The sequence below is a fragment of the Grus americana genome, chromosome 2 (genome assembly GCF_028858705.1).
Source record: "Grus americana isolate bGruAme1 chromosome 2, bGruAme1.mat, whole genome shotgun sequence".
NCBI lineage: Eukaryota > Metazoa > Chordata > Aves > Gruiformes > Gruidae > Grus > Grus americana.
The window spans coordinates 96669600-96731265 of record NC_072853.1 but is presented as its reverse complement, the minus strand read 5'-3'; the positions used below and the strand labels follow the sequence as shown (position 1 = coordinate 96731265).

General features: G+C 40.0%; 1 protein-coding gene across 5 annotated transcripts; it reads right to left on the bottom strand.

Moving 5' to 3' along the window:
- Positions 1–15353: 15353 nt before the first annotated feature.
- Positions 15354–38029, bottom strand: TMEM170B (transmembrane protein 170B). 5 transcript variants are annotated; one of them, XR_008576035.1, is made up of 5 exons: positions 37366–38029; positions 27075–27245; positions 24393–24509; positions 21537–22126; positions 15354–17647 (listed from the first exon to the last, which is right to left on the bottom strand). XR_008576035.1 is itself a non-coding variant. In XM_054817948.1 (4 exons), the coding sequence occupies exons 1-4, from the start codon at positions 37460–37462 to the stop codon at positions 21996–21998; spliced, it is 516 nt and encodes a 171-aa protein (XP_054673923.1). In that variant the 5' UTR covers positions 37463–38029; the 3' UTR covers positions 15354–21995. The 5 variants fall into 5 exon arrangements, 2 of the variants coding, with proteins under 2 accessions (XP_054673923.1, XP_054673924.1); XR_008576036.1 differs by having other exon boundaries at positions 21765–22126; XR_008576037.1 differs by lacking the exon at positions 24393–24509 and having other exon boundaries at positions 21765–22126.
- Between the last annotated feature and the right edge of the window lie 23637 nt (positions 38030–61666).

Genomic DNA, 61666 nt, shown 5'->3' with positions numbered 1-61666 from the left:
CTTTGTGTGCCGCTGGGCTCTTCTACACCTGTTTCATACTGTACATATTTGGAATTTTTCTGTATTCTTTATCATTTCAAAGGCAGGAACATAAACATCTCTGCTTTTCCTGAGATGACTGTCTGTGCGTGTGTGTGTGTGCGCGCGCGCGCGCGCACACTTGCATCACTGAAGCTTCCTAGACTCAGGCGCTGTTTTCTCTTGCCAGACACCCCTGTGGGTCTTCCTGAACAGCAGGCACTTTTTCAATAGCACCTTGGAGTTACTGAGGGAGAACAGAAGGTCATTTTCTAAGACAGGATGCCAAGAGGACAGGAATTGAATGGTGCTGGCTGGCCGCGAGACGCCATGCAAATCAAGAATGCGGCGTGGTCCCCGGGGAAATAGCTCATGAGCCTGGAGTATATGATAAACCTGCAACTAAAGCCTTCTTGGGCAACTGCGATAACAATGTGTCACATTCCAGAGGAGTCAAAAAACAAAGGTTGCAGAAGTCCTTGCAAAGCAGCGCTCCCTTAGACATCTGCGCTTTCAAGGAAATGAAAAGATTTGGCCAGTTTTGTCACTTCTGGCTATTTCCTGAAAACAAAACAGAACAGTTTAGGGTTAGTCCTTCTCAAAACCGCTAAGTAAATGACAGCAGAAGGTAGTTGTAAGAACCTTTAACAGGTTAAAAAATTAAATATGCTTGTGTACCCACAATGTATTGAAAATAAAGTGCCACAATAAGGAGATAGTAAACCGATATTTCCATTGCATATTACAAATAACTACTTATCTGAACGTAGCGTTAACCATCAGTCAGGAAGATTACACCCATCTCTTTAAATTGGCTTTCTTACCCTTTTCATTTAGGCATTCTACGACTTTGATAGATAAGTAGTCACTTCATTACTGCTCATAAATTGAGCATAAACAGTCCAAGATACCTACTCCTTCTTCTATTATTTGCCATTGTTCAGTGACTAGTCTGTGCAAACGAATAGACCGTGAAACGACTGGAGCAGGTACTTGTTATTCGCTGTTAATTATCGATGCTGACTGACTGGCCAGGTCCCATAGGCTGCAGGAGAGGTGGGGAAGGAATGGGAGACTGAACAAAACACCCTTGGCTAAGGTGACAGGTGAAATTCTGCCACGCACGTACGGAATTTGTGATGCAGCGTGAGATTTGACAGGAGAAGCATAACTCACGGTGACCTTGTGACAACCGAGGAAGGAAAGATCAAGAGTGCCCCAGAATTCAGAAAGTAACTACACTGCACTTCTGCAAATCAGATCAGGCTTACCACCTCACCCTGCTTTCGACCTTGAGGTTTGCTGCTCTTCTTTCAGATCTGAAGCACCCAAGAGCTCATTTGCTTCTTTGTTCCAGATATTCCTGCCAATAGCAGTACAAACACCACAGATCTTTGTGGTGTTGCTTTGTAAAAACTCTTTGATATCATCAAAGATCACGTCTCGCTAGCAGAGTATCACAGTATCACAGTGCACCTCACAACACACCACTTCGACAGCGGGATAAAGACCTTCGTGCCAAAGCCTGAAGCTGGAGATGATTAGCTGAATTGCAGCAAACAAAACAACAACAAATAAAGCAGAGCATAAGAGCAGAAAAAAACAGTTTGGAAAAAAGCACCCAAATTATTCCATTCCAGGTAGGAAAAGCAGTATACCAAAAAAGAAAGTGCTCAGAACACTACCAAAACAACAGCTGAGCTATCTGTCTCGAACCTGCGTTTTTCACAGGGACTCCTGAGAATTAGTGGAGCTGTTAAGGCTAAGGGAGGCACTGCCTCCTTATTTCTCAAAGGCGTCCAGAATTTATGCACGCCTGAGTACGAAACACACATCCACAGCAGAAAGCAGCTACCAAGAGAACGTCTAGAAAAGGATCTGCTGTGCAAGGGTGTAACACCATATGACCAGAAAACCATCAAATACAGATATGTGACCTGTACAATAACTTCAATTTCTGGCACCATTCCTTAAGGCACCTTTTCGCCTGACCGTCAGTATTGCTGTTTGTGCAGTGCTTTGCTCCCAACTCCAGTTGCATGGCAACCTCTCACAGACCTCAGAGGGCACTGTTTAGACCACCGTATTTTAAAAATTAAATAAAGATGAACAAGTTACAAGCCCTTCTCATCTTTCAGGGATTGAAAATTATCCTCAAGCACTCCAGCAGCGTCTAATTAAGAATACAGAAAGTGTCAACCTGATCAGAGAAAGTGCTAAAAAGCTATTTAACAACCGCAATTTGCCTGCCTGTCTCCTGAAGAAAAACTCAAAGGTTGCCATTAATTTTACTTTCTGTTTTCAGAAGTGCATTTAAGACAATCAACCCTTCGCTTCACTGGTAATACACTTACTTACAAAGCTTTCCCCTTCTCCTCTGCCCCCCCCCCCCCATCTGTGCTTCTGAAGAAATGCAGAGCCACAGAAATAAAGAAAAGTTGCAATATGAGTCATTCACTTCCACAGAGGTCCAAAGGACAGTTATGAGCGCTACAGGGTTTGGGAACTCAGGACATTTTGTTTTTTCTGTTACTTGAGAAAACGCAGTCCTTGCGAGTACCTGAGCTGCGCCAGAATCACGGGTCGCCTTTCCTCCATCCCGTGCCCACTCCACAACTCCTGGACAGTCGGACCGTTTTCCACTAAAGCTCGAGTCTCCAGGTGATTCTGTCTCCCGGAGCGTCACGGGCACTGGAGATGAGTATGAATTCTGCGTTTGGATTTGCAGCCTGGATTTTCCCCAGCATTCAGAGATGCTCAGATTTAATTTTCCAGTTCAGACGCACCAGCAGAGATTAATACATTTGGGAAAAACAAGAATAGCACATTAGAATGGTGATACAAAGGCTGCAAACAAAGAAGAGATCAGTTTTCTATGTAGATACTGCTTATAGCTGAAACCTGTTACAGACCTAACTCTTAGTTTTTACTTCCTCATAGTCAAAAACCTCCTACACAATTATTTCCTATATGATTCTTTCCTTCCTACGCTCCCCAGCTACTGCCCTTCCTGGTAGTGCGCCAGTTCTGTTATTGTTCAAAGGTGAAACACAATATTTATCCTGGGAACTCACTCTGGCAAACCTTAACCTAAAATGGTTAATTTACAGAAGAGTGAAGCAGCCCAGGGCTGGAAGGTCTGACACGGCATCGCCCTTCTGTCCGCTTGCTCTACAGCGATAGAGCCGACCGTCCTGCAAGTACGGAACGCTGATCACGTTCAAGAAAGTTAAAAATATGCACTTACACTTACGATTAACTTCCAGGCAAGTAATAATGAGGTTGCCACGAGGACGCTGTGGGGTGTGAGAATAAAAAGGGGGGTGAGCCACTCGATCATGAACAGAAGCGATGCTTCCCTCCCACATAGCCTCACCGCACAGCTAAAGAATTTCTCCATTTGTACAATTTGTGAAACAATTTGACTAGGCAGCTAGGCTGCCCAGGGGCAACCTACAGCTTCTGTAAAGCCACCTACAAAACGAAGCTGAATAATAAAGCTTTGATTATTTCTACTAACTGGAGATCTGCTCCCCCAAAGCTCATTGGCACTCTGTAAAAATTTCACTGTTGAAATTTTGCTCTTCCCTTTGCAGCTCACAAAATCAATGCCTCGATGCTTTATTATATTTTTTTTTTTCCAAGAAAATAAGCGGCCACTATGTGGAAGTGAACTAGCCTTCATTCAAAACATGTTTTGCAAAAGGTTTGATTTCATTCAGTGCCAACCAGAAGACAGACAGTCACCTTATTTATGAGGGCTGGATCTATTGTCTAGGTTTAATTAGCTGATTATTAGACTTCCCATTTCTGTTATTGCAGATCCTTAATTCTTTTCCTAACATGATGTGCTTTAAAAAATGTTTTCCAAAGAAAGCAGAAGGCATTTGTACTTGTCCTAAATGTTCAGGAAATTAAAACATGCCTGATTTTTTTTTTTCAGCTAATTAGCTCGAAATACCTTGTTTCTCACTGCCAGAACTAACCTGTAACATCTTTCTTGCTCTCTCTCCAAATCACCAACTGCTCGTTTGCTTCCTTTCACTGTCCTACATCACTCAACAACTTTTTCCACCGGGCATTTTCTCTCACCAGTTGTTCATTTGCCCAGAAGAAAACATATCCTAATGGATGCATTGAGCTTTTTTCTCTCCAGATTATCGACATAGCATACTACTGTTGACAGCAGAAGTCACTCCTGGAGGAACAGAAGGTGCTGCTTCACGCAGGCGAAGGGGAGTAGGGGTGTGCAACGTGCCACCGCGCTGCAGGCACAGGTAGGTAGGATGCTGAGCAACTACTAACCATTTTCACTGGATTCTTTAAACATTGTGGTTGTGGGGTTAAAAAAATAAAAAGGTGAAAAGTTTTAGGACTTTGTTGTCGCTGCTTTAGCCAGTAATTAGTGTGGTCAAACACTTTTTGGAAGTCATCTGGGTCTTTAGATATTTCTGTCAGCACCATGTAGGAACCATCAATTCAGTCTTCCACATGCTGACCTTTAACACATCAATTTTAGAGGCTGGTTTTAGCAACACTCGTCTACACATAATCTAGGTTAACTACTCCCACCTAACTGTGTATGTGGGCCCTCTTACTTCAGAATTAATTACTTTTTTCACCCTGATTTCATATTATGGAAAACATCCATAGGAAGCCAGGCCCTACACGCCTTACCTCGCAAACCTCTCTGGTTTTTTGAGGTGTTCGAGATTGTGCCTGCCCACATGCAATTTGTTTATGTAGCCATTGCACATGGTATGGTTTACCCTTCATCAGAGCCTGAACAGCTATCACAAGAGTAAGGATTTAAAACTGAATCGACCCCTTCTTTTGACATTGGATCGATGCACCCATGAAGTGTGCAGCAACAAAGAATTATGGGTGAAATGCATTTACTAATGTATAGTTTGCTTTTACTGCTTCTTCAGCAAAACATGGAATGCTTACTTACAAAAGTCAGTGGCATAAAACATCTATCCAAAGTTTTTCTATGAAAATAGATCAGAGAATGTTTAAAATAACAGTAATTCTCCTGAAGACCTTACAAATGCTATTCAGTACTGAGACAGGGAACGCTCTCTCTACCCGTAAATCACAGATGCTACGGAAAATAGCAACAGAACGTCTTCATACTCTCCTTCCCTACCCCTTCAGCCCTTCTCTCATGACACCACTGCCCCGGGAAGATGATGAGGACTTAGAGGAAGAAAATCGTTCTACTGCCGAGCCCGTTCAATACGTGTCATCTTTCAGAACACACTAATCGCTTGTTCTGGTGGCATTTGCAATATGAACAGTCATCTGCAAAGGATGAAATCATCAGTATATTTCAAGATACATCCTGGATCATTGAAAAGTTTTGAAATTGCATGAGTGCCTGTTTTGTTTTTTGTTTTTTTCCTTCCCCCCCCCCCCCCAGTGTCTTTTGGCTTAGGAAAAATGTACCAGGGATTTTAGGATATGCATCTCATCAAAAGTAAATTTTAAACACTGTATATTCACTAACTAAAGCTGCGGTAGTACTCATCTAGCTGAAGAATACTGTTAACTTAAGCTATTATCTTAGAATTGCTCTTTTCTAAAATAACCCCAGGTCTCAGAATAAAAGATGAAACTAGACCAATACATCTTTTCCCCTTTCTCCACTCTAGCTGCAACACAAAGTCCTCATGGCAGAAAAGCAAAACAACAACAACATCCTGCAGACATCCTTGCAAAAACCTTGCGCATCTTCGGCTTGAATTTCTCTACTGCTCCCTAGCAGAATGCCTTTCCTAGAGTACCAAGGAACAAAGAGGAGAGGAGATTTTATTGTCATATGCCCATATGATTCCTCTTGCTCCTAAAAAACCCAAGAACCGCATTCTCTGTACTGATGTCCTCCTGCCTGGCATAAGTCAGTTATCGCTTTTCGCTTATATAGATAAAAGGAGTCATAAATGCATTCAGTCAGACAGCTACTGCATGTCCTTAGAGCACCTGGAAAAAGGGTCCCATGGATAGGGAGCAAACAATAATTTTGCTTGCCCCTAGTATAATAGTGGTTTTTTTTTTTCCTTTAATTTATATTTTTAATATATTTTGTTTTAAAAAGTATTTTTAGGCTGCTTAATTTCTGTCTCAAGCTGCGTGAAGGAAGAATTCTCTTTTCCATTTAAAGAATCCAATCAATAAGATGCAACCAAAAGCAAATTTTGGAGAAGAGAAATATTTGATAGAGCTTATGCATAACATCATATATGTAATATCAACTGTCCCAGGCAGTTCAAGACAAATAATTTTGGATATTTTGAGGCAAGCTCTATTGGAACTGGCAGAGGAGGGGGTGAAGAAGCAGAGATATGCAAAAGCGGCTGTAATTTCATATCAGAACATAAATCAAACCATTAAAAAAAAGTGTCATCTTAATTAAAAAATGGGAAGTCAGAGAAAAACCTCCAGCAGGAATTAAAAGCTATTTGAAAGAAAATTATCCTCACTGAAATTGAGGCATATAGTCTGCATAGGTGCCAGCAAACATACAGCACAAATATGACCTGGCAGGCAACTGAAATTGAGAAACTCTTAAAAACCTGTTAAGAGCATTCAGATAGCATTGGGTGTGTGGCAGGACTGGTACGCACCAGGAATTATTCCTTCACTCCAGCTTGCGTTATCCTAATATACGTATATATGAGACCGACCATACCTAGAGGATTTTTGCTTTGTATCAAAATACCTCAGCTGACTACAGTAATGAAAAAAGATGTCCCATATTTTTACTTAATCTCATGCTCACTGTGGGGAGTGAGTTACAGGAGGCCAGGGGAAGCAGAAGGCAGCAGGGACGGGTGCAGGTAGGTAACGGCCGTTCAGAAGAGTGCTGCTGCAAAAATCACATCAAGAACCCGTGACCGAGAAGACAATAGAGTAGCAGCTACTAGTGGATTGGAAGCATTGAGAAGCAAGCTAGCCTTAAAGCTGTTCACACCTAAACTTGGGTCGGTCTTTTAGGACACACTATCACTCCCTGTGGTGTTTATACAAAGGCAGAGACTATGCAGGCACTGGGGAGGTTTCACAGAGTATTCACTGCCATAGAAAGGAGCACCCAGAACTAACAGCAAGCACACTTTTTGCAGGGCTCTTTTTCACTACGGACTAGCAATAAGCGTTATGACCCTCCATCCCCAGACTGTGCATGCTCATGATCTTGAGCTCTTGGCCTTTTTTTTTTTCCATATACCCATACAAGCCAAGCAATTCAACCATGTCCCTATTAAATTACGTGTTTGTGAAACTGAGCCTGGAAAGGGAAATTTCCTGACAATTACAGAAGAGAAGCTGGAAAGATCAATTGATATAACCTGGTCATGACCAATCTATTATTCAGAGGAAGTAATTGGGCAGATAGTGTTACAATCACTAATACTTTCACACAGGTGCAGCACCATCTGCTTCTGCTCTTTTTGGCATGGGGTTATTAGATGTTCAGTCCTAAGTCCCTAATTTAAGTTTAGGGTGAAATTAATAAGTCGAACCTTTATGAACCAAGGGAGACCAGTATCAAAAACTTGGAGGAAGATCAGCAGAAAGGAAAATTGAAGAAGCTAGAAGCTAGCTAATACTAGGCTGTACCTTGCAGACATTTGGGTTAAGATTTGTAATAGCCACTTTATCAAACAACTAATGTACTCTTTAAAGCCCCAAATGCACATTTTTACAGTCAGATAGGGTTCATCCTTTAGCTGACACTGAGACTTCTCTAAAGGAGATCATCCCCTTCTCTCATGTGGGCATCCAAAGTCAGGGACAACAATCTCTTGAGCAGTCACAGCTGCACATTTTCATGCTGATCGCGGTGCTGATGGGTCCTGGGTTTTCAGAAGGGTATGCCATACTGTTTGGTCTCAGAAGATGGCTATCAGCACTCGTTCCTCCTGCACTTCCAGAATTCAGTTTGACCTTTAGGTACAGACTTGTTTTGCAACTGGTCGGGCTATTTAGACTTTTCTTTGTTTTGTTTTTAAGTGAAGGCATTATTTCTTCAAAATTCACAGCTCTACAACTTTCAGGTTCAAAATTGCAACCGTTTGAACTTATTAAATGAATCTTCTACCACTTCTTAGTATTTTGACAGCAGGAACAATGGCCCATCATGCAATCTCTGGCATTTAATAAATGCTTGCTTTACTCTTTCTGTTTAATAATTGGAGTAATAAATCTCTCCCTTACAGTTTATTTAAAGTACCCTTCAAACATGATCCACACACCACATTGCTCATGCTCAGAGGCCCCTCAGCAAAAGCAAGGGCATTCAACTATTGCATTGCTAACTTCCTAGCAAATTCACTCCTCCGATCTATGGTAAAGGGCAGAATATTGCTGTTATTGGCATTGTTGAAAGGTTACAACAGGGACTCATAATATATTTTTTTCAACCTGAAATTTCCACAAGGTATCTCAAAGATGTTTATAGCTTTGATTTAACAGATTTCACCCTGTTGAAATAATTAGTTGGATGACCTCAGTTAGCAGAAGCACTCTAAAGACTGTTTAGCCTGGTGGAAAAAAAAAAAACAAACCCCACCCACACACACATCCCCCCAAACCCAACACCTTTTAAATTCAGAAATCTGAAGTCTTTTTTTTATATTATTAACCACTTGAAATCTGTACTCAGAAGACAACAAAGTTAAATACAAATGAATGTCCTGGTTTCAGCTGGGATAGAGTTAATTTTCTTCCTAGTAGCTAGTATGGTGCTGTGTTTTGGATTTAGTATGAGAATAATGTTGATAACACACTGATGTTTTAGTTGTTGCTAAGTAATACTTACTATAAGTCAAGGACTTTTCAGCTTCCCATGCTCTGCCAGTGAGGGGGTGCACAAGAAGCTGGGAGGGAGCATAGCCAGGACAGCTGACCCAAACTGGCCTAAGGGCTATTCCATACCATATGATGTCATGCTCTGTATATAACTAGAGGAAGGTGGCTGGGGTGGGTGCGATTGCTGCTCAGGAACAAGGCGGGGGGAGAGTGAGCAAGCAGCTGCATGGTTTTTGGCTGGCTGCTGGATTAAACCACAACAAGGAATGACTATCTTACTGATCCAAAAAGGAGTTCACTTTAAGTGCAAAGGACCACAAAAGGTTGAAGTCCTTCCCCCCCCCCCCCCCCAATTCATTACAGGATAATACACCATTACAAAACAAATAAAAATAGCATGAACAAACTTGACTGCTGCGTGTGTTAATACTATACCACAGCATACTTCTCAGTCAAGATATAAACTGCCAGATACAGAAGGCACTGTAAGTGCTGTTATTTCTATGGTGATAGTGGCAAAAAGTTTCAATAAAGACTGGGATTTCACATTAAAAAAAATTGTTTGAGGAAAGCCTTTTCTGCAATCAGTGACCTAGCATTCATCTTCCTGCTCCATAATAGGGTTGAGGTTTAATTATCTATAAAGAAAATATATTCTACAACACTGCATCCTCAAATCACTCCGTGTGTCTGAAAATCAATCTGCCAAAGGGATCACCCAGTCTGGAAAACACCAAGCAGAAAAGTGATGATCATCAAGTCCAAGTCAGACTAACTGAATGGTTCAAATACCTATTTTTAAGAGGTCTTCTAGGAGGTGGAGTCAGGCTTGAAATCATAAATCTTAAATACGAAAATGAGCGGCTCAGCCCTGGACATATGCAATCACTGAGATTATGTGACTGTTTAGGCAGATAAGTGAAAGTATGGGGGTTTAATGCTTATACCAGGAATTCCAGGCACTTTCCGTCTCCACTGTAACAGCTAGTGGAGTTGAAATTCACTACAGGACTGTTTGGCATCTCTCCCATTAGTTAACCAAAATCCTCTCTTGTCTGCAAAGAAATTACTTTGACTGCCAAACACATGGTTAGACCTTTGCAAAGATTAAAATGCAAGACCCTGTCTTGGCACTGAAGTGTTTCTTCCTCATGTATCTCCTATCTGAAACTGGAACCTCAAAATTCTGGAGGAGGGAGGAATGAGATACACAAGTCTATAACTCACATAAAAACCCACAATCACACACCACCACCCACACACCCTGTGTTTGTCAGGTTTTTTGGAGGTTTGGGGGTTTTTTGGTGGAGGTGGTGTTTTTTTCCCTTCAATCAAATGGACAATCTGTTTAACATAACACAAACTAATCGCTATTGCTATCTACAGAATGGCAGAAAAGCAGGATAACATTAAAAAGGTGTTTCTTTACTACAACAGGATGCAATAACAAGTTGAAGAGTGATTAGCTCTATTCTATTTCCCCATCCTAGAGCCGGGGAGAAGAAAACTATACGAAAACCTTTGTATATCAGTTGTTCTGGTAGACAAAGACGCCAACTTGGTAAAGTTGGGTACCTGTGACTCAAGAAGGGAATTCATTAAAACAAAAGTGTTCAAAGAACAGTAAGAGGAAAGGGTCAGAGCTGCAGCTTGAAAGTTTCCTTTGTTTCTAGACTTTTTTTCCTTTTTGTTCACAATGTCTTCTTGTGCAGCAAAATGGCCATTGGTATCGACACAAGAGTGAAGAACTAGAATTTGAGCTTTGTTCACATTTTAATACCTCAAAAATTTCGGCTTTGAAAACATGTTTCATATTTAGAAGCAGAGGAACCTGACCAATTAGAAAGCCAAAGGGGACTTCACTTTCCAAAACACACCATGGAATGATAGCAAGTTTTAATGCAATGGCCATGCACTGACAGAGGTGAGCCTGAAGTCGGGCTACGCAAGTCTGAATCCCGACTGGCGCTAGCAAACACAGAAGACAAAACCATAGCATCTAGTAAATTCCTGAAAAATTCCCAGTTTGTCACTGGATGCCTGTAAAAGGTGCCGAGTTAGAGCTGTGCTGCATGGAAAAAAGGGGTACCAAAGAAAGCAGCCACTGTAGCAAGTCAAATAGAAGTAAAGACTCAAGGAGAGATTCCCTTCTGTCCCAGTTTGTTGCCCACTCCCACTTTTACCGTTTCCTTACTACCTGTCACCAGGCAAAAGTTTCTGCCCTGGATTCCCTAACCAACACACTACTGCTCCATTCCTTTATTAAAATAAATAAATCTATTTTTTCTGCTTGTCAGGTAAAGACTTACTTAACATTTAAGTGTTCCAGCTTTGGATTTTCTCATATGCTCCTGTAGTTTTTATTTTGACTTTTAGAAATATTCGTGTTATATAGCACAACGCTAAGCATGCTACCAGACATAAATAATAAATAATGACTTCAGTATCGGACATTATAAGCCAAGATAAAGTTGAGAAGAAAAAGACGAGGATGAATGGTTTGTTTGCCCTAGGCCTTTAACAGCTAAGACTTTTTACCTTTGTAGACACAACATTCAGAAGCAGCACTTAGAACTGAAGGTGAGGATTATCGCTTTGGTCGTTATCCGGAAGTGCAGCGTCAGGGGAAAGGAGGAGAGCAGGCAGACGAGGAAGCATGCACGGGCCGAGATCACCATCTAGTGACAGAACTTTCGCTTTGCAGGCGGGTCACTTACATTATTAGGAAAGTTATTGGGCCAGAGAAACAAACCATCCATTCCTTTTACAAAAACAATCCTCTAGTGTAAGGATTATATATTCCTTCGGGATTAGGAAAAAATTCAGAGCATATGATCTGGTGCAGTAAGGTACTTAATACTTTGTTGGTTCTTTTTGCTTGTTTTAAAAACAAGAAAAAATATTTTCTTGAATTTGTGGAAGGTTAATTTGGCAAAGCACCTGTTCTAATATTCCCTAACTAACAATTTAGATAACTAATAAGTTAAATATCATTTGAACCTGAACAGTTTTTTAAATTAGTTATTTTGGCATTACTCAACAGGGGCAGGAGTTCTCTGCACTGGTGGGACCCTGAAAAACCCCAGAAGAACTCTACGAAAGAGGAAGCACCCCTCCTACATGAAGGCAACAGCCCCAGATGCATACCTTTGTGCAGCACCTGACTCTGAAGGAGTGCAAAGTGTGAAGATTCCCTAGAATCTGTCTTTAATTATTCCAGCAGAATACATTATTCTTTTCTATCTCACTACTATCTTTCCCTCCCTGGACAACACTGCCATTATTCAAAATCGGAGACCCAAGGCATGATCTTTGATGTGGATATCTACGTTTTTATGTTCGGAATAATAAATCTCTCCTACAGATAGGACAAGCATGTTGAAAACTAGCCTTTCAGATGAAGCTCATGCCATCTACTCTCTTGTTATTGCAGTCCCTTTTTTCCCCCAGCCCTGAGAAATACACCTTCACTTGCTCCCTTCCTTTCACACACTACAAAGATCCTTGTTGTAACCCAGCGCATCCTAGGTCTTGGCCGCCCCATCCCTTGCTCTGCTTCTCCATGCCATCTAAGTTCCACGCTCTGATTTCAAGGTATTTCATTCAAGGTGCCACTCAAGCCATTTTATACATTATCTAAGTATTTTCACCCACATCCAATGAGCCTGTCATGTCACTGTCCAGCAGTCATTAACTTCTCAAACACTTATGCTTTATCCTTAACCACTCAAGTTACTTAGCTTTGTGATAACAGGATTAATTATGGCTTTTTAAAGAGTAATTATTTAAACCCTATCATTTTAGCATGCCAAACAATGCTGTATATAACCTTGTACTTCCCATTCTGTCTTTAGATGATTGTTTTCTACGCTCTTACACTTAGTTGCAGCCTCTTTGGGGTAGGTCCTGTGCATGCATGCTAGCACAACAGGGGCACAGTCAGAGAGTAAAGTTCTAGGCTACTCGGCCCTAGGAACAGGGCTGCACACCTCTCCCACGTAGTGGCTGAACAAAAAAATGTAGTAGTGGCTCATGCAGAGTATTTAGTGGACAACAAATAATGTCTAAATCCTACAGGGAGGGAGGGTACTACAAATTGTACTAAAAGCAGGAGCTACCCCCAGTAAGCTTTTGAAACAGAAAGGCATGCATTAGCTGCAACTCCTACCGCACTAAGAACAAATAGTGCGGGCATTAAAAACATTCTTTAAGGCATTTTTTTTTTTAATTTTTTTTTTTTAAACAGCACCAGGAACAGTTTAGACAGTTCTAAGGTAAAACACAGCTACTATACAAAGGTACTGCTCAGCTGATAGCTGGGCACTGTGCAAAGGGATAGCTTCGTCTGGTTTTGGTATAGTTGTGTTAAAATACACTACATGTTAAATAGGAAGCTATGTGCTCAGACAACTGATTACTCTGAATACTTCTACTGATAAAATTTCAAGCTGCTATTCTACAATAATATTTTCATTCAGCTTTTAACAATTTAAAAAAAACCCTGCTACTGCCAATATCTATCATGCCTGGAATGTCTTTAATCAGTGGTGTTCCATAATCTGTCAATGCACTTGGGCTGATAACATGCCATAATTAACTGGGACAAAAGAAACATATTTGAAATAAAAATCAAGTCTTCATGCTCCGTGAATAATTTAAACACGTATCCTATTTTACAGTTGAACAAGCTCCACCTACACTATACTTCTGTGTCCAAGCTTACTAGCAATACCTTAAAAAAGGAGGAATAACAGGTATTATTTTTAAAAGAAAGGGTAAAAAACCACCATTATTTACACAAGTATAGCCAGTGTGAGAAGTTCAACTAAACATGGACATACATATGAAATTCTGTACTATACATCTATATTTATATCTACATATATGTATGTAGACACATTTTAAGTTTTATAATATATAAAACACATTAATGCGGAGTTTTATTCTGGTGACATCCACCTCACCAGGCTAATTAGTTTTGGTATTGAAGAGAGGAAACTATTTTTCTCTTGTGTCAGAAAACAAAACTGATTTTAAAATCCTTCTGTGAAGCAACGTAAGATGCAACAGCTTAACACCATTGGCCAAAATTAAGCTTCTCAGAAAGCAAGAAAGTCTGTTCTTCAGAAGGAAATATCTCTAAAAACAAACACATTTTTCAAGAAGGAAAACAAGTGCCCAAACTGGTTCTGAATTAGCTGTTTTGGCACACTAGAAAGGACCACCATCCCTCCCAGAAAGAGGGCTCCAGCTTGTGAGTGGGGATAACTTACCTTGGAGCAGCTCCAGCGCTTTCAGCTCCTGCTGCCCCCCCCGGTTCCTGATGCAGTCACAGCTCAGGAATGAGCTGCGATGATGTTGCAGGGGTGCAGGGCACAAAGCACCGTGGCAGCAAGGCATCCCTGCCGGGGTCAGAGGCGGATCCCAAAAGGTACCCAGCTGCTCTGCAGGGGCAGCTGGCCCATGCAGGGTAGACAATTAAAGTAGCTATGCTTGCTTCTGGCACTTACCCTGAAAGCTTATACTTCTGCACAATATTCCATTGCACCTTACAAAAGTTCCTCCATAGTTTATAATAAGAAGATTCAGTTATTTTGAATCTTTTCCTCCAGATCAATTTCCTTCTTATGCCTTCACCACTTACAATAAAAGCTCATCCTGAAAGCAACTTTAACTTACAAATTAAAACAACCCACAAAACAAATAAAACCCCACCACCACTACATCAAGACATAGCAACCTGTTTTTATACTCTTTAAAGCCCCTTAAGCTCTTCATGAGAGCTTAGCTATTGTGATGCCATCTCTAAAAGCAATACTTCCAATCTGCGTGGAAGAGATACAGATTTACTCGTGAGTGTTCTCAGACTGATTTAATATAAAGCAAGTAAAACTGTACCTTTTATTTCAAATAAGTGACACAAAGCTTATACTTTGCTAAAATGGCATCTGCAAGAGGTAGAGAGTAATACACTCACGGTGATTTAGACTTCCTTAAAAACAAAGCATATTTGACAAAAGCAGGAATAAAATAACATCTACCTACTTCAGCAAGTCAACAATAACAACAACAAAAACCCCCTAGATAAAAGCATTTCCATCATGTTGACTAAGCATATTTTTCCCTAAACAGCGTTCCATTGTGAGCTGGCTTAATCTAGTGATGAACTACATCAATATAGTTTCCATTTCTGCAACCAATTTGCATATCCAGTTGCATAAACAAATCCTTACTATAACCACTAAAGCAGGAGCCTCAGTTACCTGTTGTAACTAGCCATTCACAGATGTTTCATTTGCTCAGGCATTTTTCTCACATGCTGGAATTCAACTGTCAGAAACAGAGGCCATAGGTATTAAAACCATGTGTGAAAAAAATGAAGAATGGAAGTCTCACCCACAACGCACTTTTGTCTTGTGCTATCACAGGTCCCACTGAGGGTTTTTTTCTTTTTCCTATCTATAAAGCAGAAATACGACTCTTGCAGGAACACACCATTACAGTCTAGAAGAAAGTGCATCACTTCATAATTCATTTTAGCTTTATTTTGTGTGTACATTTGTACATTTCAATCAGGTTCACAAAATGCAAAACATTTGTTATCAGAGTATTTCATACAGAGGTCGACGTATAGCTTTATGATTATTTATTTATAAGCACATGCAATAAGCTATGGAAAGTTTATGAAAGTATTTTAACAGAAACTTTTAATCAAATAAATGAGCGTGAAAAATTGTGTTTGACTTTAAATTCTCTATATGAGCTACTACAAAACATTTCCTATCACACACACACATAAAATATAAAAACTACTTACAGGCTCTTGAAACCTTACAATTGAACAACTGTTCCACTGCACCTCCATTCTAAAGCATAGAAGTGGAAATTGTGCAGAAAAAAGTTTTACTTTAAATAAATGTCCAACTGTTATTGCTGCTTTTCAAAGAACCTGAAAGCGTACAATGAGAACTTAGAACTAAACAAACAGCTGAATGGATGTATTTAGATCATTACTGCAATTGAAATGCAAAAGGTAACTACAAAAGTTTCTCAAAATGTTGTGGGTTTGTTTTGTTTTGTTTTTGTTTTTTTTTTAAATATGTACATAGAGAACTGTACACAAACAGGGAAATAAAAAAGTTGCTTAAAAAATGAAAGATAATAGTGTACAGTATTTACAGCTTAAGTGTTATCTATTAAAGTCTTTTTTTTTTTAATTGGAGCTAAAATGTTACATGAACATGCAGTACATCCGCAACTCAAAGTGAATACCTTTTTCACAGCATAATATAGCCCTGTAGAAAGCATAAATCAACTATATGTTAAATCACTCTTCTCCATCACTGTTCTTGCTATCTTTGAACTTCATAACAATGCCTAGGTCATGATCCTTCAGCTTAGGTAACTTCGTCACGTGACAATATGAACATTTGTTTCTAATACAAATTTGCAGAAGGTGTTCTATCCACACAACACTTTACGGAGAGATATTATGCTGCATTGTGTATGATCTATTAAGTCATCCTTGATGAAAAACAGTATTGGAGGGGCACAATTGTCAGTGGACTGATAGGTACCAATTTTGCCTTTTTCATTTTTAAAGATTTTCAAATTCTCTCCTCATTTTCTCAGCCAAATCCAACTGGTTATCATGCCGTAAAGCTTATAGTACGGCTGTTGCAGTTATCAATACGGGTGTCAAATACTGTAGCCTTTTTCTAACTGTAAAATAGATATCTGTCTTTAGTGGTTTCTGCAAGCATTTCTGATGAGTTATGTGCTATTCTATATATTGCCACAGTCAAAAGTTTAGTTACACAAATACCTGATTATCCTCTAAACACCAAAAATATTAAGGGCCTTCAAAACTTCATTATTTATATAAAAGTTAAGCATATTTCAAACAAGTAAAAACCTCCAGCTAGTAATTTTAAAAGGATTTATAGCTCTGATGGCCTCATCAATATACCTTATATTGATGCATAATCCAGAAATAGATTTTACAATGCTGATATCAAATACCTGAATTAAACTTTAAAAGTTAGATCTCAAATCAAAAGGAATGCCATTTATCTCAATCAAGCATTACTTATTTTACTGAAAATATCTCTTCAGTATTTACTTTGCCTTATAGGGTTTTGGGGTTTTTTTAATAACAAAAGCAGCACAAAAGGACATACTATCCATTCCCTTTAACAACTGACAAATCTTACTAGTATTCATGCAGTAACTTCTTGAAGCTTTCAGCAACTACAAGATGAACAATTAGAAATGGAAAAAATGTGTGTTCCTGAAAGAAAATACTTCTTTAGATCATTACTTTAGACTATAATTGTTTTTACACCTGCTACACTGGGACAATACCCTAAGCAGTAACATATCTTTGAGGACTTTGAGATATCTCTGTGATTACATTTAAACTTAATGCAGAAACTGATTTCAAGTATAATTCTAGGCATGAGCGTGGGGAACAGCTGTCAGGACACAATCTTTCTTACTTACAAGGTATCAAACGGAATGCACGCAAGTTAAAGTCTGTCTTCTAGGACAATTTCATTTTCACCAAAGGTTGTGCAGTTAAGTACACAAACTAGTGCAGCCCAGCTGAAGATTCCTTACCGTAACAGAGTACAGAATACTTTCCCCACTGACCTTAAGTGCTGTGGTGGTATGACCAAGGTGTGACCAAAAATAGGACTTTTAACCCAATGCTGGGTTTTCAGCTGTGTTAAATTCACCTGTACACAAAGAACACCTATTCCTTCTGAAGCTACAGCTGAGGATTTAAACAGTCTTTTCACCTTGAGCTGCTCCCAATCTAGAGGTTGGAAAAAAAAAAATAAAAGTTTCAAAAGATATTCTGTCAATATGCTGATGCAGTTACATGTTAAACTCTGGCAACACTCTAAGTTAAGTTCTAGCACATATATATATGTAGCAATCCATTATAATTTATGAACAAAATTCAGAATTTCATTTTATCTCAAATTGCTTAGAATTAAATTAGGTTGCAGTCATCATCCTAACAACCAATCTCCACATTTTTCCCCTTAACTGAAATACATGTATGATTAAAAAAGCATATTGCCAGAAACAGAAGAGTAACTGAAAAAATTGTCATGTTCACAATTGGTTTTCTAAGCCTTATTAGAGTCCTATCCTTTTTTTTTTTTGGCCCTGATTCACCCATACTTTTATACACCTAGGAATATTGTGTCTGAAAAAGAAAATTAATTGCTTATGTGGAATTATACATGTGTGATGTTGAATGGCTATATACAAAACCATGCAGCTCAATATGCTCATGATACAATATTCAGATTCAATGCAGGAAAGGCATTATTAGAATACACTTAGTGCGTGAAATACATGAATTAAACCAGAAAATAACAATTAAATCAGTTCTTACAGTTATTAGAGCTTAGACTCCATTACAGCTTCTGCTCAAATAACATTATATGTGCCTCCCCACCAACTGAATTCAAATAGAAAGTCTAACCAAAATAAATATCAGTGTGCAATATGTTGAAGAGGGAATACTACTTCCTTTAGAGTAATAAAAATGGTGTACTTCAAAAACAGAAAGCTACATTACACAAAATCAGGAGTACTCTCTCTTTGGTCCATGTTGAATGTTCAAATCTGGCTAAATTATTGGTTTCTTTAAAAAAGTCAACAGAAAACTTCAAATTATATCGTTAGTCATTGTACACAGATTAGTTTCATAAACTCAGAATTACCCATGAAATGAAAGACAATTATTTGGACGAAATTTTTCCTTCAATATAGCTAGGATGTTGAGTCAAACCAATTTTTTTTTTTTTGATCATGTTGATAAATTGGAAGTGTGTGGAATGTTTAAATCTTAAACCACAGCAGCTTCTAACAAAGCAGCAGAAGCTTCTTCAAATTCAGTAGTATATTCAGTATTCCTCCCCTCCTCTAAAGATTAAATTGTGTTGATGCATTATTTGTTCTTAACTAAGAAATTAATCATTAACAATGCATAGAATGTGCCTAGTGATACAACTCAGAGACAGGCAGAGCTATTTGAAGATAGCGCTAAAAGATCCTGTGTGGACATCTGCACAACACTGTATTGTCCAAAGGGAACCAGAGTACCATCAGTGCCATTCACACACAAGATAACTTTGTAGCCTGATAGCAAGAGGGAAGGGAAAAAAGAGTTATGTGAAGTAATTTTCTTTTTCTTAGACAAGTTATTTCAATTGTTAGTGCGTGTAAGGTATAGAACACACCCAAAACCATTACTTGTACATAAATACACACACACACATATATGCATACACTGCATTTTAACTAGAGCACCTTATGTTTAATAATGCTGTTCCTAAGGACATGGAATGAAACTTCAAAGTTTCACAGACATAAGGCCACTTACTCACCCTTCCTTTCATAGCTGGAGTTATTATGCAGTAAGTTCATGCTATGGTCAAAGAATACTTCATAGACAAACTATTTGTCCTCATACATCCCTCACAAAAAATAGTTAAAAACAATTTTCTATCAAATACTTAACTTTGTCTCTGTTAAGCCACTTAAGCATTATGTTATCTGCCTATTCATTGTTATCAGGCAATAATGCCATACAAAGCAGAGACAACTAAGCACCTAACAATGTTTTAAAAGTGATTACATGATCTATGCAATAAAAATTACTTGAAGGAAAGTAACTTAATGTCTGCAAAGATACCTCCTTGTCAAAGGAGTAAAGTTACAATGACAACAATTTCATTGGCACTGCAATTAAAACAAAGAATGAAGTTCATCAACAAAAGCTTTGCATATGCATTTTATAAGCTAGCAGTAGTCTGTTATAGTTTAATTTAGTGAAAGACAGCAAGCCATTGATCAGTGGTAGCATAATAGCCTCATGCCATAAATAAGAATCACGATGCTTAAGGAAATTTGGAAACTGGGAAGAAGTTTCAGTGTGAGGTAATGACACAATCTAAATTACTGAATACAGCGCTTCATGAAACGGTTGGTTTTGATCCAGACAAGCATTTCCAGGTTGTCAAACAGAAATGTTTTCATGTCCGTTGAGTAAGACATTATATCAAATAACCAAATTAATTCAAAAGAGCAAAAATAGAATAAGAATGAAGATAGTGGTAAATTGTTTTTTTTTAAATCCTCTCCCCTAAAAATATATACGTAACAAGGCACATTAGGAGAAATATCTTCATTTATTTTATTATTCAATTTGACTTAAATACCTGAAATGAGTTTTCTCATAATTTAAGACAATGGGGAGAAGTTTAAATTGCCTTTTACAGATGTAATAATTTCATTGTCTACTAAAATGCAATGATTGTTATGCCAAAAAGGATCAGCAGAAAGTAAAAGCCACAAGACAAAAAACCCAGACTATGAAAAATAATTTTTTGAAGACATTCAAAATAATGAGAATATATTTTATATTCAGCCACATTTTAAAGCAATTCAAAGCCAAAAATATAACACTGAAAAGGCTTGTAAACCTATGTTTTACATTGTTCTCTGCAAAGCCCATAACTTTGTACATTTTCCAAACAAGATTTAAATACTTTTAAAGAAAAGAAATAATATTACCATCCTTAGCACTTAAAAAACCCCATCAACCCAACAGTTTATGTGGAGTAAAATAAAGGCAGACAGGTTAATTCAATATAATGTTTTGAAGCACTAAGCAATATGACTGGACTGTAAGTTATATTTTAACCATATTCTTAAGCTGTGCTGTAGGTGCCAGTGGTTTCAAGACTCCTGAAAATCTTTCTGACATCTTTACAGCAAAAGCTTTGAGCAATTTACTTTTCCTGTCAGCATTAAAAGCTGACTGCTGAAAAGCATTCAGCTGAGGAAAGATATAAAAAAAAAAATCCTTATTCCTCACACAGAAATTTGTGCCCTTTAAATTCTGCATTTCATAAATAGTTAGTAATTAGACTTAAAATTTCTATTCACTCCAAAACATTCATATTTAAGACACTTCACATGCACAACACTACTGTCCCTTTTAAACTAGAAAAGCACAAACTCTACTGAAAGCTAAGTATTTGAAAGTTCCAGATATTTTAGTCTTTCCAAAGATACAAAGTGTTCAGAAACAAGGTAGTAAATACATTGGTGCCGCCCCACTTCCTAACGTTTGGAGTATAGTGACTATTTTGTTAAACTTAACATTTTTGTTTGGTAGAAAACTAGTATATCGTATTTTTATCCCTTTCTGTTTTCCTCATAGGCGTATTCTCTTACAGTCTGTTATATTTGCGTGTTCTTTAAAGAATACGTGTAGGGTTAAGAGTCCTATCAGTGCTTAAATAAAATATAGAGAGCTTATTTGCAACCGGTAGCCTTTCCGAGGTTTTCAGAAGGGTCGGTGACCATCTGTATGTTTTAGACAAAAATAATTTCAAGGAAAGCATCAGTTTAAGATTTGTTTGTGCATACGTAACAGATTGTACTTAGTAACCCTCCTACAGCCTCCTTAAACTACTGATTTCTGACAAGCTAAAACCACGAAGAAATGATGTGCTGAGCTTCAGAAATCTGCCATGAGTCATTCCACACATAGTGCTAATTACATCAGGGTTGCTAAAGCTGTGGTTCTTAAACCCCATCAAAATTCATCTATACTTTGAAATAGACCTAACAGCAAAGAGATGCTGCTAATACACAAGTCAGTTATCTTGCTGTTTTACCTGAATTCGAGTGTATGCTCACAGCATTCTTCTGTAATTACAATGTCAAAGCTTACCCAGCCAACAATTAAGAATTAAACTCCAAGTTTGGCACATATGGCAATTTTCAGGAGCATCCTTTTATTTTATTACAACACTATTAAGAACGATGATCCCATCACCAAGCATTAACCTGACCGGCAGCTATTCAAGGTGCTTTATCTCAACTCCGCACACATGGGATCGCACCTTGCCTGTAACTGAGGCACGTAAGGCGCAGTGCAGAAGTACAACAGTTCAGACACTAGAGGACAGTCTGTTCATTTGACTGAACCTCTAGATTTGTAGTGCATGTTCCACATAGCTTCCTTCCTCTTGCACTCCAAGTTCATAAGCTGATGAATCCACTTTCAGGAAGCTTCTCTTCAGATTAAAGATTTCTTTAAACTAGTTGATTTATTTTCCTCTCCTATGTAAGTCTCAAAGCGTTGCAAGAATTCTTGAAAACGAGATAATTAACGTCAGTACTGTCTGTCCAACACCAAAGACAAGAGCTTCTAAGGGAGCCATATTCTTTCCTGCTACTCTGTAAATTCCAGCTACTGCAGCACCTAAGAATCATAAGAAAAACAATGATCAAATCACAGAAAAAGCCAAGGCTGAAATAGATGACAAGTTATTTACGGTGTCTATGCATCAACTACTTACAGAACATAACCAAACACTGTATTACTTCATGGCATTATAAAATTATTAGCCTTGTTAGTATTTTCTACTTATGCAAGTCCTTCAGGAATGATTTTCCCAACTGAACCAGATTAACTTTTTCAACATCAGTTTGATTTAAGAAAAATTGAACCTTGCCATTTCCCTGCAGACATCTTAAAATCTTTTTTCACATTTTTGCCTTTTGCCAATTTGAAAAGGTAACAAAAAAAAATCCTCTAAAAATTGACCGAGTTCAAAGTGTGGTTTAATAGTGCTTGTATAGGCAGGGAAAAGACAACAACAGTAATACTGCTAGTGTCTACAAAATAACTGTAAACATTTACACATCTATTAGCTTCATTTAATATTTCAGTTGAATAACCTGGTCATATTGTGTCAGTTTAGTTTTGACTTCAACTATTAAACTGTTAACATTTGTTTAACAAATCAAGCAAAACATGAAAAAGATCAAAGTATTGCATTGTTATCCATGAATACATATGAGAGTAACTTTCTAGGCAAAATGATTAGATTTAGAGCTATAACACATTAAAAATTAAGAAATATTTTTTCTTGTACAGTCATTATACTTTAAATGGGAATTTGCACACATCAAATGGCCAGGATAAACCAGAAACAAAATACTGCGCTGTAAACAGAGCCAGGTGCTACTAACTCCCTTCTATTGTCTTTCGCATACTGAATTTATCACATGCATTTGAAGAGCAAAAGTCACAGAGAAAACATATAGCTGTGGTGTCTTGGAGCAAATGCCTGAGAAAAAGATAAGTCTTTGTGTCAATCAGTCAAAAAAAAATAACATGCTAATGACAAATAACATTTTCTGCTCAAATGAATTCTGAGCCTTTTAAGGGTACTAAAATGTTCATTCAAAAAAAAAAAGAAATACAGGCTTGTATAGAGGTGTATCCACAGGTAAAAAATTTACTCAATCCAAACCTTCAAGATTTCACCTGGAATGAAGCTTTCATTTACTACTTTCTGAGCTAGTATTTTCTATACAGTCCTTGCTTGCCTTACCTAAAGAACAAACATTAAATTTATTGTCCTTTATTTTCTCTGAAGACCAAACCCCAAAATTTAATTATAGACCTTCACTATGTATGGTCTCAGATGCTATCTAATCATAATTAAATGGTTTTTAGACATCACAGAGGCTTTTTCAGGCTCAAAGAAAAGCCACCACATTATTTTTTAATAATAGGCAAGAATTAATAAAATTTGAATTTTCTTGGTTTTGCACAGTCACTAACAGGAATAGTCTGCTGAAGTGATCAAAAAACCATTAGTGACATGGAAATACATTAAGTCCCAACAGACTTCCTGAAAGTACAATCTGTATCTGAATCATCTGACATCTTAAAAAAGTAACACCTCATTTTAAAAAAAAAAAAAATTAGAAAGATAATTCACTAATCATTGAGGCCATATCAGTATTTACAAACACTATAATCAGACTGTTAAGTAAGTTTTTGTTTTGTTCTGTTGTGGTGTTTGTTTGGGTTTTTTTTAAAATCACGTTCTGTAAAGTATATTTTGTCAGAACTACCTCACCAGAAGGCTAGCCTCATGGTATTTCACTCAGCTACCCTGCATAAGTTTTTCCATTTGCTCCTTGACTATCTGTTGTCAAAAACTGAAAGACATCCTTTAGACTGAGCCCAGTGCTGACATTAAAATTATTTTGGTGATTGAACTCTCAAAGTGAATTCAAATCAGTCAAATTAGCATACAAGAATTTGATGCTATTAGTTAACCAACAACAGACATTTTTGACTTCTTGAGAAAACACTGAGATATTTTGGAAAATATCAACAATAAAAACTTAAAAAATTGGTAGTTTGATAATTATGTATTTATATTCATTAAATAACAGTGTGAAAAACAACCTGTAATGCATAACCCAGCACAATTGGTACAGAGCCAAAGTATACTACAATAGGCTGCCAATGAAGGAAGTGAGATTAGCTCACCAAAACAGGGGTGTACTTGCAGAGAAGAGGAAGAGGAGACCCTTCTGGATGAAATACAGCTAAAATCTTTGCCTCAAACTGCCTGACATTTATCTGATCTTTATCGGTTTGGGTGGGTTTTGTTTTGTTGGGTTTCTTTTACAGTAACTATTGTTATTTAGTAAATATTTTATACCTTTTTTAATAACCATTAAGTTCCGTGAATTTTCAAAGCCTAGAATCTGAGGGGTTTCCTGCTTTTCTATATGCTGGTAAAAAGATCCCAGGAGGCCAGAGAGTTTGAAAGATCTACCTGAGCAAAATTAAAGTTGCATTATTTAATAATCTATACTGCATTCATTCATTCATCTACACAAACAATGCACAGGACTGGAAATGCACAATGGAAATTGAAGTCAGTTTGCTATTTCAGTTTCTTAAGCACTGGACCAGACATACCCAAACAACTAAATACTTCAACTTGCATCACAGTTTGCAGCACAATAGCTATTAAAAATCCTCTCTTTAGTATTTTATCACCATAATTTGTTTTCAAAAGCTCCCCACAGAATTTCTTTCACTAGGATACAACTCAGCGCTGTCCAGAAACAAAAACACCTGAAAGTAAAAGTATTTGGCTAACCAAGTTGCAATGCTCTGTGCAAAACCTTGGGGAACAGCATAACAAGTCTACAGCCTAAGCTTGGGAGAAATTATCAGGTGAATTTACACATAAACAGTTCTGCTTACTTGTTAAATGTTTTGATCTGCAAAATTGGATGCCGAAAATACAACTGTGTTGCTCCTCTTTTTATGCATAGATAAAAGAGACAAAGTACTTTCTTTTGGGAAACACTGAACCTGAACCTTCCCCACCACAGAATACTGTAAAAATCTCTGCTTGGATATTCCAGCATCACATTTTGTATCTTCAGTTCTTCAGAAATGCTCATACACTATTGACCTTGTAACAGGGCCACTGCCATTTTAATCATGGGACAAAAGTCAGCATAACATATAATTTAAGGCACTCAACTGGTTTGACCTCCCCTTGGGGGGGGGGGGGGGGGGGGGGGAAGAAAAAAGTAGAGTTATGTTGAACTATACTGTGTTAAGTGATGGAAATTCTAGGCTGAGAATTATATAGTAATTAAAATAACTTTTTGAGGAAAGTCTTAACAAAATTTATCATGAAATTTGCATTTTTATTTACCCTTGAAAACCAACAGGCATGAAAAGGACTTTCAATAGCAATAAGAAATAATCTGTCACAAATCAACCATGAATGTGTTCAAAGCTGAAATGTTACTACTATTCTGATGATCTGGGCAGTACACAGAAAAATGGGAATCAAAGACAGAAAGGCTTGCCTACAGACTACATGATCGTTGCTAGATTTACAGTTCCTTTACCCTCAAAGGCCTTTCAAGTTAGACCATCTTGGCAACAACACTGAAGATCTTTGGGCAGAAGCTACTGCTCAGGTTAAGGTAAGACCCATCCAATCCATTGATTTTAATGTTGAGAACTCCTTACCAGCATTGTTTCAGAAAACAAAGCACAAGCTTCTTTTCTATAAAAATAATATTTACTATTTCCCTCCCCCTTCTCTCTCCCCCTCCCCCCCACAGAAAACTCAGCATGCTCCTATTTGCTTGGGAAATCTACTGTAGTCTATTTGCTAGGTAAATGTATAAATATGATCAAGTCACAGACTGAATAAAGTGTCCTACTGATCTTATGGCATATATGTTAGTATTGACACACAACAACAGAATTTCTTAGGAAACAGGGAAAACAGTATCTTATACTAATAACTCTAGAAGAAAACAGCAAAGCAGCATTTCCTCAAAACATTCTTGGCAACATCACTTGTGTGTCATATTTGGTCAGGTGTAACAGTTCTGCACTTTACTATGTAAAATACTGCTTTCTGCAATGTTTTAATGATGAGTATAGGTTTTAATTATAGCTTTGTGAACCTTTCAGCATGCTGCTTTAACAGAAAAAATAGTTAGCATCTTATCTGTGGATACAATTTCAAGAAATAAAAAATGTCTAAAAAGTATATTAAGTGGTAGGCATTAGACTAACACCATAAGAAACTCTGTAACAGATGTTCATGCCAAAGAGTGTTTCACCTAGAACAGCAGCACAGCTTAATTTTTTTTTGGAGAAAGGAGAAGAGGCAGGGGGTGGGGTGGGTGGGTGGGCGGTAAGTATTTCCTCCCTGTCACAAATAAACTAGAAAGTAACATTATGGCCAAGGCAAGACTGGAAAGTTCTTTCAAATCCATGAGCAAAGTGTAACTTCTCCAAACAAACAAATTTTCTTTGCTGTAAATCACTACCTACATTGCACCTTTATTTCTTTCAGAAGAGCAACATCCTATCCAGGTGCAATTTAAAAAACCTCCAGCAGGTCCAAGGAAACAAGCAGGAATTCAGCCTTGCAACCAATGGAATCAGAACTTCATTTCCAAGAGAAACTTGTGACTTTAAGGGTACTAAGAGGTAATGTTTACCAGAAACCTTTGACAAAAATCTGCAACAAGTATGGTAGGACAGGACTGCTCTTCCTTATCCCCAAAAGGATATTACCTGCTGAGCATACACCTTTTGAATAGCTTAGTACCCAATGTTTCCAAAGTGAGAGAGTGGGATGATTTCTGCACTTGTCTGATGATTTATAGTAGTTTTATCTTTACACAATAGAAGAGCAACTCAGCTGTCAGTATCATTAGGATAGCTATATAACTAAGGCAAAATCCAAAATAAACAATTAACAAATCACCAATTTGTTTTGTTTTGTTTTTTTTTTCTTTTTAGAAGGTAGATGTAAAATAAGAAAGGAAAAAACCACAAAAGACAGACTTACTGGTTATCATTGCTCCAGTTATAGAACCCAGAAATCCAATGCTGACCACAATGACAGAGATCAGCCTCCCCTGCCTATGCCTCTGCAGCATCACAAACATTAATACTCCCACAGCACCATGGACAAAGAGAGAGGAGAAAAGAGCCCAGAGGAAAACCCAGTACCACATCTCTGAAAGAAAGCAGTCAAATAAAGGGTTAATAATTCTGAGACAATAACTTTATAAGTAAGAAACTTTAAAACATTGCATATAATCAACAGTAAGAGAAAAGCAATACTGATTTCCATCTTAAAAAGAATCAATGCGACAACACCAGCATATGCTCAAGATACTTTCCCCCTTTCAGCAGTCTATCATAAAGGAATAACTCTATTATGATCAAAAAATTATAAAAAGGATTCTGGCACAATTCTTATTTCAGATGTATTATTACAAGAGGTCCATCAGTCTTTTAATAGTTTCTTTAAATGATGTTAATTGCAATTTCTTACTAGATATTTTTACTACTCCCACAGAAAGAAATATTCTCTGAAACAAAGACTGAACCAAGACAGAGTCAAGAATTATTTCAGGGGGTTTTGGGTTTGTTTTTTTTTTACAAGAAGCAACAGCTCATTTGTAACATCAAATGAGAAAACTGAGATTAAAGACTTCTGTTTATCTACCCAGGAGCTGTAATAGAGTGCTCTATCAAATTAGCTTCAAAGGCAAAAATAAAAATGCTACAATTTTAACAAGAACTTTTAACATGTCTAACTACTTGCTTCTAATTGCTTAGCACAGAACTTCATAGAGACAGGTAGTCACTATTATTTAAGTTACAAAGCAAGGACAAGAGATCATGAGAATGTGTGAAGTACAAACATTTCTCTGAAGAATACCAGCCATGATCATTACCTTAAAATAAAAGAGCAGGAACCATCAATGAAGCTACATAAGAATTAAAGAACCTTTCTCATTTGGCGGTAATGTTCAAAAAACATTTACTATAACTCAAAAGGGTGGGGAAATGCACCAAAAGATGGGGGTTTTCTTTGGTGGTTTTTTTTTTAGTTAACTACAGCAGGTATATATCATCACAGATTTCAGCAAATTTGGGCACGTTTTCCTGATTGACATAATCCCATGAAACTGTCATTAATTCAGAGTTTTTGCTGCAGTTCCCCCTCAAAAAATATTACACCTTCTGAGGTGAGCCGGTATTATTGCAGCTTGACACACATCAGTCATTTGAGCAGAAATATGACCCAATTAGCTAACTTTAAAATAATTAGCAGCTCAAACAAAACATACTGTGAAAGGATGCTGAGAAAGAACGATTGCTAGACAATAACCACAGTCCTTTAAGTCCAATGTCAATATTATATGTACACCCATAGCACAAACATAGTTTAAGATTTTTCCTTTAGTAGTACTTTGAAAGTAGACACAACCCTTCCCCTGTCATACAGCCATAAAAGGTAAAACTCTGTCATAGGACTTAAAACTCCTCTAAGTTATGGTAACCAAAAGGCTCTCTTAGGAGAGCAGCAAGGAAGGTGGGTGGTAAATATACATTCAGTTAATCTAACAGCTTTAGTTCAAGATGTAACTTCTCTGAGTGCTTGGATATATGCATATATATATTGAGGGTGGCTCCGAGCAACTCAGATGCTCTGTCCCTTTACCCCTGGCCCCAAGTTGGGTCTCAAAAATCTTTGCAAAAGGATAATGGCCACAATACTGTTCTACTACTGTTCTGTCTCCTCCTTCCCAGAAGTCACTGTGACAGTGCCAAGTAGTTACTCTACAAATACCTGACAAACCCCCTCACTAACACTGACTGATTGCTGATCTAATCTTCCACAGTCATAGATAGTTTGGGAGGGGAGGTTCTCCTGCAGTCCTAACAGGCCTTGTCTGTTACTAGTACAGCTTGAGTGTTCCCATTGTTTTTTCTAGTGGAAGCAAATAAGTGAGATTAGCCTTAGATTATCAATATAGAACCTGCCAGCCCTGCTAGACCTACAGTTTGACCATAGGTAAATAAACCTTAGGAGATGGCGGGGGGGGGGGGGGGGGGGGCAGTTTACTTTCCTGAAAATGTAAATCACATACAACTCTGGGCAGGAAAACCCTGTCTGGAAGGAACCCTTTCATTCTTCTAGTGTACATCAGAAAGGCTACCAGGGAAGACCCTTTCATGGAAAACTGTCACAAAACCAGATTCCTAACAGCTCAAAACACTATTATATCAAAATGACAAAAACTAAGCTCCTGTCCCACAAGGGATCATTTTCTTGAGCACCAAGTAAACCGTTAGCCAATACTTAAATTTTAGAGGTATGGACTGAGTAGACTATAGTTCAGCAATAGACTGAACAAGTCCTCAAGTCTAAATTGCTTTGTCAACATTGGCAGTGAAAACACACGAGATCTATGTTCCACTTTATGATATGAACAACCATGAAGAACAAAAGTTAGAGAAAAGAACTCTAATATGGGAAATAATGTATCTAGTAGGCAAGAGCAAGCATTTTGTTGCTCACAGATGTTGATCTCTGAAGATCTTAAATCCTAGAAGATATTATGTGCATATCTTAGATTTTCCATTTTAGTTCTCCACAGTAATATGGTTGAGCCCATCTCCCAGATTATTCAGAGAAACACAAAACTAAACTGCTGGCAGGTGTATGTAATGCTGAATGTACTATTTCAAAAGATAATTTGTTCTTACACAAAGAGGATGATTTGCCTTGTTTGCCAATAAAGACTGTAGTGGAGATGCTACTGATTTTCTGGACACAGCACCCTCCCCTGCAATTAAGTCTGTTACATGATTTTCATACCACTCAGGTTATACTGATATGCAAAATACTCAGTAAAAGGGAGGCCTGGATCATCAGGACAGAGTGCTGACAATGTTCTTGATCCAAATTTTCATTTCTCTTGACTAAGATGGATGCAAGAGATGAAACATCAGCTACCAAGAAAAAGTGAGGACCTCTTGTAATATTACTACAGTAAAGATATCCCAGTGAGGGACTATGAGAACACATATTTCAAATTCACAGTTGAAGAAAACACTTGGTTCTTATGTAAAGTTACATGACAACTGCAGGCTTCCAAGATAGCCAAACACTCCATAACTACACCAATGGTGTATTGATTAGTATTATCCCATCATTTCTTCTACAGTCCAAAAAACAAACTTCTGGAAGGTGTGCTGTTGTGGATACTGAATTCAGGCAGGTATCAACTGATTTCATAAAACTGCATCAGAATGAGACAAACTTGTCCCTATTTAACATGAAGCCCAAGAACAGAAGACTCAGTTATTTCAGGTGAAAAGGGGCCTGTGATTATGGCAGCCTGTTCAGCAGCCAGTTATTCTGAAGTGAACAGCCAATACACAGATATGCTCTGGGGAGGAGAAGCAAAGCTCTTGATATTGTCTCTCTGCAAATACATCTGAGGGACAGTTCCACAACCCTGAAAGCTGCACTTTGATTCTCTCTTAAAACTCCATTGCAGTTGAAAAGCTTGAAACTGGATGAAGAAAGTCTGTTGTAATCTGACTTGGACACTGTCATTCCCTGTAATTTCCACAGGTTTTACTAGGCACTGCTTTACCTTTTAGAAAATCAGTGTTTGTTGTCATTGTTGACCCTCACCAGGTAGAAAATGGAATTGATTTCCAGTCTTAGAAAGACTTATTAGGATGACTGTATTTTCAGAAGAAAAGGAAAGACTGACTACTCCCTGGTAACTAAGAAACCAAAAATATTTACAGACCCTTACACAACAAAATAACTACATCGCAAGCAACTATCTTCAGTCTTATTTACATTCCAAATAAGGCTCATGGAAAATTAGCATCCCCCTTCACTTTATATTTAGGGCAGGAGACATGAGAATAGAACCAGCCCTGAATGTCCTGTTGGACAAAGTAATAAAAGCTTGAGTTGTTTGGTACATGTTTTCTTCTCCTACTCCTTAAACGGAACGCGTACATTGAATGTATTCAAAAGGTAGAGAACATGCAGAAATATTTCTTGTTCCACACAAATGCAGCTGTATCATACATTTCTCCTGCAAAGCTGACTTTTCTAGTGATGGATTCAATGAAACATAGCAACATATTTTCCAGAAAACTTACACAACATACAAGATTGGAGTAACTTATAATCATAATTTATGAACCTTTCATCACAGTCATCTTTGTCATGGTAAAGTAGCTGTTAAAAAACCTGAAAGGTCTGTAATTCAGAGAATATCAATTCACTATTTCACATAAGTGTTTCCTGTTCCTCAGCTACAGACTGTACATTTAGTAAGAGACTGTATATTTATCAGCAATTATTCTGAATACAAAAATTTCTTTAGATTCCTGAGTAGGCATCACACAATTTATTAAGCCACCACTTCCACTTCATTAAACCATCACCTCAGTCCTAGAAGCTGAAACAGGACAAATCTCTTTTGAGCACCTTCCATAGGAAAGGCAGGAAGAGTCATACTTTCTCACCCTCTTTTATTTATCCTTTTTATGCCTGGTTGTTCACCACACTTACTTATTTACTCCTGCTCACTAATTAGGCCAGCGATGAAGATGACTGAGCTTTTTAGCATGGATGGACAGGGTAAGGAGGACAGCCATCCTTTTAAGTATACTAGAGGCGGATTCAAGTTCCATAAACCTAGAGGACAACTTAGTCATTTTTAACCTGACAGGTTGAGGGAAAAGAACTTAGTGCACATGAACTTCTGAGTGTAAGAGTTTGAGATTCACTAAAAATCAGTATCATCTAACTCCAAAATCATGATGAGATATGACCCTCAAAAAAAAAAAAAAAAAAAAAAAGAGCATGCTAGAGTAACACTTGAAGTAAGCAAAGAATGGGTTGGGGGTAACAGAGATGCCACTAGGAAATAGAGAAAGAGAATGTGGACCTCTGGACACAAACAGTCAAGACTTCGCTTGTTCAAAAATAACCTAGTTGAAAAATTCACAATACCTATAAGTGAAGTGAAACTGAAGTGTCTTAAGAACATGCTCGTAAAACAACTAATTATGTCTATATACAAATTCGTACTTTAAGAGGTTTAAACTTACTACATGATCATCATTGCTACCTTGATAAAAAAGGATGCTGTCAAAAAATTTCAGTCTTTGCATAGCTATACTAATTAGCTTGCTCTTTTGATGATGAACTGTAGATATGGAGTACCTTGCTGGTATGGTAATAATGAGTTAGCTTTACCTGACAGAGAGCTGATGTCCTCATAGGGCTACTCTGAAGAGCCATGAATAAAACACAACTTTAGAAAAACCTTGCAGCTTCCTTTGCTCGACCCTAAGAAAGTTTCAGGGTTTACTTTCAGTGTATCCAAATTACTTTAAGTAGCCAAAACACAACTTCTTTGTATCAAAACTCCACCCTTGCCAAAGGAATGCGCTGATGGGGAACTATGAAAGATCCAGTACTTACTAGTTTACAAACACATAGAAGTCACAGCTTTTCTAATGACAACTGAGATCCATCTTTCAGGTTTATATAAAATTCTTAGCACTTTACTACTACCTTAAGTCTTGTCTTCAGTTTGTGTTCCTTTCCACTGGTTTTACTTGGGTGGGGATTTTTTCTAGCAGAAAAGCTGCAAGGCTCAAATAACTTGTAATTCATGCCCTATCACTCCAGTTTTAGATAACTTCTTTGTTACTTTAGGTATCTATATATATCACATATACATATCATACATACATTATTCTTATGTACTACATACAGATATTATACATATCATATTGGTGTAGACATACACAACCTTACAGATTAGATTTGAGATTAGAAAAAGAGTTTTTAAAGCATGCTACAATTTAGAATAACATTCATATCACTTCCAATTTATCAAAACCTGAAGTTGCACTCCAACAGCTTTATCTTGGGCAAATAAAAATGCAAAGTCAACACACAAAGTATGTAAATGCTAACATTTTCAAATATTACATATATATGAACATACTGTCCTACTATCGCTCAGCTTCAGTAAACATAGAATACTTCCTTAGTCCTTCCTCTTCAGCAGTTCTGTTTTCCACTAGTCTTTAGCTTCTTTTTCCCAGATGAATAATGATTGCTTGTAACATTTCATGAATCAAGACTGATTACTGCAAAAGAAAGTAATGGGGCTTTGGGAAACTTGGTCTAGTGGAGGGTGTCCCTGTCCATGGCAGGGGGGTTGGAACTAGGTGATCTTTGAGGTCCCTTCCAACCCAAACCATTCCGTGATTCTGTGAAGTATATCTCCGGGATTCTAATCTACCCCAGCCTACCACTATTAGCTACAGAGTTAAGTCAAACAATAACTATCTGTGCTGTGAATACAAAGATAAAAATTTAAGTCAACAAGGTAGCACATGTTGAAATCTGACTTAAGAAAACATATAATAATGTTATATTCCTGTAGATTTACGAACTTGAAGCACTCAGATTAAGAAATACCAGTATATTATACCTGCAAACATAACTCAGTTTTTTACGTGTTACAGTGTTTTCATCATCACCACTGGGTCCTTTCCTTAATTATTGTATTAACTGGTACTTTCAAAGTTAACAGGGCTATACAGTCAAACTGTTGTTTGGAGATGCTAATGTTTTTGCTGCATTAACTGGAAGAGAAACAATTGCTGAAGAGCATTTAAATCATAAGTTACAGACTAGCCCTCTCAAGTTACAGGATAGGGGACAAAGACATAATCCAGACAATCAGGGACATATGATTACAGGATGAAGCTTAGGAAAAAAAAAAAGTAACAGACAAGGAGCATATACTATGCCACACCCATAATCTCTTATAAATGTTCACTTTCAACAAATTTAGGAGTTATTACTGTCCAGCACATTAAAATTATAGACTTTTATTTCAAAGTGTATCAAAACAGTTGTGGAGTTTTCAGCTGATCATCTTCGGACACTGGGGTGTGGGGAGGAGGAGGATGGCGGCTCTGACTTTAGAAGTCATACAGTACAACATAAGCTGCTTTTTGTAAACTCCTCTGCATGCAGTGGCACAGAGAAGACAACACTCTCCCCCCACCTCCTTAGTGGCCAATACAAACCCCACTCAGACCAGAAGCTTACACCTTTGGAACATGCAATAACTAGATGTAAAGTTAACACCTACATTTGTTACAAGAAGAACAGAAATATTGCTAAGTTCTTTAATGTGGAGGTAGTCTTTAATCATAAGTATTTATTTTAAATGGACACTAAAACTGGGTGGGGTTTTTTGGGCTAGGGGTTTTTTTTTTTTCAGTTCAGATTCAGCTGTTATCTGACTTGTTCTAGTAAACCCTGATCTACCACTAATCTAAATGCAACCAGTCCATTTAAATGAGAGGTTCTTGGGATTTGCAGGAGAAGGTAAAACAGACAAAGTAAAAGCCTCCTCTCCCACGGTTACTAGACTCTTACCTCCATGACTTACAGTAACACTCCTCTTCCTCCCGAGTGAAGGCAGGAAGATATGAAGCAAAGTATATCCTGTTGGTGAGCCAAGGTTTCAGCTACAAAGATCGGTTCTTGCAGCTTCAGCTATCACAGGGTGTGAAGTGTATGTAGCAGGAAACATATTGTCTGTGGTCTCCTGGGTATTTTGGGCCATATATGAAAGACAGGATTTCTTTTTTTATATTGAACCTAAATCGGTTATATAGTATAAAAATAATAGTTCAGCTTCTCATTAAGGGGAAAAAAACAAACACCAAAATTAAACCATTAGGGTTTGAAGCACTTCCTGGTTTAGGCTGGAGTTCATATCAGGTCCCTCCTGAAAGTTCTTGAAAATTAATATATCTTTAAGAAGGATACGAGTTGGTTGATGAAATTTCACAACTTTACACAAACATAACCAACATTGTCTATCTAAAGAAGATAAGTCTTTACTTACGCAACTTAAAAGCCAAGTCCAGACCACAAATTTAAGTCCAAAAATAAACACAAAACAGTCCTAAAGAATATTCATGGAACACTGTATATTTATAAATTTATTTTGCCAGTACTCTGAAGAAGTTTCTCCTTATACTTTACAGAGGTGCAAAAAGGAATTAAGTAGTCAAACAAAACAAACTCATTCACACATGTTTTCTTAGCATGGAAAACTAGAACTTCTGTTTTTAAACAAAGTTTACATCTACATTGGTAATGTATTTTAGGAAGGGTTTATGCATGTTTAATAACAGCTATTCAGTAATTATTATTATATTAAAACAATCTCCTAAGATCTAATCAGGAACAGTATATCTTCTATAGAAGATTTTAAATCCCGTGAAAGGTATTAACTGTTGACAGTCCTTAAGAACATTCAGCACAACAGGTTATGGCTATAAGGACAACCTGCTTTTAAGAACCCATTCAGCAGCTGTAGCATAACTACAACTGACACTGACATTCTCCAACAATACTATGGCAGATAATTATTTTTCATATTCTTTAATTTAAAAAGAAAAACCATTCCACCTTAAAAATACCTTGTGCAACCCCTCGTTGAATTGCAAAAGCATCAAGAAACAAACTGTTTTGCTTACTTAACACTCAGAACTGAATTTCATAGAAAAGCCTATATTGCATAATGCTCTGATAAGAAAAACTTTATAGAGGATGTCTGGCATAAAGAAAAGTAAATCCATTGTTAACTTTTTCCTTTAAGAGTACAAGATTTGTTTGTATAATAAGTATGCAAAATTAACTATTCACAAAATGAGTGGTATTGGTGTGTCACCACACCAATACCTGGCAATTTTAATCATCAGACACACATATTAAAAAAAATCATAGATTAAATAAAGAAAAAAAATTACACAACTCTAACCTTTTCATTACATTAAAAAGTATTCTGGAAGTTAAAAGAACAAGAAAGATAATAAAGCCTAAGACAATCACTTTCTATTTGCTACAGCTTCAACTTCGGCTACATCTCTATCCTCTTCCACCTTGAGTAGATATAAAAATAAAATAATATATCAATAATTAATATAAAGGGAGGAAAAGAGCATAATATTCTTTCATAAATATTAGAATATTTTCATAAATATTCAAAACATATCCACTTTAGTCAACATTTTCCACTAATCTGTCACCACCTAATATAGCTCTATACAAAGTAGAAAGAATTCATGCAGTAACATCTCTGCTCTTGACACCAAATCCCTGTTTATTCAGAACTGGAAGCTTATACTTTTCTTTACACCTGAAAAAATAGGAAATCAGGAAATTCACCTCTCCGCTATATGCCTTGGGTCTCACAGTAGTCAATATCCATTTTTCAGCATGCAACTGAGCAAAAAAAAAGAAGGCCAGTTCTTGCCAAAGCTAGCTAAATCTCCCCTCTCCTAACAGAGGATGAGAACCTGACTCTACTTTGGTTCACAGAACTGTTTCAGAACAGTTCAGTCTTTAAAAATCTCTGATACTTAAGATTATGTCTATTTGTCAGGAAACGTCTGCCACCCCATTAACTTCCACAGCTCTCATTGTCCAGGGTTGTACTCAGGGTGGGGGAAAGTCCCTGCTCCTCACATTCATTTCTCTGTTTTTTAGAGCTCTCTGTCAAATGCCAATGAGCATATATCCACAAAAAACACTCCCCCAAACATACTCCAGCCTTCCATACATATTTATACATTCACACAGGCTTTCTACAACCCTTTACTCACACGCAGGTACGCATCAAGTCGCCCATATACACATACCCTATACCACTAGCCTTTTATTATATACTTTGTACGTATCACACACAAAAGTGAATGAACACTTTCACATCCTCGGCTCCTTTAGTCGTGCAGTCATACCAGATCTCAGACGGACACACCAGTCCTCCCAACACGTAACACACAGATCCCTCTCGTTTCCCTGGACATAGCAACCCTACACCCAAACCCTCCAAGCACACACACATATTACATGCACAGTCGCAGAACAAGCACGCATACACACACACACACGCGTGCAGACTCAGGAACACAGACACTAGCTCTCCCTACGTGCAACAGACAGGGAGGACACCCCCCGCCCTACACACCGGTCCGACACCCACGCCCTCCATTGTGTACCACGGGGTTTGCTCTCCAGCCACGGAGCGGCTTCCCCCGGCTCCCACACTGACGGCACTACTTGCCCACCTACACACACAGGAGCGAACACGCGTACCCACGCGACTCTCCGCGCTCCAGCCCCGCTCGGCCCCCACGCGTGTGTCAGAGCCAGCCCACCCTCCTCCCTGCATACCCACGCCCAGCCGCCGCCCAGTTACCGGTGAGGTTGCGGAGGACGGTGCCATGAGCCCACAGACTCAGCACTTGCTGCACCGACAGGTTGATCATGGAGTTGTCTCCCGCTTCCACCTTCATCGTGCCAGGTGGTCCAGCGACCTCTCCTCCGCCGCTCCTCAGCCAGGGGGGACGGGCGGCAACGACGGCCTGACGACTGGGAGGCCGGACGCCTCTCGCCGCCGGACCGCGGGACGGGAGGGCTGCGGCGGCGAGGAGCAAGAGGGCGGGGAGGCGGCGAAGGGGCCTCCGCGCCGCGGGGGAGACATCGAGGACGGAGGGGGAGATGGCGACGGGGGGGGGAGCCGGGCGATCGGGCCGGCCGCTGGCGCTTCCCCGCGGCTCAGGGGCAGGGCAGGGTGGCCCTGAGGTGCGAGGGGACGGGCGACAAGGCCCGCGCGGACCCCACCGCTGCCTCCTTCTCTAGCAGTAACGGCCACCGCCTCGCCAGCGGCATCGTCACCCCGGTCCCTGGCATCACCTGGAGCGGGGGCGGGGCGGCCGTGAGACTCCTCCCCCTCCCTCACACGGGTAGCTCCATGCAGCAGCGGCCCCGCCCGCGGGAGAGGGAAGCCGCGCGCGTACGAAGGCAGCGCGTGCCGCCCGCGGCCCCCGGCGCGAGACGCCAGCTGCTGCCGGAGGGGTGGGAGTGGGAGAGGAGGGAGGGGCCGGTGGCCCCGCGCAGGCGCAGTGCGAGGAGCGGGAGGGTGGGGGCGCGGCGACTCTCCCGAGCGCGTGTGGAAGGGGCAGGGTCCCAGTGACCGTTAAGTAGCGCACGAGCTGCGCACCTCGCTCTGATTGGCCCTCGCCATAGGGACGGGCTCACCCCACGTGCCCGTAGCACCACCCCTCCCCGGGAGGGGGGCTCGTGCCCTTCCCGCCGTTGCGCGGCGGAGAAGCCGCCCTGTGCTTCCTCACCTGCCGGGAGGGACTGATCCGCGCCCGGGATGCCGTGACCGGGGTTGGTACCAGGAGCAGAAACGGCAGCGGCTTTTTTTTTTTTTTTTTTTTTCCACGCAGCGTTAAAATACAAAGCCCCACAGGGCGCGGGCGTTCATAGCTGCGCGGCTGGCACGGCGGGGCCTCAGGCTCCCTGCTGAGGAGGGGTGAGGAGACGGCGAGCTGAGGAAACGGCGCCGAGCGATGAGCGCGGGGGGGACGGGGCAAGGCTGGCAGATTATGCTTACAAGGTGAATTTTGCTTGGGAAGGCCGGTGCTGCCTGAGCTCAGGTGGCAGTGGGGTGTGCAGCAGAGGAGCTGTCATCCTGAGGCAACATCCAGGCAACGCCGCGTGTAACGTTCCTGTCTGTTCCTTTGAACCGAAGAGCTCTACAATCGATGCTGCTGCAGAATAAAGCCCTCAAAAGTTAGAAAACATGAGAAAGCTTGCACAAATCTTAATTCTGTAACCATGCTTCAGTCCCCCGTTCCTTTGCTTTATGCGTATATATAATTTTAAAAAAAAGCAGTCTAAGATGAACACTGCCTCTTTCAAAGCATAGGATGCATGGTGCTCACTGATTTAAAAGCTAGCAATTCCCACCCCCAAATTCTTAAATATGTGGCCCTAGGCCATATTTAGCGCACACATTTCCTCACTAGCCTTTCTTCAACAGCGCTTGCTATAGTACTTCATAAACATCATTTTATGTCAGCATCCTTTGATGTGAGGGGTTGGAGAGGTAAAGTAATTTGCAATATAACTTGCAATTTATAGATCAAGAGCCACAACAGATAAATCAACTAATATCCAGCTTGATGCCAATGACCATCGCAGGATGTTTGGTTCAGCAGGCCGCTCCCAAAGCCTTTTGTTTGCAATTGACAATGCTTGGCATTTCTGCAAATGGGTATCAAGCCAGGCAATGAGAAACTTACAGCAAACAGCTCCCTGGAGGGCTCTGGGTTTGACTGATTAAGCACAGGATCACTGCAATGGAGAAAGAACCCAGCTGCAGAGCCAGGTCTCCCTTCTGTGATCAGGGGAAGGTTCTTCCTCCCTCTTCCTGCAATCTCACCACCACAGCAACTTCCAGTTGTATAATTCAGGCCTCAAAGAAAACAATTCCCTTCATTACACAGTAGTGAATAATTTTTAAGGTAGAATTATTCCATACTTTGAGTAGGGCTCACTGAGAAAATAGCATATCATTTATGTTTGAATGCAAAACGTACAATGAAGTGTTTAGAAACAGTTGTTCCACTTTATTCTTTTTAACTTCTGCATGCTGAACTTTGAGAAAGCAAACATTTTTCAATGTGCTTAAAAAACCCCCAACCCCAAATCTGTTTGTATTGTAGACCAAAGCCCCAGGAAAAAGCACGTTCCACAGAACACTGTGCTGTAATCAGAGAAACTCCCAGTTAGAATGAATCCTCTCTAAATCCAGGGAGAACAAACTGGCTTGCCTCCTCAGAGCAATCCACCAAAACCGCAGGCCAGCTTCCACTGAAACTCCACCTAAAATGCTAAAAATGGTTGTCAAACCTCAGGCATGCACCATCTTAATTGAACATTTTCTGATCAACTGCCACTGACACACTTGGAGAAGCTCTGCTGAGCGTGCAGAAGTGATAAACGGGCAGAGACTCATCTTACAAGGAGCTGTAATTCATTTTTTATTCAACTTAGTCCTCAGTCCATCATCCAGCGGGTGAGCTGGATACAAATTTGAAACGCACTTTTTGTCATGTGAGGACAAGGCTAACAGGATCATCAAGGAAAATATTGTTAAAGTATTGACTGTAAAGCAAAAAAAAAAAAAAAAAAAAAAATGTGGTGCATGGCAATGACGTTTCCCAGTAGCGGAATGCTGGGAGGACCACGCTGGAAGAACAGAGCGCCTTGAATGAAGCGGCAGAAACAACCAAAATTCACTCCTCCAAACTGTGACTTCACACGAGCAGGGACTTGTGGCAAGCATTTTGTTCTCAGCGAGACCTCTCACCTGGGAGGGGTTGCCACAGAAGACCTGACAGTATTAGCTCCCTGCAGGGATTATTATGAGCTCTGTAGGAGCAACGTAGAGAGCAATAGCAATGACGTCAAGGGACTGAGGCAGCTCAGCTTAGGTCGCTGCTGAAGCTGTGACCCTGGAGAAGAAGCAGCCAGGGACGCTTGGGCAAGGCAAGCAAAGACAGTGATGGCTGGAAAGACTTCAAGGATGAGAAATCACAAGGGGCAGAGCTGCCCTGGTAGATAACGCAGAGGAAAAAAACAAGGAAAAAAAAAAAAAAAGAACATGTTCTTAGGATTTAATCGGATAAGGCAGTTCCTTAAAGTATTAAAGGTTAAAAAAGAGAAGTAGCCCTTTTGTAAGGGCCTGGTGAGACCACTTCATACCCTGTGGTACCTTGTGATGCGGAGCAGGAGGATGGGCACAGCCGAGGACGCGGGGACAGACCAGGGAAGGCGGCTGCCTACCAGGCGGCTCGGCGGGCTTGCTGGTAGCGTGGCAGGACGGCTGCCAGGCGGGGGGGTGTGACTGGCACCCACAAACACTCCGTTTCCACGCCAGTGCGGTATTTCAGGTCACGGAAGGCGGCGGCAGGAATCGCGGTCGTCACGGCAGCCGAGGTCCCGTCCCGTCCCGTCGCCCCCCCCCCGCCCCGAAAGAGGCAGGACACCCCTCGGCCCGGGCCCCGCCACAGGCAGCCCGCGCCGCGCGCGCCCCCGCGCCCTCTGCTGGCCACCAACGGCCGCCGCGCGCGGCAGCCAACGGCCGCCTCGCCTCACGGCCGGCGGCACAGGGGGCCAAGGCAAACACGGGCTGTCTGACAACCAGCCCCGAGCCATAATTGAAGCCTTAAAGACTCCGGGCCGCCTTTACAAGTACGAACACACCGATGAAAAAGTCCGTGAGGAACGCCTGGAAACTTATACATGGACTAATCTTTATCCCAGACGATCTCGCTTACTTTCCAGCGTAACTCCCCGTTTCCCCTCGCGGTAGCTGGCAGATTTGGAAGCTTCCCCAAGCTGCATGAATGCGAAGCACCTCAAGGAGCCGGCCGTAAACCCCTACTTTGGTCGAAGGAAAATTAGTTTTACAGGTGGAAAAGTAGGGTCAGCTTAGTTTCTCTGCCCGCAGAAGATTAGGATATGTCTACATAAGCTGTTATTAACTTTTGGTATTGCTTTCAGAAGCTGAAGAAATAATGATAAATTTGATTAGAAAGCCCTTGGCTGAATCATTTTCCACTTGGTTCATTTTGAACAGCATTACCTTTCCAATTTCTTAAGACATGTCTTTTTAGGGAAAAGACCAACACTAAGCATCCCATATTGTCACATTTTGAAACAAATATTTAATTTTCCATCATGAAATCAGCTTTTTGTCATAGTAAAAAAAAAAATCAAAATCCAAACAACATATTTTGGTCCTCTTGAAAGTAGAAAAAAAAATTTCCACTCGAGTTTTTCTAACCAGTGCTAGCCATGCAGATTAGCACTGCAGTTAAAGATCTGTTTGAGATCTGTTTTTACTGAATGGATAACCCCAGCATTGTTCAGATATCCAGAAGTTTTTCCCCCCACTTCAAAGTTGTTTAGGGGTTTTTTTTAGCCTATGATTCAAGTTGCTGACAAGACATTACCAAGTGCAGATAACAAATTAATACCTTAGGCGTTAGCAATAGATGTTTGTGTACTTGCCCCCCTTCTAGACCACCATTTTACGCACAGCAGTTACTACTCAATCAGAAGAATTGGCAGCCACAGCTAGTTGTGGTTTGAGAACTGGGTCATTCAGAGATCCTTGGGCTCATAATCCTAGCTCTTAAAAGGCTGAAATGCGATCTCAGCCCCTAGCCTTGATGATGGATGAAGATGCCTTGACAGCGATGCAGGAGAGGAAGGAAGTAAGGTGATATCACAGGCTAAATATCGCAACTCTCCCCAGCATGAAAAGCAGCCTCACAGGTTGATCTAAGCCACCAAAAAAAAAAAAAAAAAAAAAAAAATCATTCCGAGCCGGCTTCCAAGGCTGCAGAGGGAGGTGGTGGTGCACAGGAGACTTCTCCCATGCACCGGTAGATGGAGCGCGGTGGTACTGAAGATTTCCGCACAGCCAGCTACACCCTGCAAACAGGACTTCTTCAGCAAAGGGTAGCATTTCCCACATGCTGCCATGGCTTTATTTGCAATGTTATTTCAACACAATACCTGTGGATACTTAGAATCTGCAGTTAGATTTTTTTTTTTTTTTTAATTAAAGCTTTGAAAGAAAAAGTCTGCTTAGATGTGTCAGAATACCCCTTTGCAAAAGACATTGACTTTTAGCCAGTAGTTTGCATGCATTAAAAAGCCTTAAAGATTGGGCCCATCATGAAATACATATAAAAGTCCCACTGACTACTCTAAAAAGACTTGTGAAGTACTGTCTTAAATATGCTCTGGCCTAAACTGGGATCTAAATTTGTTTTTTAGCATTTAAGTCTGCACTGCTTAAAAGACCAAGCCACAAATAATTGGGGGGGAGGGGACTATTCTAAAAGAAATGTCTTACATACCCCCAATTATTTTTTCAATAATGTACTGGACTATCAAGATCCATGTCAAAAACTTGATGCACGATAGCCGCATCAGGTTTCTCATGTGCTTAGGTCATTAGCTAGCAAGGACTTTGTCAAGTTATTAGTTTTGAAATATTCTATTTTTTTTGTTTCTTTGTTTTGAAGTGACTGGATGTTTGGCAGAGAAATCTGTTCCTCTGGTAAACTAATTTTTATTTAACCCTCACATAAGCATGTTACTGTCCAGACAGTATATAGACTTTTATGCATATCTTGTACATACAATCTTAAGCACTGGGATATCTGATTTGTGACACATATTTGCATTTCCTTTATGATTCAGAATTCAGTAAAAATCAGCTTCAAAATATCTAAATTTTGTTGAATACCTGTAACTTTGACCTGCACAGTTAAAGCAATACCTGCATGTATGTATTTACGATCTGTAGCGCCCTTACACTGAGCTCCATCTCTCCTCTTATTTGCTCCTCAATCAATGCACTCCTGAGCAGACAGGAGGTGATGCATCAGCACCACAAAGCAGGACATTTCCTCAAAACTCCTAGTTCTTCCCTTCAGGCAGCTCTGCTATGCACAAATAATTTCTGTGCTTTGCAATGACACAGTCAGTTCCTAAGCAGGTTCTTGCCCCACTGACCCGGCATCCATTGAAGTCACCAGGAAATATCTAATTGATTTCAGTGGACCTCACATTCAGTTCTGAATGGTGGAATTGTCTGATCTTATCATATCTTCTTTTCATCTGACAACTGTAATTATGTTTAGTACAACTGTTACAGGTGTTTATAGAGATTCAGTTGCCTCAGGGAACAAACAGTTCCTTTCTGTCTGTAAGGGGCACTGGTAGGTATTTTTGTTCCTCTATAGTATAGGCCAGTTGTGTCTAGTCTTACCCAGTTCTTGATTACCCCAACGTTTGCAGTGCTGATTTACGTAACCTAATTGTCCATTTTATCAATAGTCTACTGTAGATAATATCTTTGAGGCATGTCCTTCCCCTTTTTTTAAAAAGTACAACTGTGTTGTCATCATTTTTTATCTCCCCTGGTTCCTCCAGCACTACCACAACCACACTAAATTCAAAATCTGACTCCTGTCTTGATTTTAATTTACTGATTAATTTGAAAATTTTGGCACCCCCACAAGCATATGTGAGCTCAGACCATTGTGAGGTTCCCATGCGCATTTCTGGAATTTTTATGCTGTTTTAACAAGTCTTTGAATTCCTGCCATCCCCATCAGATTTCCCCTCTCCTAGTCCATAGTTCAAGCTGATCATATAATTATGCCACACAACTATGCTTTCCAAAAGTACCCACTTTTGCACTGCTGAGCAAAATGACTCAGGGGAGACAAAAAATTAAAAAAAAAAAAAATCAGCAGATACCTAGACAGCAAGGGGATCCCACTGTTCTGAGGAAAACAAAACCAAAGTCCTGTGGAACTGCGGGTAGTTGTAACTGTTGCATCAGGCCTTGATGCTTCAGACAATTCTGCGTGTATCATCCAATCACACCCCAAAGTGCTACTTCTGAGGGCTTGTTTGTGATGTCTTCAATACTACTACTACTACTACCTGACTTTTCAATAATATGACTTCTAAAGGGAGGGAAAAAAAGCCAGATGCGTAACGGAAGTGCAAAACCAATAATCAGGAGACACAGCATCTCTTTCTAGACTAACCTCATGTTGACAGGTAAGCTGCATGGCCAGATTCGCATTAGACTGTATCATGCTCTGTGAATAGCCCTCTTGTCATCAGCGTGTCCCAGGGCTCGGGTAGTACTCAACACACAAAGGGGTCTCCAAATTCTACTTGTAACCCCTTTGGTTTTTAGTTTCTCCAGCTGGAAAAGAGTGATAACCTTGCTTGCGAGGTTTAATTCACCGACAGGTTAAAATACACGGAAAGATTCAGATAGACAGCAATGAGAAGTATAAAGTATTGCCGAAGATAAATACTTTCAAGGTGCCTTTGTTATTGTTCTGGCTACCTGCTCACAGCACTTTGCATGCAATTCAATACCACCAGTAGGAGAAATATTTGATTTACTAGGTTTGTAAACTCTGGCTGATTAAAACACCTAAGTGCGAAAAAAATATATTAAAAAATGAAGTGCTTGATTGAACCAGTATTTAGCATCCTGTCCAGGGGTTGTCATGGTACTCAATGGTCTCAACAACAGGGAGAAAGAGTCAGGTGAGGAAAGGAAGTGCTTTCCTACTCAAGGGATGGCCTTAGTGACTATATCTGAGCTCAGCCTCCCTCTGTGATCTGCTATAAGAAATCTCCTTCTCCTTTGATGAGGGGAAAATTTTGCCATTTGGTTGTACAGACCACCCAGCCCATAGGGACTTGAATTGAGAAGGCCACACAGTGCAACACCCTCTTGTTACCCTTGGTTGGGAAGCAGTAGTGTGTGGCCACATTTGCACGAGGCTGTGCCCGAGAGGAGCAGCTCTGTCTTCTGCATTTCATTCTCCTGTACTATCGGTTCAAGGATTAGCACAGGCTGAACTGCATGAAAGTAATCTGCACCTGCTTGTATGGAAATGCCTTGGGTCAGGGGTATTTTGCAAGCAAATTTCCTCATTCATGGCCAGGGTCTCTGTCCAAAGCCCTAATTAAAGGTGCAGTTTCGCAATCAGTTTAAATATGCCTAAGGCTGTGCTGACACCGAAAATGACAGTCTCACACTCTTCCTTCAGGTCCCCCCTCCAAGCCAGCGCTAGCAAGGCTGTGCACTAAGACCAGAGTAGTAAGCTGAGTGGTCTGAAAAGTAATTTATCTGTAGGAAAGGGAGGGAACAAGTCATCAAGGTGGCAGCATTCCTTTAAGACATGTGTAGACAGATCTATACACAAGTATGTCTGTCCTAAGTCCTTGCTTTGTGTGGCAATAGTGGAAGAAAAAGTAGCTAATACAAACTTACCCCTACTAGGAAAGGCAGGATCTGACCCAAAGTGGCCAAGAATGCAATGGCAATACTCCCAGCTTACACAATGTTAGCTTTAACTGCACCAGTTGCTATGGCCCTACCCTATAAATAATTCAAGTCCTGATAAGATGACAAAGACCATCTCACAAACATTTTCCTCCTGCTTGCTTGGCAAGGAACAGAAACAGTACAGTAGAATTAGGGCATCCAGGTGGAAGTCATCATAGAAATTATTAAAAAAATTAATACATAAGGTGAACAGCCTTCCCAAAGACATCAGAATTTAAACAGGTTTGCTTGCAATGTGCACTGAATAACGAACCCACTTTTAAACAATCCACTATTCAAAAAAAAAAAAAACCAAAACCCAACCAAACCACAAAATCAAGAATAGTCTTACAAAAGGGAAAGGACCACAACTAATTTAATAAGTTATTTTCTACAGATAATTTTCCTGTCCCTACTTTCACATAAGGAAAAAATCTGACAGGTTTCAGGTAGACATTAGCTGTCCTGTCCTCAGATAATCTTTGAGAGCTAAGAGAGCAGGAATTAATGTATACAAATACAGCACATCTGAAAAATATTAACTAAAGCTGAGAATAAACTATTCTCTAATGGAGGTCTCAGACCTGATTAACAGAGAAAAGCTGAAGCAGATACTTTCCAAGGGAAATGTATACAACAGAACTATTCCAGGCTTTTATGACTTGATCTTTAAAACTGGCCAAGAAGAGATTTAATTTCATTTACTTAAACAGATTACAAAAGGAAAATGTCTCACTACTCTACCCCTTTGTCAGACAGATTCCAGAACAGAGGATTAGTTAACAGTTTGGTCTTACAATGTGTATACATGTACTACTTTGCATTGGAAAGAGGAACTTGGTCAGTCTGCAAAATGAGGAGAAACCCACGCTGGTCCAAGTTCTCTGTTTCTGTCAGCCTCTATGGGTAAAGCAGCCCAGTGGGTCAGGACGTTAGGGAAAAGGTTTTAAGCGTTGGTTTCCACTTCTCACTACATAACATGAAAAAAATACCCTTTCTGTTTCTACCTGTTCACGTAGGAGCAAACAAATACAGCTTCCATAAAAAGCATGACAGTACTGTAAGTACCAATATAACCAGTATTACAAATAATAATACAGTTAGTAACAAAATCCTCCTAACTAAGGGCTGAACCCCTGTGCCAGCATGAACCCTGGCACAGAGCCTTCCAGACAGTCTGTCTGTCTGGGGAGGAAGTTGGAGCAAGTGGCTGCAACCTCCCCGCAGCCAGAGCTACCAAAGGAAACCAGCGCTGCTCGGAATCCGGATGGTGCTAGCTGAAGAGAGCTGTGCCACCAGGGTGCAATGATTCAACACCATCTACCAGCAGCCACTCCTGCCAGGGCTCTTCTGGAGGGCTGCCCAAGACTTATAGCTGCCCCACCTTCACCCACCCTTCTTTCCAGTCTGCACAACACAGTACTGAAAACTTGATAACTGCAAGGCTTGCCCAGGCTAAGGTGTGCGCTGAAGATGTACCTTAATGTTGCTGCTTGCCTTCCTTTTGGATGGAGCCCTCCCTGCAATTCTCCATAGCCATGCAGAACACTTTTTGAACCTCTCTATCACTTTCAGATCTTCTGCTTCTAAATGTTTAGAGGCAACCCACTGCCTCCTCCCGCATCTGAAAGCATGTGGAGGATCTTAAAGTGTAGAGTAAGTTCAAGCATCTTTTAGTTGGAAATTTAGTCTATTCTTAAAGGTTTATAGCGGATAGTGCTTTGGTCATAGTGTCTTTTTGGCTGTATTACTTCTATTTTGACTTCTGCAAGTACAGTCTGGGTTTTACACCAGGGGCTTGCTGATGATACTATAACTTCTGTTTTACAGTTTTGAAGGGTTTTCTAAGAAGAGAAATTCACTGCTAAATTAAGAGAACAGTGCAAGGTTAGAACATCACTCAAATTTTCAGACTGAGATCTCATTGGTGAATAACATTGGCAAGACCGGATGCCTCACAGTGGTGAATTACATCCATTGCTCTTTTGTAAGGTAACAGAGTAGTTTTCTGGAATGGTTTCCTGACAAAACATAATGGTAGTGATGGCAGCTGTGATGATCAAGATAAGTTCAAGCAGATCAAGATAAGCAGTTGCAGCAAAAAGCAGATACACAGAAATCCCCTAACATAATTGAAAAACAATATTGTTAAAAGAACGCAAAAAAAAGAAAATTGTTTTAAAATAGGACTCAAGGTCTGTGTGCAGAAATATACCTGTCCACATTACAGATAACATTCTGTGTACAAATGTAGTCCAGCTGGCACCTGCCTGCTGACCTTTTTAGATAAGGATTATCTCATTGATACATACAATTGTTCTATTTGCATATGTGGTAATTACATGCACTCGTTTCCCTCTGGACCTTCCAAGACAGTCTCCTCGATGAGGGCTGTGATAAAATGTCAACAGCGCAGTTACAGAGTTGAAAGTCTGCTCTTTATTTAATCAGTACAGAGCAAGGACAATGTCTTATTACCCTGCTTCGCCATGAATTTGTTGCCAAGAGGTAGCTGCCATGCATTTATTGCTGGGTAAGAATGCATGCACAGCCAGTTACGGCAGGTTAAATTAGAGGCTATGAATGCAATCTTAGTTCACCTTGTGGTAACTTGCTCTTGGGCACATACCTTTCACACTGATCCTAAATGAGCACAGCTGAAAAATAACTGATTTTTCACGTGTAACCAAGGAATCACAAATAAACTCTGGATCCTTTTCAGCTATAGTTTTAAGTTTCGTAGTTTAATTTCTAATGAAGCTGGTGAAGTCAAGATCTCCAGGGAGCTGTCATCTTTAACTCCAAGTGTCTTTTCCACAGCTCTGTTCCAAAAATACAGGGAGCTGAAAGTTGCTTTAATCATACTAGTCCTGTTGAATCTGTTAAAACTCAGACAAACATGATGTCAGCTGCAGGCCCAGCAGGGCACTTTCAGGAGATCGGATTTCTTTAAATTACAAAACCATGCTCTTTACAAGGAGCAGCAGACCTTTAATGTCAACATTTTATAATCCAGGTCATGGTTAGTTATTTCACCCTGTACTTAGAATAACAACCTTAGGTTGGTTGACCTAACACTGCCATACAAATGTCTGATGTAGAAAATTCAGCAGGAACATTTAGCAGTGTAATTAAAGCACCTTATGACTTTTGGATCAAGGCCAATATTACCCTGTTTATGGTTAGTACTTTATAGAAGATGATTATTTTGCATTGGCATTTTATTCAGATATATTTAAGCTTAGTTTATTTCACAATGTTTTTCAGTGTGCAGCATAGACTATTGCTACTTTGGGCACTGGTACCACGATGTGGCAAAAGCTAATTATATCCAGACTCAGTAAGAACAAAACATTCACTAGATCTTAAGACCCAGAAAAGAGAGGCAGGCAGGGAGAAGGGGACAGGTCCTCAGCTGGTGTATGTTATGCTATGTTTTATCTGTCACTACAGACCTTACAGTTGCTACAAGGTGCTGGGAGATGTTTTGTAGGCCCTGGTGCATGAGATCAGCTTGGTTTGGTCAGTTGACTGCAGGGGACATGATTTAGCAGAGCAGATAATCCCTTCGGTTCTACACTCCACAGGAGTGAATCCCTATGCTCTTTTTGCTAAGCAGGAAGTTATTCTGATATCTGATCTGAAGGTTTGCAATGTCACTATTACCTCTGCTCTACTCTGATCTTCACAGGCTGAACCATAAATACAATAAGAATCCAAAAGAAATATAGAATCTGTGTGGCAGAAGGCCAGTTTCTGACACCCCAATTACTTCGCACTGTCACAGGCTCCAGTATTGACAGTGATGCTATTTGTGAAATAAGAGATTGCCCAGTGGACGGTCCCCTGCCAAGGCATTGAATAGGAGACTGATATTCAGTGCTTGAACACATATTTCAGTATAAACTTTTTGTTCTAGGAAGCTAATTGGAAAAGCTCAACAACTAACATATCATGGGCTGTTGTATGACCACCTGGGCAAATAAGGCACAGAAGCTGTGTTTGTTTACTGCAGAACACAGCTAGATTCAGTCTTTTCTTTCAGATATAGATATGTGACTAAATTTTACATAAAAGTGTCAGCAGCTTTAAATGTAACCAGATAAGAAAGGCAAAGAGGTCAGCTTCAGGGAGCCATACTTGGAGAGTGTAGTCGTATTCAGACTCAGTTTTCACCAGGTTTTTGCCACAAACTATGATAGATAATATAAACCCAAAGGGTGAAATATAGCACCAGAGTAGTCCAAAACCGCACTGGTCTGATAGTGGTTCCAATAAGCCAAAGGGCTAGGGCTGAGATGGCACATAAGCGTTGCCTAGCCTTTAGTCAGGTTCTTGTAAGGCTGAAATGCCATCCTTCATGAAAACAGAAACAAAACAAAAAAGTACAGTTCTGAAATGGCTCTATTTATCACATTGATTCCATGTTTTTCTGTTACAGAGCCTATTGCATATTACATCAACCAACCTTGGTTTCAATAAGCTCAGGGTCACACAGATCTCTGTAGGAAGTTACAAAGTTACCTTTGAGATGATGCCAGATGTGCATCAAGGGTGAATAATGTGATGTTAATTCTCTAAAGAGCTCAATTATTATCACTAATACACTGTCCATAGTCCAAAACATGTCTTCATATTACTAACATAATAATTCTACAAACTTAACAAAAGTCTGTTTTCTAGTTAGTGCCTATAACCTGTAACTTTTGATGTTTTAATGCCAATGTCCTGAGTTTACTCTTAATTCCTTTCTGTTTCTCATACTATACCACTGGGCACAACCATTTACTGCCTTTACTCTAACCTCCATACCTCCAGCTGCAACTCATTTTGACTCCTCTGCTGACTTGACCACATACCACAAATGAACTGGAAGCAAAAGTCAAGGCTATATGTATTTACACACCTTGAGTTGGAGCTGTACAGCAGGTCCAGAAACATACATGCTCTTCCTTATGCATCCTATATTACTAGTCGGAAGGAAGAGATCTTCCATATGCCAGCGTAGACTTTGACTAAAAGACAATTTTACTTTGCTTTTTTATTTAGTTAGTAAAGACAACAAGGGTATTGAGTTCAAGAGAATCTCTTTGGGTAGAGTAACCAAACATTGATAATAATTCTGCATTGACTTTGCAGCTGGCATAGCAAATGACATTGGAGAATTAATGTTTCATTACCTAAAAGCCCACTAGTAAGTGCAACTGGAATTAACAATTGCATGCTGGGATGCCTAGCAGTAGCGATGAAAGAGATGTCATATGCATTTAGTGCTGCTCAATTTACAAAGCAGTATTTTAGCTGGGAATGTTACTCACATTATAACTTCCTGAGGAGCCAATGGTTCAATTTGATTTCACAGACAAGTAACATGAGATCCTAGAAACATTTGATCTACCGGATATCGCTGGCACTGCTTACTGTTGCTTTCTAAGAACATAAACTTCTGTCACATACCTTTGATTATGGCACAAATTGCTTTCTGTCTTGCTCAGGAGTAGATCGTTACTCTAATTAAAATGCAGGTATACCTTACATTATTCAGTAGGCCATCAAATAGTTAGCATATCCTTTGACAGTGCTGCAAGGTATGATCTGCAATTCTCCCCCCTCCCTGATTTATACTTTGGAACAATTAGAGTATTTATTAGCAAACAGGTGTCATTTAATCAACATAGTAACTATGACAAGCATGTTGAAGTTGTGAAAGACTAGTCTGTGCACAGAAACTAGGAATTAAGGACAGTCAGGCAGGTTTTCTTCCTGCAGGGCAATTGAAGTTTGTTGAATAGTTGCATGTCTAGCCTTTCATTCACATTTACAGCTTCTACCTCTTGAAAAAGGGCAAGAGAAAGGACAAGCATGATTCATAGGGATCTTAGTGGGAAGGCAGGAAGAGGAGACTTTGGATATCCCAATGTGCTATTTTGCACTTCTGAAAATGTGGTAAGAAAGACCAGAATAGTCTCCTGGAATGTGTTTCGGGAAGTAATATTTCCAAAATCCATAACCTAGCTGTAAGCAGAAATCAGAGCACCATACCCTCCTAAGGGCTTCTACTCCGAGTTCCATGAAGTGCTTCCAGCTTTTTTGAATGGCCTATCACTGCATCATCAGCTGCTAGTTTTGTGTGACTGTATCCAGAAAAGCCTGTCAAGCTCTTCAACATAGCATCTGCTGCTGCACAGGGAGGTGGTCAGTGGCTTTCCATGTCCTTTGGCAGGGGAAACTATTCAGCATGCAGCACCACAGATGGCTGCACTGAGAGGCTGGCATATAGCAGCACAGTCATAGGATCAAGAGGTCAGTAGTCTCCTTAGATGAGACTTGCCGATAGAGAAAACGCTTCTGGTAACTACATCCTAAAGCTTTCACATTTCTAGGAAAGAAAAGGAAAAAGAAAGCAAAACAAAACAACCTTTAATTATGTTCAAGGGAAGACTCCATGCTCAGATGTCTAGATACCTTTCTGTAGACTTCCTCCATGTGTAAAGCCCCCTCCATGCCAACGATGGTTAGGAACCTCTCATACTGCCCAGCAGAAGAGTAGGAAAAAAGTTTTAGAATTACCTCATTAACAATTTTATTAACCAGCATTTCAGTCATGCTCTCTGCTGTAACACCATAATTGCTGTCTGGTGAGGAGGCTATTGGGCATTTCGGCATGTTTCACCTATACTATAATTGTCACAGATCGTCATACTCCTATCAAACAATTATGCAGTATTTGTTCACTGCTTTAATCCAGCTGAATTCAAAGGAGGTTGAAAGGGTGAAGGGGACTCTGTTATATGCTCAGGAGAGGCAGGCTCTGTGACAGTGTACTGGCTTGTATTCACCCACCCAATGCCTTGACTTAGTCACTGTTAAAATATCAACAAGACGCACGTTGACGCACTTACTCCAGATACAGCAGATCTTGCTTCTGTCAGGCATATTTGTTTCAAGCAGTGTCTTTCTATGTGCCCATTGTCAATGAATGCCTTAGCTGCACTGGAACTACTTTCAACACAGGATTTATGATGAGTAAAACCTGCTCGAGAGGAGGAATCTAAGTAAGTACACCTGAAATGTCCGGCTGAAAAGTAAGCTTATTTGAGGACAAAGCATGAAAACATCAAATTACTGGGTTTAGTTTTCCCAGGCTTTTCTTCTGATTGATGGATATTTATAGCTGCACTTTTCAACTATTTTTTTAGGTTAATGCAAGAGGGAATATCCTTTGCTAACCTAAGGAATAGCTAGAATTAAATAGGTAGATTAAAGCTACATTACACTTCCTTAGCCTAGGCCATCAGCACCTACCACCTGTTATATTGACAGGCAAAACAACCTAACTAAAGTAACCGTAAAACATGGGTGGAGGCAGGAGGGGTGGAGGCAGGAGGGAGGGAGGGAGGGAGGGAGGGGATGTTAAACCAATCTACATCTGTGACTTCCATCATAGACAACATCACTCAATGTTTAAAGGGAAAAGAAAGCAGGGAGGTAACCAGGCTACCATGAGATTAAAAAAACTTCAGAGTGCAGCAGACTGGTTAAGAAAAGTTTTCTCCTCTGACACAGTCCTTACTCCTGCCATTAAAGTGGAAATGCACAGCCAAAAACCTTCGCATAGGAGGAGATGGAGCTAGTAGAAAATTACACAAACAAATACAAAGCCCATTTGATGGTGGAGTTGGCACATCACACATACTCAGGAGAAGGAAAAATGAAGGAGAGCCTGTTGTCCCTGCTTTTTTTTTTTTTTTTTTTTTTTTTTTTACATCTAACCCTCTCTCAGGCATTTACTTTCAAAGTGTCTTTTGCACTCACCTACGGTCTTACAAATCCTGTGTAGATCATTTGGTTGGCAAATGCTAACCTGGAAAAGTATTAGTTTTCACCTCTTCCTTGTAACAGCCTGAAGTCCTTTCTGCTGCCCTGTCCTTAACTCCACAATAAAATACCAGGAGAACTGGAGTCATCATTCTTACTATCCCAAGACTATTACTGGTAGTAATACCAAGTAATAGCCAGTTACATGGCTATGACCTTGCTATTCTGTTACCCCTTCTGCTTGGCTAACTCTAGTTTTTTGACTGGAGTGCATTGTGACATTATATTCTTTTAAATTAGCCCTGCTGGGAGGATTTTAATCAGAGGAGTAAGCATATTATTTGTTATATTCCCAGACTGCAAAGCGTAAGTGAGAGGACGATGCATGATACAATGGACTCTGGTCAAAGGGTAAAGCAAGCTGCCAAATCAAGACTAGAGAGAAGTGTAACAGCAGTTTTGGTTTACACAGCTCTACTTGTTGTCCTGCCATGCTGCTAGCGTACTCCCTGATTGTGGGCTAGCCCTGCTCTTCCCACTGGGACCTGGTGTTATTCGCAGCCCCACTCACCAAGAAGTGGTAAAGAAGATTATTTCTCAAAGTGTATTATATGGATTAATTAAGTCTGGTTTGCAGATGTTCATAGAATCATTTAGGTTGGAAAAGACGTTTAATATCATCAAGTTCAACCGTAAACCTAACACTACAAAGTCCACCATGTTGCAGTTGTCAATGCATTACCTGACATTTTCTCTTGCATTATTAAGCAATAAGGGTTTGGGGGTTTTATGCTGGTTTTGAGAAACAGGATTTTTTTTTTTTTAATGACTTGCTAATTGCGAGAGGTTTCAATCCAGCCAGAAGCTTTGTTCAAACATTAACAGTTGTGTGTGAGGCTGCGCATGTAGGCATCACAGTTTACACCAACAGAACCTAACTCTATTAGGAATGTGACTTCAGAAGATTATAGCTTTGAAATGCAATGCATTAACCAAGGTCACTTCTGTAAACATCACCCTCAATTTAAGAGCTGGCAGAAAATGTTCTTCCACCTTTATAGGCAGCAACTATTATTACACATTGTACTGTTTAAAATCTTCTAAACAAATAAAATCAAACTGCGTCTAAATTTTGTAACTTTACTGCCTTAGAATTACATAAAGTGTGGTGATATTGGGTAACACTGCAATCCATCTTCCCCAATTTTTTAAGTAATCAGAAATATATAGGAAAGCTTACAAAATTTTTCAGATATGTGCTAACATAGTGAAGAAATTATCTAGCTTTTCAGGAAGTCTGCTTTGCGTAGCAGTCTTTCAGACTCCTTTTGCCACTCTTAGTAACACTGTATTCCCACTATTGTTATTTTTCTGTTTGTTTCCCCCAATCCCAATTACAATTGCTGAGAACAAAACATTATGTCCAAACCACTGCAGCCATCCCTCATTCCCAACTCCCTTCAAGGCAGAGGGTAAAGAACTGCACACCTTGCAAAACATGCTGCAAATGGTCAGATTTAACTAGCGAAACTTCTTCCTGGAGGCACATTTTCATGGTGAAGGGCCTCCTTTTTAATTTGGTGGGACTAAGTGGAGAAACTTTCCATGGCAGTATTTTCCTGGGGCTTCCTTTCCTCAAAGGAGGATCAATACAGAAGGGCTAATTCAGTTTGAAAAACCAGCAAACAAATCAATACAAAATCCAAATACTTAACTAGAGCAGCTCATAGAACATCAGTGCTGTCATGGTTTCACCCCAGTTGGCAGCTGAGCACCACGCAGCTGCTTGCTCACTCCTCCCCATCGGGATAGGGGAGAGAATTGAAAGAGTGAAAATGAAAAGAGTCATGAGTTGAGATAAAGACAGTTTAATAAGTAAAACAAAAGCCGCGCACACAAGCAAAGCAGAACAAGGAATTCATTCACCCCTTCCCATGAGCAGGCAGGTGTTCAGCCATCTCCAGGAAAGCAGGGCTCCATCACATGTAACAGTTACTTGGGAAGACAAACACCATCACTCCAGACACCACCACTGCCCCCACCTTCCTCTTCCCCAAGCTCCTTATAAACTGAGCATGACATCATATGGTATGGAATATCCCTTTGGTTGGTTTGGGTCAGCTGTCCTGGCTGTGCCCCCTCCCAAATTCTTGTGCACCCCCAGCCATCCCACTGGTAGCATGAGAAGCAGAAAAAGCCTTGGCTCTGTGTAAGCACTGCTCAACAACAACAAAAACGCCTCCATATTACAAAAACGCCTCCATATTAACACTGTTTCCAGCACAAATCCAAAATATAGCCCCATACTAGCTACTATGAAGAAAATTAACTCTCCCAGCTGAAACCAGGACGAGTGCTCAAAGCTCTGTTACTTCATGATTCAGGTTTATCCCACACTGGACCACAGTGGACCTCATCAAGCGCACTGGAATTTCTACTGTAGGCTTAGGTGTCTTCTGCAGCATCTAACACTGGATACACAAGGGCATTGTCAGAAGAACAACAGTTAAGAAATCAGTGCCTCAGGAAACACAGAATAACACACAAGAATAACTCACCAGTTGGTATGATTGTATGCGTACAATATAAGCATTCCCTAACCACTAGGAGCCATCCAAAATTGCTTTGTTAAAAGAAAGTTTCATCAACCCTTACACGCTTCTTTCCCCAACCCTACAAAAGCTCTGTCATTTGTAGCAACTCATGAATTTTGCTGGAAGCAAAGCCACAGGCTGTCTCTTTTGACGCATTCTACTTGTAGCCTTAGGGCATCATCAAACATTGTGTGTCCAGGAGGAAAGAGCCCAGGTGTTGGGTAGCTCTAACCCAACACCTAGAGCACAAAAAGGGTCAAATCCAAACATTGCTGTTTCCTCAAGGAAAAAAGAGGGCACGCAGCACGGTCCTGTTTCCCAGCCAAGGCAATTAATTACCACCCTAAAGGACTCTCTCTCACTGCCTGTAACATGGTACAATCTGACACAAAACCACACACCCCCTCCTAACAGAAGGTTGCACCACAATGCTAGAATTGTAACCGGCTCCCTCTACAAAGTCATCTTCTGTTTTGCTGCAATGGAGTGATACAACTGATTTGACCTGGAAAGTGTCCTACTTACTTTGAAGGCAAGGGAGAGGATTTCTGTAAAGCATGATGTTTTTTCTTCAGTCTAGTCTTGACTTATAAGTCATTAAAAATTACCTTGATCCAAAGCAGGAATTTTTCCAATGTTTTTCATTTCCTCCCTCAAAAGCCTGCTCTGTCCCTTCAGGCTTACTATACACCCTCAGAGGGCCTTCTGTTTCCAGTAGGGTTCATGTTGGCAGAGCACATGAAAAGCAGCCTTGATGGTGGGTGGCTTTCAGCTGTGAAGTGTGACACCAACCTCCGCCTTCCTCTGGCACTCACACCTGCTCCATATAATTCACATCACGCTCCTAAAAAGAGTTCAGAAAATCCTTTGATACAAGTTCATCAAGGTCTTACTCAGCCAGAGGGATACATATCATTTACTCACAATGAACCTGCCAAGAGACCGTTCTGCTTAACACAATGGGCTGCAGTTTTGCACCACTGGATTTCGGCTGAGAACCAAACAGGTGTAACAAATCAGGCACAGTGTGCTCGCCACATTAAACACAGACACCTGAATAACGAACAGGTCATGGGAACCTTACAAAGCTCTCTATCTGTATCTTACTGAATACAGTAGACACATATCCACAGCACGTTATTGCATTTTGGCCAAAAAGAAACCCCAAACCAATAAAAACCCCCACCCTAACCAAATTGCAGAAAGAAGAGAGACAGGCTCTGGACTGATCCTTCTTCCATTAAAGTCAGTAGGAGTTTTGCTGTGTGCATTAAAGCAGTTTAGCTCCTACTGTCACAGAGGGGTTTCCTTCCCCCCACATCAGCTGCTCAAAATATTGGTATGAGACAGCAGGTCAGTTTGGGCAGGGAGGAGAAAGAAGACAGACCAAAATGAAAAGAGAGAAAGAAGGTATTAAAACTTCCCAGGAGTCATTTCAGGTGTATCAACCTAACATCAATTTACAACTAATAACAAAGCCGGATGATAAGAGTCTGACCCATTTGTTCTGTGAACGTAAAATAAACCAAGTACGTAGATATTTAAAGATTGCTGAACCGTCAGGCTGAAACTGATGCCAGTAATAATTTGAAAAAGGATGAGATTTGTTTCTGAATAATACCTGGTGTAACACAGTAGATTTCTGTAGGTTTTCCAGGGAAGATGACTCAATGCCCCATAAGCAATAAATTAGGAATCATAACCCTGATTGTCCTCTATGATTTGCATTATATAGACTCATAACTTGTTTCCTTTCCTTAAAGATGTTTTCCTCATTCTAATAGCAGATGTTGCTGACTGTATGATCACACCTAGTATACAATTAAGAACTGTTTCTAATTGTTTATATCTAAAAAGGCTCAAATTAAAACAAGCATCCCTTAAACTTGGAGTTCTTAGCTTTCAAGCTTCCACCATTTCTTTAATGAATAAACTGTGATTTCTTAGGAGCTGGGGGAGAGGCAGGAGGGACCCCCACTCTATTCCTTAAATGCTCGTTGAATCTTTTTGCCATTTTTCTGCCTGCCTTCTCATGCGCTCTCTCTATCTCTGTCCAATGCCTTTGCTCAGTGAATTTAAGCACTTTTCCACCAATTCTGTGTCCCACTTTCCTTCTGATTTTTCCCCAGCAGCTTCCAACCTCAGATTTCAAGGAGGTCACCAAATTTTCTCCTCATGTGAACAAAATTCTCTTTTGCCACCTCTTTCTCCCCTGTCCTAGCAGTGCCTCAGCCCTTCTGGCTGGTGTTTTTCTAAATAAATGAATGTATTTCTAAAACCAAACCCCATGGTATGCTTCCCCTGCCACAGAGAACATTTGTCCAAAAAGTGGATCTGGTGAAAGATAGCACCGCTTCTCAACAGGCTTGGCCAAAGACAGTCAGCAGAACATAGAATAAGGGTTTGGAGTAGCCTTTGCAGTAACCGGTGCCAGTTATTAACCCTGCCTATAATTACACGAGTCAATAAGAAACAAGCTAGTTGTGCCCAGGCAGTTTCCTGCTGACGTAAGGGAACATGCACAGATGGCTGAAATGAGCCCGTTCTCTTTGACGAACATTCAGTAATGGATTTGCTGCAACCTAAAGAAAAGCTTTATTTCAACACTTATTTTTAAAAAGCGGCAACCGGTTGTCCACACCCCAGTGATCTGCGTAACTGAGTTCATGACATAATATCATAATGTTTACTAAGAAAGTGGCAGATGGTAGTTATTGGTTTTCTTTATAAAAAGGGCACATACGTATATCACCATTATACTCAGGGTATTCCTGTTGAAAACAACACTTCTTTAATTTAGTAGAGGATATTAAAGTTTGTTTAAAAAACATATACTCCATGAGAAGAGTGGCAGATGGAGTTAACAAGCTCACCTGCTGTTTTACTTAAAAACACTCTCTAATAAGAGGTTGTGTGTTTTAAAAAATGCATTCATGCCATAATTTGTAATCCTTTCCTGGGGAGAGGACATAAACACTCTGAGGAAGGTGGCATGGCTCTGAGGAGAGGGCACTTCTCCAAGGCAGAATGGCCAGACTTGGAAAAAAGGAAAGGTTGGCATTTTATAAAAACAGCTGCTGAATCTCAAAGGGAGAGAGAAATAAGGGCAGCCACATCGTGCAGGTTTATGCTCAGCTCCATCAAAACAACAGATACAGAGGAGGCAGATCTCAGCTGCAAGGTGCCTGTGAAGGACAGAAATTTTGAGGGTGTGTTTGGGCATTCAAAAGGACAAACTCCTGAGAGGGAAGTAACTGTCTTAGTAAATCCATAGTGAAATTCCACTGGGCTGAAATTGCACAACTTACCCTGTGCTTGTCCTGGCTCTTCAGGTTACAACCACCTGTCTGATGGACTGTATTTTCTTAGCAGGTCCAACTAAAAATGCAAAAGCCACCTTTCTAGGGTCTAAGATGTTGTCAAGATCAAAATCCAGCAACTTCAGACTGCTGCTTCTGAATAGTGTTTTGCAATGTACATGGGATGCGTGACAGATTGCGTAAGTAACATAAACCTTGGGTCTGCAGACCCCTCTTGTTGATGCAGATGGGCCTGCTCTCTGACAGTCACTGATGCATCTCTCTCTTCCTTCAGCCTCAGTGGACAAAACTGTTTAAACCCTCTGAGGATGTTTCCCTTTCTCCCAAACTGGATTCCCCCTTCCCTGGCCCACAGCAGCTGGGGGATGGAGGCAGTCTCCCCAGTCTGGTCTGAAGCAAGACCAGCACACTTGTCTTGGTGGCCAAGGGTTTCAGCAGCTGCTTTCAGTGACTGCTTTTCCACAGATATGCAAGAACAGTGCAGGTTTGGGGTAATTATTTGTCCTCCAGAGGCTGATGGTGCAATAGTGGTCAGACAAAATGATACTGAAGAAACAGTGGAAAAGCATATACTACCTAATACCAATTTGAGAAAGCTTTGAAGAAGATACTGATGAAAAGCTGATTAACATGACCCTTTAGGCAACAAGAAGTTAATGGAATATGTTTTTTACCTTGAGTATTTAAGATGGAATTACTATTCCAGCCTGGGCTACATATCACAACATAGGATCAGCTTCTCCTGCCATGAAATCAGTGAAAATAATTCAGACAGCTGGATGCAGAGAAGATGGCAATGAGAAGATTATCCTTTTATTTTTCTTTAAATGACGCAGATGTAACAGAGAAGTATGACACTGTGTTTATGAAAACATCCCAGTCTGATGCTGCACCTGCTTATGGGCAGGCAACAAGAGTATTTCCTTTCTATTTTCAGCGCTTGCTTTGCAGTGGAACACGGCTGTCTGCAAAATGTTTTGCTCAGTTAAATATGGAGTTTGGCCTTTAGAATCCGTGTTTACGTACGTGTAATGGACCCAAATGCTGGATTTGAATTAATACAAGCTAATACAAGGATTCAATAAGCTTTGTTCTTTTCTGAATGGAACAATTCACTGAATACTAGACTTATATAAATAAATGTATAAATAAACCTTAACATCCTCGGAATAAGAACTGGGGCCTACAATGAGTATTTAACCACCACACAGGCAGAGTGAGTCTTTCGTGTGTGTCTATACCTTCATAATTATACATGTAATTACTTTTAGCCAGGAAGAGAGCTCCACTTCAGGATGCTCTGCAGTTAGCTGCTTAGGACTTTCTCTGAGGAAGTGAGATACACGAATTCAAATGTCCTTGGGTGATAAAGAGATATGAATGTTTTTAACTCCCCTTTCAAAAATGAACGGATAAAAAGCAGCCACCACCATTTCATGCAGAGCTCGGATATAATTGCTGAGGCCTGGAGTTAGGTTTTCAGGTCCCCTAGGACAGCAAAGAGGTTTTGGGGATCCGTATTTAGACAGAAGCATCTCAAACGGACATCAGGTTTCTGAATCCTTTTGGAAAAGAGCTCTTTGCCTATCACCTTCATCACACCTGTTTCCCCCAGGAAAGGCAGATGCTGCTAAAGTAGGGCCCGAATAAAACCCGAACCATTTTAATTTCCTTGATTTGATTTTTAGAAAGCAAAGATGGGGAGAACCTGTACTGCTTTCATTAAACAGTTTCTTTTTTTAAAACAGTTCTGCATTCAGCAGCATCCTGTGGTCCATTTAGTGAACTATTTTTCAATTTTGCAGATTAGCAATTGCTGGAATTGCCAAAAAACACACTTTAACGGACAGCTCTGAGGCAAAGGCTGTGCTGTGCCCACCTGGGTTGCTAGTGAGCAGCAAGAGGGTGTCAAGTGCATGACGGGAGCTGTCTTTGCTGGCAGAAATTTAAACCCAGCAGGTAAGACTCTGCACGCTGAGCTACTCTGATACTGGAAAAAAAACCCCAACAAACAAACAAACAGAAAAAACC

Bases quoted from the DNA above. Each gene is read 5' to 3' on its own strand.
- TMEM170B (XM_054817948.1), bottom strand. From the start codon at position 37,462: ATGAAGGTGGAAGCGGGAGACAACTCCATGATCAACCTGTCGGTGCAG. The intron at 27,246-37,365 runs GTAACTGGGCGG...GCTTTCTTTCAG, and splicing joins CGTCCTCCGCAACCTCACCG to AGATGTGGTACTGGGTTTTC. The intron at 24,510-27,074 runs GTAAGTCTGTCT...AATTTTGCTCAG, and splicing joins AACTGGAGCAATGATAACCA to GTAGATCTTTCAAACTCTCT.